The following is a 72,089-nucleotide window of genomic DNA, read 5'->3' on the forward strand; positions in this document are numbered from 1 at the left end:
CCTCCCCTCACCACTACCTTAAATCCGACAGCTGTGCTGATACACATTTTAAAAATTTGAGCCTTGAAGATTTCTTTTTCAAGAATTCCTTATTAAAATGCAAATACCACAGAGGGGGGTGGGTAGGTGGGTCATGATTTAACCTTAGTTCCCTTTACATTAACCCATCACTCCTACCAGACACATTTTTTACATTCCAGCTTTTTCCATGCTTTCTTTCATGCTATTCTTCCAGAGGTAATGCTAAATACAACATAAATTATAAATATAAAAATTACCTTATATTTTCACACAGTCTTTCATTTGATATCTAAATCCAAGCCTACTCATTTTTTTAAAAAAACGATTTATTTTTCCAATGTAAGAAGAATAACAGGTTTATTATAGAAAATTTGGAAAGACAGGAAGATAGGAAGAAGAAAAAAATATCAACCATAGTCCTACCATGTAAAGGACAACTGTTGTTAACTGTGTTGTTATGTCCATTCTTTAAACAAACTTTAGTTTAGCTCCCATTTCTGATGTGATGCCTTCCTTGACCTTCCTCCCCCAGAACTTCTCTATCATGTTTGTACCACTCACTGTACAAGTCAGTTAACCTGGTGTGTGTCTTGTGTTTCCAGCTAGATCGTTAGATCCTTGAAGGCTGAAGCCATGAGTTATACTTCTTCACTTGAACCCAAACACCTGGTACACTGGACCCAATATTTGCTGACTGATTTAACCTAAATGAATACACATCATTTCAGAAAGGATATGAAATAGGCCAAGTATCTGAGTCATGAAAGTTAAAGCTTTCTGGTCACCTGGTTTGGTGACTACTGCTTTTCCATTCCTGGAACTCTTGAAAGCCTATTTAACTAGCCTCTTTCTCCACACCAAGACTGAATAAGAAGCAGACTGATTAAGAGCCAGGATTTACTCAAACATTCTCCATGTAAGGCATAAGGGTGTGAGAGAGAGAGAGAGAGAGAGAGTGAGAGTGAGAGAGAGAGAGACAGAGAGGGAGAGAGAGAGAGAGAGGTGTTGAGAGGGAGGGAGGAAAGAAGAGGGTAGAGAAGGGGATATAGAGTATCTGGTGCTCAATCCAGTATGTGATTTGCCTCCAGCACCGTATACAGGATCCCATCCACTTGTTCTGAGTCAAACCCGATCTCACGAAGCTCCAAGTGAGGGAGGACAGAGGTAAGGAGATAGCTGACGTGGATACGCAGCCGCGTAAGCTTTGCCAAAGCCCTGTATGATGGAGTGAGGGACAGGAGAAGAGATGACATGAAGTCGTTAGCCAACAGAACAAAATGAAGCTCCTTCAAAACGGGCCTACATTTCTCAACAATTACATTTCCATTAGCTAGAAAGAAAGAAGAAAGCACAATGCCACCAAGCACCGGGAGGTTGGCTGCAGCTCTCTAAGAAGCGATTGCTCAATCCTTGGTGGCCTAGGAATTAATTAAGGCTTCTTCCCTCATCTATGACCAATAATGGGGGCGGGGGGGCGGAGGGGCCCTAAGGGAGGCTTCCCATTAGCACTCACAAGCTGATTACTAAACCCTAGTAATTAACCTTTCTAGGTCATCTCCCTCTGGGGTCCGGTAGGAGACCTGAGCCTTCTGCAGCACTTCCAGGTGTGTCTCTGTCTCCTTCAGTTTCTCTTTTAGTTCCTGCTTTTCCTCTTTGGTTCTTTCCAGCTCAGCTTTCAGAATCTGGAACTCAGCTTGGCGATAGCCCATGTGTTTCTTGCTCCAGTACAAGCCTTCCGTCTCCTGGGTACTATAGGTCACCAATTCATGTTGGACTTTCTTGAATTCAGAATGCCAGTGATTCCTCTCCTGTTCCAGCTCCTCCACCTGCAGTCCAAGAAACAGAAATTCAATGACCCCACATACTAGTGAAAGCTAAAGAGAGTGCCCCAAATTTTCCTGAATATATTCACCCTGTGATTTCTCTAAACATATTCTACTTATGGACCTTTTCAAACCCCAAATATAGGAGGGAAGCCCATTAGGGTTCACTCAATCTGAGATTTACCACAGGATCATTCAGTGGCTTATTCTGTTTAAAGGCCACAGAACATGAGATCATTGGAGTTCCATCTCTCTGCTTCCTTGGTTACAATGGCCTCTCATTCCTAGTGGTAACGTGTTACTCTAACCTTTTGCTGGAACATATTCCTTTCTGCCAAAACACGTTCCAACTTTTCCGTGGTTCTCTTCAGTTCCTCTAGCTCTCTTTGGTTCTTCATCTTTGGTGTATGACGACCTCCGCTCTCCTCAGAGCCTCTTCCTTTCTCCACAACAGCTGCAGCAGGAGTTGCAGCAGAGGCCACAGAAGAGTAAGGCACTGGGTTCCAGGATTCAACCACTTTCCTCCTCTCAGCAAGCTCCTCTCTGTTAAAAGGAATCAGCTGAATGGGAGCTCCTGAATCTCTAACACCTTTTGCAACACCGACAACAGCTACAAAAGGTCCCTTGCTTACTTCCTCCTTGTTTAGGTGTGTGCTGCCTCTGTTAGATTCTTCTGCCACCAGTCTTGGCATCTGATCTTCTAATTCTTCAGGGAGCAGGGAGCCCTGGTGTTGGTCTTGGGCCCCTGCATACAGAACTGAGACTTCCCTACTCTGACTGGTATTCTTGACTGCTTCTGGGTATTCTGGGGAAAGGTATGGTGGTGTGCTTCTCTCAGAACTCGATTTATCATGGCTGTTCTCCCCTTCTGGGTAGGCAACTGCTGCCTCTACCCTCCTGTAAGGGCCAGGCATGGAATAATCTAGAGGAGGTGTTGTCATCTCATTCTGGAGCCTTCTTCGTTTCTCCACAGGTTCCTCACCTAGGATCCATTTGTACTTACTGCAAGAAGAGGAAATTAAATTTTAAGCTGTCACAATACAAGCTAAGTATATTCTTATCCTATGGAGCCCCTCTTCAAATTTCCCATATTAAAACTGACTCTAGCTGTTATTCACAGATCATTTCAGGTTAGGAATACATCTTTACCTCCAAACCCCAAACCCTTCACTTATGCAATTTGCTGAGACAGCAGTGTGTCTTACGAGAGAGAGTAAATTGAAAGGTATGAAGAGTCAGCATCTGGATATAACAGGACCAGGCTGACCTTGGTAAGATTTCTGAAAATAGGATTGAAGCTAGCCTGACTTAGAAGCTTCTGAAAGGCAAGTAAAGGAAGAAAAACAAAAAAATACACATTCAAAATCCCCTAACACAAGAATGGAAAAAAAGGTCATAAAAAGCCTAGTGGAATAAGCAGAGGAGACTGAGCCAGCTCGTTAAAGTGTCACAAAGACCTTCCAGTATCAATGACTTATGCACATTTTTTATACTGCTATGGAACAACGCACAATGCCTTTGCCAGCCAACTGGATTGTGGCTATTGCCCATTATCCATTTGTAAAAGTTAATTAAAACACAGGGCCCTAGTCAGAAACGAAGAAACTGAATTGGCCAATTCAAGTCATTCCCCACTTAGGGCAAAATAATTCCCCTTTGTCAGGGCAAACAGGCACTCCCTCAGTTCTTCAGGAAAGCCCAGGACAGTGACCTCAAATCACCTTCCATTTGTGGCTGCTATATTATACTAACGGTTGAAGGAATTAACAAGAAAACTGATGCCAACGAAATCAATACGCAAGTTTATATCATGCAGCACCATGGGACCCCCATTTTTATCCTTATAACTCTTGTGCTCTCTCTCCAGAAAACCAAGAAATTTCAAGGTGAAAATTAACTTTCAAGTTCTCAGTGAGAGGGCTTCCCAAGTGGCGCAGTGGTTGAGAATCCACCCGCCAATGCAGGGGACACGGGTTCAAGCCCTGGTCCAGGAAGATCCCATGTGCCGCGGAGCAACTAAGCCCGTGCACCACAGCTACTGAGCCTGCGCTGTAGAGCCCGCGAGCCACAACTACTGAAGCCCACTCACCTAGAGCCCGCGCTCCACAACAAGAGAAGCCACCGCAATGAGAAGCCAGCGCACCACAGTGAAGGGTAGCCCCCGCTCGCCACGACTAGAGAAAGCCCGTGCACAGCAACGAAGACCCAACGCAGCCAAAAATAAATTAATTAATTAATTAAATTTTTTTTTTCCAATGAGAAAGAGCCAGGCACATTACTGGCCACCATATCTCAAGGCTGCTTGTATTTCTCTGCAATTTCTGAGAACATCTGTTAAGACATCTCAAACCTTAGCTTCTTAGAATGCCCTGAATGTTCTTCAAAACTAGTGTTCACCCAGAAATAAAACTAGTCTGTCATCTTAATAGATCTTGTTGTGTCGGCCTTAGGGGGAAAGCAAAAGGACTTAGGGGCTATGTAAGAATGAATGTATCCATCTTTAAACATGCGTAGGGCCGCTCTAGGCGGTCCATTTAGCGGTGGTAATGAGGATGATAGTAAAACAAGCAGTTTGCAGGTATAAAAGAAGGGTACATGATACTAGATAGCAAAAATGACGTTTTATGAAAGGCAATTAAAGTCAAATTATCTGCCTTCTCTTCATTTTCCCACCCCTAAGGATTCTGTCTTTAATTATCCTCTCTTCTCTCCCTGCATTTTTCTTTTTATTTATTTAATTATTTAACTATTTAATTATTTAATCATTCATTCATTTGGCTGTGCCGGGTCTTCGTTGTGGCATGCGAACTCTTAGCTGAGGCATGCACGTGGGACCTAGTTCCCCGACCAGGGATCGAACCTGGGCCCCCTGCATTGGGAGCGTGGAGTCTTAACTGCTGGACCGCCAGGGAAGTCCCCCTACATTTCTCTTCTTTGGTAATCGCATACAATCTTTTGGCTCTAACTTCTGGAAGATATCTTCCAAGTCATTTTCCCAGCCTTGATCTCCAGTACTGAATTTCAAACTGCCTGTTACACATTTCTTTCTGGAGGTCTCACTGGTATCTCACTCGGTATGTATAAAACTAACCTTTCACCTTCACCTTCAAACCTGCTCCCTCTCCCACGTTTCCTATTTGTGTTGTGACACCATCAAACTCTCAGTAATTTTATATAGTTCTACCACTATCAATACCCAAGTTCAAGTTCTCATTACCTCTCTTGGACTCTTGCAATGGCCTCCTCCAGTCTCCCCTTGTCACACCTCCAGATCACCCACTGCCAAGTTAATCTTCCTAAGGCATTGCTCTGATTATGTTATCTCCCTATTTGCAATCTTTAGTTATTGTTCCCCACAACATAAAAGCTCAGATGTCTTAGCTTGGTATTCAAGCTTTTCCCTTCCAAAACACAGGAACCATTTATTGAGCACTTCACTCTGTGCCAGACAGCTCTTAATGTGTATGGTCTCACCCAATTCTCCCAATAACCCTGAGGGAGGTGGTATTTTTATCTTCATTTTTAAAAGAGGATGCTCAGGCCTAGAGAGATTAACTTTCCGAAGGTCATGCAGCTAGTGAGTGGCAGAGCTGGGATATAATTTGGCCCTAGCTTTATTTCTCACTACTTCCCTTCAAAGATACCAGCCAAACAGAATGCCCCACAAATTCTCAGGCTGCTTCTTTTGAAAGGAATACACTTCTCCTCCTCAACACTGCAGGTCTTAAGTCCAGTTCAAATGCCACTTCTGAATTCCGATGGCACTTTAACACTCTCTCTATAATATATATTACTTTCTACTGTGTGTGTGTGTGTGTGTGTGTGTGTGTGTTGCAGGTTTCCCACTAAAGTATAAACTCCTTAACAGAAGGTAGTTTAACTAACTTGCTACATGGAGATGAGGGAAAAAAATTTTGCAAATAAGAGGCAATCAAAAAAGGAACTATTATGTTAATGAGAGACAATGAGTGGATTTTACTTACTGGTTCTGTAAATACCCCTGGTTCTTCCCTCTAGGAATCAAATCTTATTCCAGACCTGTATTCACTGATTCAGTAGAGATTAATTTAGGGTTTACATAGCAGGAATTATTTTCCAACTACATACTTTCTTCTCATTTTCTTTTTTCTTTCAGTCATATTCCTCCATTGGCTGTCTGCAGAGAAGTCAGCTGATATTTTGATAGGGATTGCACTGAGTACTCAATTTGGGGAGTACTGCCATCTTAACAACATTAAATCTGCTGATACACAAACATGAAATGTCTTTCCATTTGTTTAGGTCTTCTTTAATCTCATTTAACAATATTTTGTAGTTTTCAGTGTACAAGTCTAGCTTTAATTTGTTAAATTTGTTCCCAAAGATTCTATTTTTGAACCTACTATAAATAGAATTATTTTATTAATTGTTTTAATTTTTCTTGTTCCTTTCAAAGAGCCAACTTTTGGTTTCACTGATTTTCCCTATTGTTTTTTTCTATTCTCTATTTCATTTCCATTCTGATCTTTATTTCCTTCTTTCTCCTTGATTTGGGTTTAGCTTGCTCTCATTTTTGTAGTTTCTTAAGGCGGAAGTTTGTTACCAATTTGAGGTATTTCTTCAATTTTAATATAAGCATTTACAAATATAATTTTCCCTCTGAATACTTCATTAGCTTCAATCCATAAGTTTTTGTATATTTTATTTTCATCTTAAGATATTTTCTAATTTCCCTTGTGACTTCTTCTTTTACTCATTTGTTATTTTGGAGCGTTATTTAATTTCTACATATTTGTGAATTTCCCAAATTTCCTTCTGTTCTTGATTTCTAATTTAATTCCACTGTGGTTGGAGAACATCCTTTGTATGATGTCAATTCTTTTCAATTTGTTGAGGCTTGTTTTATGGTCTAACATATGGTCTATCCTGGAGAATATTCCATATGCACTTGAGAAGAATATGTATTATGCTGTTTGGGGGTGAAGTATTCTGCACATTATCTGTCAGGTCCAGTTGGTTTATAGCATTCTTCAACTGTTTTACTTCCTTGTTGATCTTCTACCCATTACTGAAAGTGAGATATATTTTTTTACATCTTTATTGGAGTATAATTGCTTTACAATGGTGTGTTAATTTCTGCTGTATAACAAAGTGAATCAGCTATACGTATACATGTATCCCCATATCTCCTCCCTCTTGCGTCTCCTTCCCACCCTCCCTATCCCACCCCTCTAAGGTGGTCACAAAGCACCGAGCTGATCTCCCTGTGCTATGTGGTTGCTTCCCACTAGCTATCTATTTTACATCTGGTAGTGTAGTGTATATATGCCAATGCTACTCTCACTTGGTCCCAGCTTCCCCTTCCCCTTTCCCCATGTCCTCAAGTCCATTCTCTACATCTGCGTCTTTATTCCTGTCCTACCCCTCAGTTCATCAGAACCTTTTTTTTTTTAGATTCCATACATATGTGTTAGCATATGGTATTTGTTTTTCTCTTTCTGACTTACTTCACTCTGTATGACAGACTCTAGGTCCATCCACCTCACTACAAATAACTCAATTTTGTTTCTTTTTATGGCTGAGTAATATTCCATTGTATATATGTGCCGCATCTTCTTTATCCATTCATCTGTCGATGGACACTTAGGTTGCTTCCATGTCCTGGCTATTGTAAATAGTGATGCAATGAACATTGTGGTACATGTCTCTTTTCGAATTATGGTGAAAGTGGGATATTAAAGTTTCCAACTATTATTGTTAAATTATCTGTTTCTCCCTTCAGTTCTGTTTGCTTTTGCTTCATGCATTTTGGGGGTTCTGTTGTTAGGTCCATATATGGGTATAATTTTTATATCTTCCTAATGGACTTTATCAATATGAAATGTCCCTCTTTATATCTAGTAACATATTCTGTTTAAAGTCTATTATTCTTTCTGATATTAGTATAGCCACTCTAGCTCTCTTATGGTTCTATTTATATGGTACGTCTTTTTTCATCTTTTTATTTTCAACCTATTTGTATCTCTGAATTAAAGTGTATAGATATTAAGTTTGTGTATGTTAAAAAAATCCAATTGGATAATCTCCGTCTTTTGATTGGATTGTTTAATCTGGTCACATTTAATGTTTTTACTGTTATGTCAGAATTGACGTCCACTATTTAGCTCTCTGTTTTCTGTATGTGTCATGCCTTCTTTGCTTCTTTCTTCCTCTACTTTTCCTCTTTTCATGTTATGTGGATATTTTCTAGTTTAACATTTATGAATCTAACAATACATTACTACAATTATTACTTTATGTAATGTTATGCCTTTTGAGGAAGCTAAGAGAAGAAAGTGGAGCAAGGACATATTTATAATATTTATAGAGTTAGTTAAATCAACCTTCTTTTTCCATTTTTAATTTTCTTCACTTCTTACTGTGGATCTAAGTTACCATCTGGTGTTATTTCCTTACTCTAATACAGCTTTGTTCCCACCCACCTCTTTTATGCTGTTATTGGCAAATATTTTACATCTGTAGACAAGCCCAACAATAAAATTATATTCATATATAAAATTATATACAAATATATACACATTGTTTATGCAATTATTCTTTAAATCAGTTAAGAATAGAAGGAGGAAGAAATATGTCACTGTATTGTCTTTTACAATTAATTACAGTTACCACTGCCAGTACTCTGTTTTTTCATGCAAATTTGAATTACTATTTGGTGTCACTTGCTTTCAAGGTGAAGAACTCTTTTTAGTATTTCTTGTATGCAGCTTTGCTAGAAACACATTCCATCAGCTTTTGTTTACATAAGAATGTACTTATTTCACCTTCATTTTCTAAAAAGAGTTTTACTGGATTTATGATTCCCGGTTAAAAGTCTTTCTTTAAGTACTATGAATAAGTCATCCCACTGCCTTCTGGTTTCCAGTTTCTGATGAGAAGCCAGATGTTAATCTTACTGGGGTTCTGTTTTACATGATGAATATTTCCTCTTCCTGCTTTCAAGATATTCTCTTTGCCTTTGGCTTTCAATATTTTCACTGCATAGCTGTAAATCCCTTTGCATTTATCCTATTTTGAGTTACTTGAGCTTCTTGGATGTGTAAGTTAACGTTTTTCATCAAATTTGGAAAATTTTCAGCCATTATTTCTTTGAATATTTTTGTTTGTTTGTTTTGTTTTGTTTTGTTTTGTTTTGCGGTATGCGGGCCTCTCACTGTTGTGGCCTCTCCCGTTGCGGAGCACAGGCTCTGGACGCGCAGGTCCAGTGGCCATGGCTCACGGGCCCAGCCGCTCCGCGGCATATGGGATCCTCCCAGACCGGGGCACGAACCCGTATCCCCTGCATCGGCAGGCAGACTCTCAACCACTGCGCCACCAGGGAGGCCCTATTTCTTTGAATATTTTTTATACCTCTTTTCCTCCCTCTCCTCTTCTTCTTGTACTCCTAATTTGCATATGTTGGTGCACTTAATGGTGTCCTACATTTTTCTGAGGCTGTTTTCATTTTTCTTCATTCTTTTTTCTCTCTATTCTTCAGACAGCATAATCTATAATTGCTGTATCTTCAAGTTTGCCGATTCTCCTGCCAACCCTAATGTGCTGCTGAGTCCCTTTAATGAAATGTTCACATTAGTTATTGCACGTTTCACCTCAAGAATTTCCATTTGGTTCTTTCAAAAAATAAATTCTGTCCCTTTATTAATTTTCTGCACTTGATGAAACATGGTCTCCTTTAGTTCTCTGAACATATTTATAATGGCTGCTTTGAAATCTTTGTTTGCTAAATCCAACATCTGGGTCTCTTTAGGAGCAGTTTCTATTACCTGCTTTCCCCCTACCCCTATGTATAGGTCACACTTTCCTGTTTCTTTGCATGTCTCATAATTTTTTTGTTGACAATTGATATTTTAGATAATAACAGTATAGCAACTCCCACTTCCCTGAGTGGTTGTTGCCACTGTTTGCTGGGTTGTTTTTTCAGTGACTTGGCTGAAGTGACTCTATGAAATTTGTTTCCCCTGTAGTATGCTGAGTATTCTGCTTAGATTTATTCTTGATTTTTATCTTTTACCTGGCAATCTAGGAGTTACCCTGAGTCAGCATAGACCAAAGGTTATAATTAAGCCCTCTTAGCCAGTTAGATTTTTACCCTTTACCACTGGATATATGTGTGGCTTGGAGGCTGCTATCACAGTTCAAGGAATTCATGTTTCTACCCCACATTCAGCCAGGTAGTAGTAGCTTGGATTTTCCCTCTCCAATCACCTCTGACCCCTGGGTCAGAGTAGCTTACTGTTCATCCAGTGGTTGATTAGAAGTTGTGCTTAAGTCCCTAGTATCAGTGAGGCTCCTGCTCTCTGTTGTTTGATCTGTGTGAGGCTTGGGGACTGCATTCAAGTCCACCTTGTGTCCTGAATGAGTGTGGTCTTGTGCTTATGCACAGCCTTCCTAACCGCCAGGGTTGACTATGATCCCAGGAGTGCTCTTCTTGGCTATCTTTTTGCTTGGTTCTCTCTGTTACCAAACTTATGATTATGCAGCCATTTTGCTTGTTGTAACTTGCATCAAGGAGCTATGAGTGCCCTCGTAATTGTTTGCCACTAAGATTTCCATTGTTTGTGACAATGCCCTTAGGAATGGAATTCTTCATGATCTGTTCCACACAAAGTCAGTTCTCCCTAAGCAGAACCTCTGTGCCACTGTGCAAGAGCCGATGGCAGGGACAGTGAGTGGTCAACTCTCTAAGAGGAAAACCTTTTCTTTACAAATGGGTGCTGGGATGGTTTTTGGCTTGCTCCTTCCGGCACGAAGCTCTGCCCTATAAGTAAGCTAGGGCTGGAGCAATAGGAGTCCAGGATTGTCAGCATGCTGTCCCTAGGTGAGTGCTTCCACCCTTTGAGTGGGGGTTGGGTGGGGGAAGAGAGACCCAGTCCTCTTGATTCTGCTTGGAATAGAGCTCCTGCAAGACAGACCTGGGGGATATGAGAAATGTCAGAGGCCTAACCCCCCAGGTGAAACCATAGCTCTAGACTAGGAGCTAGGAAGAGAGAGAGCCCCCAACTTCTTGACCACACCTACCTGGATTAGAGCTTCTTGAGTAGTTACATAGCTTGTAGGGGAATGAGAGCAGGCGAATGCCAAAGATTCTTGCTGTTCTTTCTGAGATTTAATAGATTTTCTTGAATGAATGTTTCTGTACTTGCTGTATGCCCCTAGGACAATTTCTAGGAACTAGGAATGATTGCTTTGTTTTGTTTAATAATTTTTTCCAGTTAAATGGGTACTTGTTGGTGAAAGAGTTCATCACACTACTCATTTTGCCATTCTGGAAGTCTTTCTCAAAGATCATATTTTAAAATGTTAATACTGGCTCTTGAATCAATCTTATTCATTTGCAAAACTGTTTTTCTATTTCTACCTCATGTTTGTTGTGTCAAATATTCCTTTAACTATATTAGAATGTTTTCCTCCTCTCCTTCCACCATTACGATGTAATTTGGATTTTTTTTGGGTTATCCTTGTAAAACATGAAATAATTAGCCTTTGACATGTAGCTTACTCAAAGGTCCTCTAAATATCTAAATAAATTACAGCCACTAATTCTCACCTTTGTCTGTATGCTTATGGTTACTTTAGACCTTAGTTTATACCACTCATATGAAACCTAGCATGTACCAGGGATGCTTACATATATAACTCTGAGTACCATAAGCTCCTTCATCTTTGATTCCATCACTGCCTTAGAACACTGCTTTCATATAGTAAGCACTCAAAGGTATGTATAATGAATGAACAGAAAGGGGACTATTTCCTTTAACAGATATAAGCTGTCTTCCCCTCAAAGGTTATGCTTGCTTACATACTAGCTAAACTTACTCTTTATTGTAGGTCTTCCCCTCCCCTTGCTAGATTCGTGAGACTCACAGAGCTGTTTCCAATGACACCTCTGGAACACCTTCTAGGTCTTATAACCTACTCCACTAGAAATTTTTAAAACATGCTTGGATAATGTAGGCTTTATTTTATCTAGAGTTAAAGAGCTGTACTACATGACCCAAGGACCCTTATCAGCTTCAGGTTTTGATAACGAAGGAGACTTTTGCAACCCCTGACTAAACTTATTATTCCCTTAACATGGTTTTAACAGAAAACCTTGTATATTTTATTAAACTCTTGGGCACCTTAATTTTCCTCTATAAAATTTGAATCCCCCTATATGTGTAGCTTGAAATGACATATCATTTACTGACCTTACATAAAACATATGACTTTAGCAGTATCGATTATCACATATCTCTTGAAAGAACACTATTCTCGAATTAAAATTACACGTAAATAGTCAAAGTACTTTGCCTGTCCTCCAGAGCCAAAACCCAACTCTGGATACAACAGTTCTATAAAGACTCATATAGAAATCCTAATTAAGACTGATGAAGTATGCCACCCAATGGATGTACTGCCATACTGCACTCATAAAATACACACATACATAGGTTAGCATTTGTTATCTCCTCCAGGTTACCAAAATTCACTAGACAGTACCAAAAGAAACACTGAAGAGAAAGGAAAAGTGGTCACAGCAGGGAAAGGACAGCCTTCAAGAGCAATGACACCCTGATACTCCAGTGGCAATTCTGATACATGACCATCTCAAGGAGATCGAGGTAGAGAGGTAACAATGTGCTTCGAAAAAACACAGCACTTTACTGTACACCCCTCCCAACCGAAAAGGGGAGTTGGAAAACTGTGGATGGAAACAGTAGAATTAGACTCAAATCCCTGAGACTGACTAGGCTATATTTCTTACTCTCTTGCTGTATAGATTATTTCTTACTCTCTTGCTGCATAGTTCTATCTCAGAAATAGCTCCTTCAATATGACTCGATTCAACCACTAGTTACTGAGTACCTACTCTCTTCCAAGGCACTATTCTTGATGCTTTCATACAGATTCTCACTTAACTCCTTTAGAGTTCTCCTAGTTTTTCTCCTAACAGTTTACTTCTTCTTGAGACATTTTGTTCATGCTCGGGGTGACATGGGGTTCCTTCAGTATCTACAGGGCTTAATTGTGGAAGAATCACTGAACAGGGGACTTGCACACATAAAGAGATGTTTGTCTAGGTATAAGAAGCTGAAAAGACCCACCTAAGAAGCAAGAAAGAAGGAAAGGAATCAGTAACATTGGCAGGGGCGGGGGCAGGAGTCATTTTTACCCTATTATATATTCCACTGCTTTTTTCCTACAGTATGTTAGGAAAATATCCAAACTGAAAAGGGTTAATGAAAACTTCACAACCAACTATTTAACAGTCATATTATTGAGGACTATAGAAGGTTCTACTGTTAGAGAACAACTCTGTACCTTCCCTATGGCTTGGCCCTGCCCAAAGTGAGAAGCACAGTGGCGAGGAGAAAGCAAGTCATAAATAGCAGTCCTGAGTTCCAGTCTCGTGGCAGCATAGGGGCAGTCATACCTTTTAGTGCTTCAAATATTCCTGATGTTTAAGAAAATTTCTGTTGTAAAGACTAACAAAATAATATTGATAAGGTGCTAGAAGATGAACAAGTAAATCCCAAGACTAAACTTATACTAAAAATTTACCCTAGAAAACAATGAACTAGAAGGCTTACCTAATGGCACAAACTTCTAATACTTATTTTTATATGTGGCTAACATGTGCTAGGCCTACAGGGCTGCACAGGATTTCAATATTCCTAAACTTAAGGAAAGAAACAATGCTTATCTATGTAATGTTACCTTACATTTGTATAGTACATTACGCTTTTCAAAGGGTTTTCATGTCCATTATTTCACTTACACAATTCCCAACATAATGTGAATACATAATCCATAAAAGAGCATTTGTCAGATGATGATCACATCAAAAAAGTAAAAAAAGAAAAAGATCGACAGACTTGACATGACAGTTATAATGCTGAAAAATGGGGGATACATGCAACATACAATTCTATCAACCCAAAATGGTGTTTCTCCTTCTGAACTCCATGCCAGGCCTTAGGAAAAACATAAACATTATAACCATACCAATTTATTTTACCGGTAAACAAACCCTGAGGCTTATTACTGAAGAGAATCTATGTTTTTTTACCCACCTGGAAAACTGGAAAACACTGGAATCCAGAGGCTTAAGTTGAAGAGAAGGTGCTCTGCTTTCTTCTCCAACAGATGAAAGCCGGCTAGGGCTATCAATTCCCTCATATTCAATCGTCTTATTATTCAAGTCATCCATATCTTGAATAGAAGGGATCTTGAGTGGATTAGTGAATACCTAGCAAAGAAAGAAACAACTCATAAAAAATCCCAATTTCAAACTAAATACCAAAGGATGAGTCAATCCTTCTGATGCTAGGAAAGAACACTTGGCCAAATAAAAACGAACTGTTTCCTACACAAAACAAACAGCGCGCGGTAATGTACACTAGAACACTGACCCCAGGCACGTTCAGTTATAACCTTATCAACTGGACACGAACAGACCTCCCCAACTCACTTATTGGCTCCTAGAGTCATCCCACCCGCAACACAAACCCAGGCCCCCTAGTCACTGTCTAATTCTCTCTTGTGACCCAGTTTAAGGCTGGGTTTTCACTCCTCTGAGCTCTGTGATGAGGGAAGGGATGGAGGGAGTAAGCACTGCAGCAAGGGCCTGTGCTGGTCTTGGAGAAATGCATGCGAGAGACTAATATATATTCATATTGCACACACACAGAGACATGCATCTGGGATCTTGTGGGAGATCCAGCTTATGAAGATAGTATGAATGATGAAGGTGAAGGAGTATAAAGGGGAGGTAAACTGAATGAGGACAGGGCGGTCCAGGAAATCTCACAATCTCTAGATCAGACTATTAAGCCAAGACATGAGGGTATGCAACCTGTTTATTAATACACCTGGGTCTTGGAAGGATATCAGAGGAAGAATTAGTATTTAATTGCCTCTATCCTCACCAGTCTGACCTACCCTGACTGAGTGGGTGGAAGGTGAATCTAACATGCTACTAGCAGATATCTCTGGGAAAAAGGGTCAAGAGGAAAATCATGCAGAAAGGCAAGGTTGGGTGGGGAAGATATATGGGTGCTATGGTGGCTGTCAGGAAAGGAGTGTCCCTGAAAGGACGGCCAACCTTATTGCACCCTTCAGCGTCCGGAGCTGGGCAACCATGTCCGAGAGACAGTGCTCCTGAAAATTCAAAACAGCAGAGTCTTTATAAAGCCAGCCAGCCTGAAAGCAGGGATAGGGAGGGGCACAAAGAACCACCCCTTCTTCCCAAGAGGAAGGAGAAAGGAGTCACCCCTGAATCCTGGAAGAAAGGAGACTGAGGAAAACCAGACACTCAACAGGAGCAGCCTGTATGAGGATGGAACATAGCCCTGAATATTCTGTGACACCGAATGTGACATTCACACTGTCCAGAATCAGTACTGAATCCAAATCTGGGCAATAAATGATTTGGCTTTTCTATTTTTGGTGATCTGAACATCAGTAACAGTAGATCAAAGCAAAATCAAAAGATCCAGTGAAAAAAAAGACCACCAGAACAACTGGTTTGTTATTTCTATGCAGCTTTCAAGAGTGCTGCTTCCTTCAACCTATGTCCTCTGTTGGGGAAAATTTTGTGTAAGAAAAGCAAGAGGGTGGACTGTCTCTCACCTGGTGGCTCTCACTTTCCACTGGTACCTTCTTCTTCTCAACAGTTTGATCTCTAGGAGAAGATAAAAGGGCTATTTAGTCCACTCATGAAATTTCTCAGTCTGAAATGGATTACCAATTATAGACTTAGGTTATAATGTTCCTTCTAAACTAGAAATAGTGTGAGCCTTGTTGAGTAACTAAGTGTTCCTTCCTGAACTCTGCTACTGAAGAGAGATTTCAAATGCCCTATCAAAAGGTGGGGGGAAGAGGGAGAGAGGTTAAAGTCAATCACTAGTTGAGACATTCAGGAGATGATTAGAAAGAATAAAGAACTGGAAGACCAGAGAAGTGAATAGGGAAATCATTAAAAAAAAATCATCTCTCTTCTCAAAATTCCCCTGTCCTATTAGGAAGGGTCAGGCTCCTCTACCGTATGATATAGAGTACCACCTCGGGTATACTCAACTGTTTCTTAGCTTTGCTCAAGTACAGGTCTTCATCAATGAGTTCTTGTTCCTCTGGAACAGAGCACCTCCTGCAGTACAGAGAATAAATCATCTTTCAGAAACAAAATGTGCCCTTCACTGTTACCCTTTACTTTCCTCACGACTATGACAAGGCAGGTTAACCACCCTCTAACATTACAGAGTTCATATTCCACCCACATTACAAAACCTGTGTGCAGGATAACATGTAGCAATTCTCTTTTCAAGGCATATCATATCATTATTTTTGGTGTATACATCACCATTCTCCCAAGACACTCAAAGTACTAAAGCATAATCTCTAGTTCTACACAGTGAAGTTCAAGCACAAGAGAGACTTGCTTGAGGTTCCATACAAAGAGAATATTGCTGAGACTAGAACCGAGGTCTTTTGCTTCATTTGCTAAGAAAGTAATTCCCAAGGTGCCATCTAGAAGCAGGAGCATCCCTAGACTATGTGATGATGCCTGAAGAGGAAAATCAGAGGCTATGATAGAGAGCAGCAAGAAGCGACTAGGAGCTGACATTGTAAAAGGAACAGAACAGACACTAGCAAAGAGGAGAAAAAGAGAATTCTATAAATGAAAAGACTAGATGTAAAGCACGAGGAAGAGAATTTTAGGAGTAAAAGCTGAAAGGAGTACTAGAAAATGTAGTCAATGGACAAAAGCAATCCTAGAAATAAACAAAAATTAATAATAATTGGAAACCCTATGTTATACCCATTTTATTAGGGCACAGAGTGTCCTGGAAGGCTATATCTCTTGGACTAAGTATAGACTGATAGCATATATATAGGATTCAAAAATGAGACTTCTAAGCGCTCAGTCCTACTTTTTTTTTTTTTCGCAGTATGCGGGCCTCTCACTGTTGTGGCCTCTCCCGTTACAGAGCACAGGCTCTGGACGCGCAGGCTCAGTGGCCATGGCTCACGGGCCTAGTTGCTCCACGGCATGTGGGATCTTCCCGGACTGGGGCACAAACCCGTGTCCCCTGCATCAGCAGGCGGACTCTCAACCACTGCACCACCAGGGAAGCCCTCAGTCCTACATTTTAATCACACAACCCTAAGAGATACTTAGGCACATCTGGAGACTACGGGGAAATGCTTGCTCATTACAGACCTGGACTTCGTTTATTTCATTTCCTCCATTTTAAACATTTTTTTTCTAAAAAGCATACTCTGGTTTAGTACCTTTTTTCTATCAGCATTTATTCTGCAGAAAAAAGTTAAGAAAGTCACAGCTGAATTGAAGCAAACTGAGTTATTATTATCAACCTGTGTGACTAAGTCATATAAAAATATTTGTTAAATTGAAATGAATACCCATGGATATGACAGGCACTATCTAGATGTTAGCTGCTTCAAGAAACACATGGTATATTAGAAAGACAAACATGTAAACAACCTGCATTGAATGTACGATAGGTACTACAACAGATGCAAGTATAGGAAGCATATGAAGAAAACTGTCAACTCAACCTGAAACGTAAATCCCTTGTTCTCAAATAATTTATAATCTCTTGAAGAACCCAAGTATATATATATGAAAAACATCCAAAAAATTCAAACAGTATGTGAACAAATGTGAAGAATTAAATACCACAGGAAGCCAGAGTAAAATAACTGCAAACTACTGTCAACTGGAGAAGTATCACACAAAATACTTAAGCTTACCAGATGGATATGATTTAGATAGGCAGATGGAATACAGAAAGTCACTGTAAGCAAGTGGAATGACAGTATCAAGTCATGGAGATGGGAATACGTATGGCATGTGTGGGGAAGAGTGAAGCCACAGGCCTGCTAAAGCAGAAGGTTTGTGTTGAGATACAATGAATAGGTAGAGTGGGACCTGTTAGCATAGGGGCTTGAATGCCAGGGTGAAGAGTGTGGACTTGAGATGAAAAGTGTTTTAGGATACAGAGACAAATCAGGAGTTCTCTGAAATAATACTGAGTCTTAACCTTACCTGTACTTTGGATGTGAATTATAGTAACAAAACCATCTTGCAGGTAATGTAGATGGATCAACCTTGCCAGGAAGCTTCCTCCATTTAAGACACTCATCACACTGTACCCATGTCTGGTCAGGAATCTTCCTGAATGAAGGAAAACAGAAGTATGACTGTGTATATCCTAGCTCTATACTCTGTCTTACATTAGAAAAGCATACCCTAAAAGTGAAAGAGCATGATTTTATATATGAAATGTGTTAGAAATGTTATTGTCCAGGTGTCCAAAATGTATATATATTAAACTTCACAGATAAAATAATGATAGGACTAGACCAGATATGGATATGAAAAATAGTAGCAAGTTTTAACATGGTGAGCTACCATATTACAGAGGTCAATAGTACTTACCTTGGAATCTTATCCTTAAGCAAACAAAAGGATAACTTTAAAATTTATTAATCAGCAAAAAGTTTTATATATATTACAATATTACTAAAAAATAAGACTGATAGAATCATTTTATTTGCTTCTATCCAATCCCGTGATAGATTTGAAATGCATTTGTGAGAGTCATTGAAGCACCGTCATTAAAATGACTCCCCCATTTCCCTGCAGGCTCCCTAGTCCTCCTTTTTTTTCCTTTCAAGAAGTCTTTGTTCATACTTAAATCAAAATCAATATTAGGTTGATATTCCCAAAGTTAACCTTAAAAAGTAACATAAATCTGATTAAATTTCATAACTAGAAATGGTGGCTCCAGTTCAACAACTGGGTTAAGTTATGAAGAGAAAATTCTTCCAGAGTTCTACTCTTAAAACACATGCCCATTCCCATCTCTTCTAGGAAGTGTAACCCAGTCACCTACACCTTAGAATAAATTTGTTTCTCTGTAAGAGGAGATGATCATTATATATTAGAAGTAGTCAGCATCTAATATGTGAAAGGCAGACCAGAGTGGGAAGGAGGAAGGCTGGAGAAAAGACAGAAAGAGGGTAGAGGGACACCTAGGGCCAATTTGAAAAACATGTAATTTAGACTATAAGATTTTGTGTATGTTACATTTACACTGCTCTTATACTAGACATTTCAATAGAGTGGTATGATTCTTTTATGTCTTAGTTCAATATTTTTCTTATCTTTTTAAATGGTGCTTTTTTTCTAGTTATAAAAGCAATATAAGCTCATATAGAAAATACAGAAAGATATAAAAAAAGTAAAAGGTGCCCATAAGTCTACCACTCAAATACAATGCCCTCTTCTTGTTCAAAACTGTTTTAACAAAGAGAATTCATACACATTCTTGGATATATAGCTTCCTATCTCCTAGCTACAGGCTGCTCCAGCCTTGCAACCTCTAAACTCTAAGCTCAAGCCTGACCTCTGGTGTCTAAATATTTCTGTACAGTCACTGTTTTATTTAGAGCCAGAGAAAGGAGTTTCAGCCGTAGTGGAAGGGGAGAGGAAAGGTCATATTAGCTTTGGTTTTACATGCACACACACAGAAGAGTCTCATGCAGGAGCGTGCCAATATTACTCTCTTGGGGACAAGCATTAGAGATGGTAACTCTCTGCCTCAGGTTACGTGCAGACCATGGTAGATCCTCCCATCCAGGCAGATAGGAGAGACTTTTAGCTTGTGCTTGCAATAAATAGGTAGTTGAAGGGGCTATGCCATATTTTCATTGCATCCTTCCAGAAGAGTGTCGTGGTTGAGGACCTGGGTTTGGGGGCCTGACTGCCTATATTTGAACATAAGTGGATCTACCACTTTCTACTTTTCCAATCTTGAACAACTTACTTAAGCTCTCAGTGTATCAGTGCCTACATTTGTAAAGAAGTAATAATATCATCTGTCTATCTCATAGGGTTGTTGTGATGATTAAATAAATACATGTAAAGAACTTAGACCAGTGTCCAGCATGTAAGTACTCAATAGATAACCATCATTCTACCTACAGAAAAGGTTGTATAACATACATAAACACACTCCAGCAATATATGAACATCTGTTTCATTGCATTAATCACTGCTTATTTAAAAGGCAAAAAAAGGCATCTCAATTTGCATTTCTTTGAAAACCATGGATGTTGGACAGGAGTAGAGATCTTTAGAATAAGATATAGTGATATTCATACAGCAATCATGTTGCATTTAAAACAAAATTTTATATCAAACATTTGTCTGATTATTTCCATTTTTAAAGAAACATGGGTGCCTACCCCAAAATGAACCTCTAATCTTTGTCTTGATGGTATAATTGACTGTATACATGTTGTTACACATCCTATCCTGTATATTATGCTCCTTTCCTGGCCTACTAAGGCATTTCATCCTGATCCACCATTCTGTGTGTAATTTCCTGTCTTAGATTCAATAAATTCTACATCTGTTTCTGACATGCTGGGTTCTCTACTTCTAGTCTCAAATTTTTTGGTACCGTTCCAACAATGTTCGCTAGTAATAAAGAGAAGGGAAATTGGCTAATATTTCTGAACGCCTAAATGCCTACTATATGCCAGGTACTGTGCAAAAAAGGTTATGTCATCTAACTTAATATACTCAGAGAGGTGAAGTGACTTACTTGACCTAAGCTCAACCAACTATTAAGAAGCAGATCTAATAGACTTGTGGTTGCCAAGGGGGAGTGGGTAGGGGAGGGAAAGAATGGGAGTTTGGGATTACCAGAGGCAAACTACTATATATAGGATGGATAAACAACAAGGTCCTACTGTATAGCACAGGGAACTATATTCAATGTCTTGTGACAAACCATAATGGAAAAGAATATGAAAAAGAATATACATATGTATAACTCAGTCACTTTGCTGTACAGAAGAGATTAACACAACATTTTAAATCAACTATACTTCAATAAAATCTAAAAACAAACAAAAACTAAGAGACATTTATCCATGATTTAATTTCATGATTTTTGCCTAATTATTTGAAAGTAGAGAATACACTAGTGATTTATTTAGGGTTTTAAGTAATCATAATTTTTTTTTTAGATGTTGGGGTAGGAGTTTATTAATTAATTAATTTATTTTGGCTGTGTTGGGTCTTTGTTTCTGTGTGAGGGCTTTCTCTAGTTGTGGCAAGCGGGGGCCACTCCTCATTATGGTGCACGGGCCTCTCACTATGGCGGCCTCTCTTGTTGCGGAGCACAGGCTCCAGACATGCAGGCTCAGCAGTTGTGGCTCACGGGCCCAGCTGCTCCGCGGCATGTGGTATCCTCCCAGACCAGGGCTCGAACCTGTGTCCCCTGCACTAGCAGGCAGATTCTCAACCACTGCGCCACCAGGGAAGCCCAGTAATCATAATTTTTATAGAATTTATGACCTGAAAGCAATTGTAATACATTAGATATTATATTGATACAATAAAAGTTTCAAGTTGTTTATTAAAAAAAAAAGAAGAAAAAGATCTAGATTTTCAATCCAGGAGTGGCTGATTTAAATGGTCATCATCTTCTACTATATCATGCTGCCTGCAGGATAAACTGACAGTACTAAACTCTTCATATTTATGATCCAAATCACAGAAGTGTCAAACCAGAATGAAGAGGTCTAGAGAATGATGAAATTAGTACCTGTGATTTCCTATTTTCAGTTAATTAAACTTCCTTATGTGAAAAGCACCATCTTATCCCATTCCTTCCATTTGCTCCATAGACATTACCCCTAATATTTTTATATTCTAAATTGACTACTCACGGTATTGGCCTGACTATGGCTGAGGTCTCAAAATTCTCTTGGGAGGTCTTTTCCTTCCAATAAGCATTGAGCTTCTGGGCAAGGGCATTTATTGTCAACCTGAAAGAAAAAGAAAGAAATATGTCAATGTTGAGAATTTGTTGAATAATTTTGCAATCTTTAAGATGCTTCCATTTAAGAGAAACCAGCAATTTAGAATATTCAGCATAGGTCTGAACATGTACACTTTCAGAAACTAGGATGGGAATGTACTGCCTTTGTAAATTACATGTCAAAATGACAAAGTCAGTTGAAAAGGTAAGATGGTCACAAGTCCTAAAAAGTACTGTGTTCTCCAAATTTTAGAATCATGGCGAGGGGAGCTGATATTAGAGACAATGATAGGAGACTAAATTGCAGATAAGTTGTTGGGGAGTTATTCAATTGTCAGATGACTACAGGTAAACAATTGAGGACCAAGTTGAAAGGCAGAGGATCAAATACTGCACCTTATCTATTACAAATCAAATACTAACTTAAAAATGTCTATATAGTTCTTCTTTATCTAAATGCTGATCACAGCAGTTATAGCAACAACAGGCAACAAAGTCCCCTTCAACCTTCTACTCTATAGCTGTTAGTGGAGGCTATGTCCCAGTTATGGCTCTTGCCCTTTGTCCTTTATCTCTCTTCCCAAATGAACAACAGCAGACCCAGGGTTAAACAATATAATGTGTAGAAAACCTGAATTTTACTTTTAAAAACTGCCAATTTCTAGTGACTAATTCCTATTTAATTCTACAACCCAGGATTACAACTTAATGTAGAGCTGTACACACCTGAAACACTACAAATTTAGTTTTTAGATCTCTTGACTCCCCGGATAATGCCCCAAAGGTTTTGTAGACCTCTTCTCTCCTTAAGAGGAATTCTTCCTTAATCCCACCTTACTCATAATAAATTAGATTCTGACTACACAGAGAAGATTAAATCATATATGAGTTTCCCTATAAACTCTTATTCCCCTCCAACCTACCAATGTTCCTACCTCTATGTTTATATCCTTCCCTAAAGTCACAGATGAAAAACTATTTCTTGTTTTCTCTTAAAATTTTACTTTAAATCTACTTTTTAAAAAAGATTACATGGGATTCTGGAAAGGTGGTGGAGTAGGAAGCACCAGGAATCTGCCTTCCCATCTAGACAACAATTACACTGGCAGAATCTGTCTAATGTAACTATTTGGAACTCTGGAGTCTACTGAAGACTTATAATTTCCAGGGGAATGCTTGGATGATAGATTGGCAAATTTCAGCTCTTAGCTACCCATCTCCTACCCCAGCCCTGTGACAGGCAGCTGTGCACACATTTCAAGACCAGCTTGCAGGAGCCAGGGTAGGCAAAAAAGACCTTGTCCTCCAAATATTGGGGATCTGTGCTCTGATCTCTGTTTGCCGCTCCTGATCACAGGATAATGTAATCCCATGGTAACCACAAGGGAAATAGCTATAAAATATACACAAAAGGAAATGAGAAGAATTTAAATGTTTCACTACAAAAAAATCAGCTAAACATAAAAGAAGATAGTAATAAAGGAAATGAAGGACAAAATATCTATAAGGCATATAGAAAACAAATAGCAAAATGACAGTAGTCCTTTCTTATCAGTAATTGCTTTAAATGTAAATGGATTAAACTCTCCAAAAGACACAGAGAGATGGGTAAAATAAAAAAATGACCTAAATATATGCTGTCTACAGGAGACTAACTTTAGATACAAAGACACAAATAGGGTGAAAGTGAAAGGATGGAAAAGGATATTCCATGTAAATAGTAACCAAAAGAGAGCAAGGGTAGCTATATAAATATCAGACAAAATAGACTATAAATCACAAGAGCTAAAATGGTGAAGCAATCCAAGTGTTCACTGACAAATGAATGGATAAGCAAACTGTAGTATATACATACAATAGAATATTATTCAGCCTTAAAAAAGGAAGGATATTCTGACATACGTACATCATAGATGAAACTTGAGGACATTACATTAAGTGAAATAAGCCAGTCACAAAAAGACAAATACTGTATAATTTCACTTATATGAGGTACTTAGAGTAGTCAAATTCATAGAGGCAGAAAGTAGAATGGTGGTTGCCAGGGGCTAGGAGGAGGTGGGAATGAGGAGTTATTGTTTAATAGGTATAGAATTTCAGTTTTGCTAGATAAAAAGAGTTCTGGAGTTGGATGGTAGTGATGGTTACATAACAATATGAATGTACTTAATACCACCGAACTGTACACTTAAAAATGGTTAAGATGGTAAATTTTATGTTATGTGTATTTTACCACAAAAAAAACTGAAAAATAAAGGAAGTAGATTATGTGGTTTCCAGGGGTTGGAGAGGAGGGGGAATGGGGAGTGACTTCTAATGGACAAGGTGTTTCTTTTTGAGGTGAAGAAAATGTTTTGGAATTAGATAGTGGTGATGGTTGTACAACTTTGTGAATATACTAAAATCACTGAAGTATACATTTTTAAATGGTGACATTTATGGCATGTGAATTATATCTCAATTTAAAAAATAAAAATAAACCTCTGTTCTCATGTACTTGGGCAAAAAATATTGAGGTGACATTTACATAGAGTAAAATTTATCTTTTTAACATGTAGTTCTATCGGTTTTAACAAATGCATACAGTCATGTAACCACCACCTCAATCAAGACACCATTCTCATGTATTTTGAAACCCTATTCCTTCTTGCAAAAACCTGGCTTGAATTCACTGTTCCAGTAATCTCTTTCCTTTTACTTCCCCAATCCTGGTATGTGGTCTATACCCACTATCTCCTCTTCATTCTCCTGTCTTAATCCCGTACAATCTAGTTTCCACTATTGCCACTACACAAAACTGTTCCTTTCCCCAATCTCATTATTCTATCAACGATCCTGTCAATATGCCAGTCTGCTAAATTTGAGGCTTTGAAGTGATCTTTCTTTCCTCTCTTTTATTTCCCTTATCCCATTATTAATTTATCACCAAATTTTTTAATCTTTTTTTCAGTATCTGTCACATACTTCCTTTCTCACAGCTACTCTTATTTCACACCTTCACCCCACACCTAGATTACTCAAATAGCATATAATCCTTCTTTCAATCTATCCTGCACCGTTTCCAGATTTATCAACTGATATAATTCATGTAGAGCACTTTATAAGCCATAAAGCAGTATATAAGTGTAATGTACTATATTCTTAAGATAGAATTGTTTCAAGTCACCCCTCTACTCAAGAATACACAACGAATTCTCATTGCCTAAAGCATCAACTACTCTATCCAATGTCCCTCTAAGACAGAAGTTCTCAAACTATCTCAGTTCATGGTACCTTTAGTGTCCCAAGTTTTTCATGGCACACTTAGGTCTAAAGAAATATGTACTGGTTCCAATTACTATTAAACGGTTATGTCCAAACAACTTAATAAGTATTTATGTACTAAAATTTAGTGTCCATTTGAAAAAATATATGTATATATTTTAAAAATATTTCTGTTTCAATCTTAAATAGCCACAGTTACTTATAATGGAATGGGTATGCCTGTTGGGTATTGTACAACTACTCAAACCTTGGAGTCAAACTGGACACAACTTCCCTCATTTCTTATTCAACACTGATTTTTGGTATTACTTTCTTTTTATCACAGCAATCACAAAAAACCCAGATATGATATAATCAAGAGGAATGTAAACATTTTTGTACCTGAAAGTGGGGTGCTACCATAACAAATACCTAAAAATGTGGAAGTGGCTTTAGAATTGGGCAGTGGGCAGAGGGTGGAAGAATTGGAGGAGCATTACAGAAATTGCCTGGATTGCCTTGAATAGACTGTTAGTACAAATATGGATGTTAAACACCCCACTGGTGAGGGTTCAGAAGGGCAAAGCATGGTCGAGAAAACACAAATTTCCTCAGAGTATATCTAAATCATTGTGAACAGACTGTTAGTAGAATTATGGATGTTAAAATTGTTGCTGGTGAAGGCTCAGAAGGAAATGAGGAACATGTTATTGGAAAACTTGAGGGAAGGTGATCCCCGTTACATACTGGCAGAAAGCTTAGCAGAATTGTGTCCCACAGTTATGTGGAAAGCAGAACTTGTAAATGATAAAATTGGACATTTAGCTGAGGAGACTTCCAAGCAGGCTGTTGAGAGTGTGGCCTGGTGGCTGCTTGCTGCTTATATAAAATGTGAGAGGAAAGAAATAAATTGAGGGAAGAACTGTTGAACAAAAAGGAACCAGGACTTAATGATTTTGGAAATTCTCAGTTTATCCAGACTGCAAAAGATGCTAAAATTTAGAAAGATGCTCTAGAGAAAAAGCCAAGGCAGTGGCTGGACAACCTTTTGCTAATATCTCAGGAAGATCAAAAGGTCAAAGTATTCAGTCACACAAAAAGCTCTCTGAAAAGATTAAACACGTGAATCAGATCTCCACCACCATCTCAGCAGAAGCCAAGAACAGAAATAGGATTATCTAGGAAAGACATGTCAAGAGTCTCTTGTCTGATGGAGTGAATATCCATGATATATACTTGAGACCCATAAGGTTCTTGAGAATGGTATACAAGGACAAAACTGCTAGATTGGACTGAAAGGGACATAGAGAATATAAATGAAAGAAGGCAGTTAGACCCCCAAAACTCTAGAGTTAAGAAACAGGCTGATGAAACTACTCAGCTACAAATACATGCTACCCTTCAAGAAAAAGGAAAAATGAGTCTGTGGGTGGAGCCATGAGGACAGAGAACAAAGCCTTAAATCCAGAGGGTGGAGCTGAAAGCCCCAGAAGAGTATTCCCAGGCCTTGAAGTTGTTGTTTTTTTTTTTTTTTTTTTGCGGTACGAGGGCCTCTCACTGTTGTGGCCTCTCCTGTTGCAGAGCACAGGCTCCGGATGCGCAGGCTCAGCGGCCATGGCTCACGGGCCCAGCTGCTCCGCCCCATGTGGGATCTTCCCGGTCCGGGGCACGAACCCGTGTCCCCTACATCGGCAGGTGGACTCTCAACCACTGTGCCACCAGGGAAGCCCCAGGCCCTGAAATTTAATGGAGTTAGCCTGGAAATTGTTTGGAATCTGTGATTCCTTTTTCCTTCATTTTTTCTCCCTGTTTGAACTGGAACATCTATAACTGTTATCCTATGCCTGTCCCACCATTATATTTTGGGAGTAAATACAAGAAAACAAAAAGACACACATCTGCAGATGGAGAGGAATTTTACCCCAAAATGCATCAGACTCAGAGTATCATCCATACCTGATTTAGATGAGGAGATTTGGGAATTTTGAGCTGATTACATTAAGAGTTTAGACTGAGCTGATGTAAGAGTCGAGACTTTTGGGGATGTTGGGATGGGGTAAATGTATTCAGCATGTGTGATGTAAGTGGATCTTAAGGGGCCAGAGGGCAGACTGTAGTAGCAGAAAAATGGTCCTCCAAAGATGTCTATGTCCTAATCCCTGAAACCTGTGAATATATTAGATTACATGTCAAGGGGGAAATCAGGTTGCAGATGGAATTAAGGTTACTCATCAGCTGACCTTAAGATAGGGAGATTACCTTGAATTACCAACATAATCATTAAGGGTCCTTAAAAGTGGAAGAGTGAGGCAGAAGAGTCAGAATCAGAGAAGGAGAGCGATGACAGAAGCAAGGTCATCAGAGTGTTATGATGTGATGACGCAACCCACCACTGATGGCTTTGAATATGGATGGAGGAAGAGGGCCATGGGCCAAGGAATACTGGCAGTCTCTAAAAGTTGGAAAAGCCAAGGAAATGGATTCTCCCTTAGAGCCTCCAGAAATAAATGCAGCCTTGCCAACACCTTGATCTTAGCCCAGTGAGATCTATGATGGACTTCTAACCTACAGAACTCTAAGACAATATACCAGTGTTGTCTTAAGGCACTAAGTTTGTGGTAATTTGTTACGACAGCAACAGAAAACAATTTCTATTGCTTAGGCAAGAGTCAATATCACTGTATTCCCCTCGAAAATTTTAAACATCCTGTGGCTCCTCTGTGAGTTCATTATGTGCACCTTGGCACACAGTTTGGGAACTGTGGCTCCAGGACAGGGGTCAGCAAACTACAGCCTGTGGGGCAAATCCAGGCCACTGCCTGTTTTGGTAAACAAAATTGTATTGGACACAGACACCGTTCATTCCTTTATTGTCTATGGCTGCTTTCCTACTACAGCAGAATTGAGTAGTAGTGACAGAGACCATACGGCCTACAAAGCTTAAAATATTTATTTCCTGCCCCTTCACAGAAAAATTTGCCAACCCCTGCCCTAGGACAGGGCCATACTCTATCCATCTGACTTCATTCCCCTTCACTCTACTTACATCCCCTTATCCCCACTCCCCATATTCTTCCCACTCTGAGTTGCTGTCACTTAGCTCACGCTATAATTCCATCCTGGAATTCCCTTCCCTCCCTTTTCTAAACCTGTATCCTTTAGGCAAATCTCAAGTCATACCTTCTACCTAAAACCTTCCCTATCTGTTCTATCAGGGAATGTTTCCTATAGCATACCACTTAGTTTTGATTGATCAAACAGCAAGTTTATTGCTCTCTAAACTGTTTCGTGTCTGTGACAATCCGTCATTACAATTACACTGTGAGCTCCTCAAAGACAGCAACCATGTCTCAAATTTCTCTGGAAAACTCCACAAAATCTAGCCACTGTGTCATGTAGCAGTGAGGTGTTCACTTAGTATGCGTTGACTGCATTTCTTTAGCTGAAATTCACTCTAAAAATGTTGTAAGTTTGAGCCCTGATAGTTGTAGCTGAAATCTGATATCTACAACTATTAAAAGTGATATTACAAATGATTTATTTGTAGACATTCCAGCAGTATGATGGCTGGTATCTCTTATAGCGGTTTTGAAATGTATAATACTCTTAGGATGAGTTTGTGATAGCAGACAACCTTCTCTAATCGCCCTCTCAAATTCCCTAATATTTTAATTAAAGACCTTTTTCATTTAACATAAAATAAATTGAGTAAAAAGGGAAATGCTGCCAGAATTGGGATGAGTTATGCAAATTTATTACCCTCAGAAGACTCTGTATGCAGGATAGTATACTAGTTTTCTGTTTTTAATAAAATGTGTAGCAGATATTAAGCTACTTAAGCCAGAAGTCCCATATGTTTAGCTGAATAAACATACTCTCTATAGAATATCTCCATTTGGTCTCCCCTGCCATTACCTCAAACCCATCATACTGAAACAAAACATCACAAACCAAGCGTCTAATACCTCTAAACTTTAAAAGCTAGATTGGGGGGTGGCGGAGACGGCTTAAGAGGATGTTACATAATTTTTAATATCTAACATTTGGATTTCACAAATCTTAACTATTTGGTTAATTACCAGAAATTCTCTATTCCTTTCACTCAAGAGAAACAGAATGACTTGGCTCTGAGACTTTTGTCAAACTGATGTCATTTCTAAACTTTCACTCTTGTGAGTCAAGTCCTAGTCAAAGATCTCCATTATGTGACAGACTCATATTTAAAAGAGCATTTTACTTAAACTAAGGGCAGGTAGTTATTATAATCATTGAGTAGCCCGAGTGACCAAGAACCAATTACCTTGAAATTAATCTGGGGTTGTCATCCAAATAGTTCTCTGTCAAATACTAAACCTAAAATTCTTATGGTTTCATATAAACTAAGGCACAACATTTAACTAATTTTATTACAGTTTTGGACACAAAACAAAAGAGATTTGGGGAAATACTTTTCCCCCACTCTAAGAAAAGATTTGCTACTTAGATTTCTAGAAAAATGACACCAAATGTCCTCATGCCTTCTTTCTCCATCCTCCCAGAACACCCTTTGCCCTTTCAAATACTTCCCTGTGCTTAGAATTTCCTCGCCCTCTTCATCCACCTAGCAAACTCCAATTTTTCCTTGAAGTTTAAGCTCAAACATATTCTGCTCTGTGAATCCCTTTAGGCATATTTAAAGCTTCTTCCCATTTGGCATACATCCCCTATTAAAGCAACTATTCTATAGGTATTTACGTTTCTTATTTACATATATCTCGTCCTATTTGTTCATAGGCATCAAGGATTCTTAACTTTCATTCTTATGTCCCTAATACCTGGCACATAGGAGATATCTCACAATACTTGATGAAAGAAGGAATGTATGATCCACCCCTCCCCACAAGTTTTAAAACAAACTATTATATCCTGGCTTTAACAACTCCCTTCTTTGTCTCCTAAAAATATCCTTGCTGGTTCAGCCTCAATGTCAAGTTCCTTTCTGATTCTTTATTGGTCTTACCTATTAAATCTAGATGCTTCCGGGAAAACACATGTTTTTCCTGCTGCTCCAATACTTTCCTCTCAATCTGTTCACTGGCTTCAAGGAAATCTTTCGGAACAAACTTCAAACTGCTGCTTTCCCCACAACATATTCAATAACTTCAGATCCACTCATCTCTTTTCATTAAGATCAATTCCAAAGCTCTTTGTTTCACCAAAGTATTTTACTAAATAACCCCTATGCTCTTTCCCTAATTTTTAAAGTTAAGGTTTATTTCAGTTGGGCTCCATACATCAGGTATCAGTAAGCTTTTAATTTAAAAATCAAATCCTTTTATCTTTAATCTTGGAAAATAGATTTAAAAGGATTCTCAGTTAACTTATGTGGCTGGTTTTTAGAGATGATTTTAGAGGTTTCAGAGAATATAATCATATCTGAACAAACCATCAGAAACACCTCAGGTTGGGAGTGACTCACCGGTACTCCTTGGTGTACTCAAAGTCTTGTTTGTTGTAGGCAGGTTTTAAGAAATTGCACTCAATGACTCCAATTACTCCCACACCTTCTCCATGAGTTGGCTTACAAGAAAAATATTAATTTCAACACTTACATTACTGTTGACTGCCTGGAGGCACTTCCTTTTGATTCTAAACAATAATAGAAAGGTTACATAACGTTCACGGGCAAGGAGAGGCCAGGAATATCTAGAGAAACACTGAGAATGTATTCCAATAGACTGCAAGTATTACAATGAACTGGAACCTCTGGCAAATTACAGGGCAGAGATTTTCAAACTGTGATCCATAGATTTCCTAGGATTTTCCAGAGATTAATAGCCATCTCTACTTCACCCACACTACCTACACTTTCATCTGTTTTATATTATGGGACTGCCAGAAGATTTCACTTGAACAAAGAATGATAATGCTAAAAAAAAAAAGTCAAGGTTATATACTTCTGTTCTAAGGAACTAAAACCAAACTCCAAAAATTTAAGGATGCTATATAAATCACACTCCATTAAAATAAACCATTTTTATATATGTATGCCACCAAACAACTGCTAAAGAGAGTCAGACTTGCAGTATTATTAATTACAAGTTGATACAAGAGATTTTTGGATTTAAAATCATTTTTGTATACTTTAATGGAAGGAACTGAGTCGAAGTGTAATTAGACTGGCAAACAAACAAGTTGTATAAAGATGATATAACAATGAAAAGCAATATGGGCTGAAAACTAGCTCTCCTGGGTCATATGTAACTTTGTCCTACTGTGTAATATAAAGCAGTTTATCATTCTTTGTGCTTTAGCAATCTTATCTGTAAAATAGGAATGAATGGGATACTTGTGGATATTACTACTTTAAGTTGTCATCAAAATTTTAAGATGATGGTAATATTTGTATAGTTCAGTTATAGAGTACTTTTGCATAATTTATCCCATTTAAATCTCTCAACCCTGCAAATTGTAAGGTAGGCAGAGCAAGTAAAATTACTATCGTTGTTTCCATTTTACAGGTAAGGAAATTGAGCCTCAGAGAAATTAAACAATGTAGCCAAGATTACATGGCTTTTAGGTGGAAAAGCCAGGCCTCAAATCCTGGTCATAAACCACTACATTTTATACATCTTCCACGATGCCTTACTGTCTCCCCAAGAAAATGGAAAGAGCTACCTCAAACATTAATAAAGTTATACGCATGGCAGAGTTGCTGGTGCTCTAATTCTACCTCTTATTAACAGCTACCTAGAAAATGCATTCAGTAAAACTCCTGGGTTGATTGACATCTATGAAGAATGAGAAGTAGAAAGAGCTTTTGAACACAAGACAGCTCACTGGTAACACAGAATTCCAGGATCAGATTTAACAACTATCTCAAGATGAGTAAAAAGCCATTCATTAGTCTATCCCTTTTGCAAAATTTAAATCCTCTTCCTACTCTTTTCAGCCTTCTATGACAGAGAAGCATTAACTACTCACCTTCACCTGGCATCCCACCTTCTCAAAAGACTTTATGAGGCGGTTGTTATGATACATCATTACTCCAAACTGGTTATTATTCTTGCAAGAGAACCCAAAAGTTATTTTCACCTGCTTATTCTGAGAAAAAAAATCATTAAGGAGACAAACACCAGGAACTTTAGCACACAAAATTTTGCACTATATTACAGCAAAAAACATCAAACACCATTGTATGTAAACTGGTATAACCTTTCTAGAAGGCATTTAAAAAATCAGTAGCAATAGCTTTAAAAATATTCTTAACCTTTGAACAAGTAATTATCTTTCAAGAATTTATCCTACAGAAACAGTCAGAGAAGACCATAAAGGTTTATGAGTTACAGAAATTTATCAGTGATTTATAATGGCTAAAAAAAGATAAATAATTTAGATGTTTGACAATAAGGGAATGACTAAATAAATGTTGGTGTATCCACATGGTCTGTTATGCAGCTCTTAAAATTATATCTTTGAAAAGTATTTGGGAACATTAGGAAATGTTCAGAAAAACAAGTATCATCTAAAAATATATACTATAAATGTATACATTGAAAAGACTATAAGAAAATATATCAAAATACCATCAGTGATCTAAAAATTCATAAATCACAGAATGTTTCTTAACCCTTGCTAATTGCTTAATTTGCTGCTAGGTAAGATACATGGTACAACACAAATTCACAGAGTTATATGCAATAAGGTAAGTCCGGCTAATCATACAAAACACAATGAAAGCAAAACCATGAAGAACAAAACCACTTTTAAAGGTAAAGGACAATAAATAGCCCTGTTGTAATATATTTCATGGGAAGAAGTTAACAAGCTTGGATAAATGAAATAAAGAGAACTAAGTATTATACATAAAACATGAATAATTTATGAGTTTTTAGCAGCTCCTATTTGATTTAAAAACCAAGGTAATAGAGTGAGAAAGATAAAGGAGATAGAGAAACTGAGATTTTCATTAAAACAAATACTAAGAAATCTTCATGTCCAAATGAGTTAAATGAAAACTTATTTTTGTTACTTTTTCAAAAACTGATCTCCATTACCCCCTCTAAGTAACAAGCTACTTGCATCAAATCCATGTGACAAGTGGGTCAGGTATGATATGAAGACATGATATGAGTGGGTACATTAACAGTAATGTTTGGTTCAGAACATATACTGTTCTGGACTCCAGAAGCTCAAATCAAATCTCAAATAAGACCCTATTCCAATGAAAAAACAAAACAGGGCAAAACTGCCCCAAACAAAAAACCAAAATTCTACACCATAAAATTAACATTTTAAAGATAAAGACAGTCAAATTCTTTCTGTTGTGTACTTTTAAATTCTAAATTATGGGGTGGAAGTACACTGGGGTAGGAGATTCCCCAAATTAGAATAAGGAGAAAGGACAAGAGGAGAGAAGGAGCCTTTGCTAACTGAACTGAGGAATAAATAAGTCAGCATCAGTAGTCTTTTCCCTCAGTGACTTTAGGGGAAATTTTATTAGAAGTTTCATTTTACTCATGCCTATAGTGAATTCGTTTAGCCCAAATTCTAATAGGGAAAGGTAACCAGTTTAATGGGAAGGGAGGTTGAGAAGAGCTCAGGTACATTCAGAATGCATGCATAGGAGGTACCCTGATAGAAACCCACAGAAGAAAGAAGCTGGAGGTAGAAATGTGGTATATCCTGAGACAGTAGTTGAAAGTCACTTCTTTAGACTGGCTCTGTTAAACCTATGGCACAAAGATCCTAGCTACATAGTGATATTATAACTAATTTACCTACAGATGCTAACAACGTTAGCTCTGGCTTTGTTAAGCTGGGTTTGTTTAGGGCTTTAAAAAAACCTTTCACAGTAGACAAGGGTTGTGTTCTTCAAAAGGAGAAAATCAATCTGCTTATGAGTAACAACCATATGGCTATTTAAAAAGGGAACGGCATTTTCTAATTTTTGGTCAGGGGAATAAAGACAAAGTAAGCTAGATAATGACTTTGATAAAGCAAACAGAGTGTGAACATGTTTCTTGGGCAAAGAGCTGAGCTTATTACTAGAAAATAAATTACAAGAGCAATTCTTCATAACTGCTTATGAACTCTCACCCTTTCAAAGACTTTTTTGACCCCAAAATCCATCAACAAAGATGGACCTAATTTCCAAAGCTCATCTTAAGATTTCCTCAAGTGTCTGAAATCCATTCCCAGGGCAATGGGGTGGGGTGGAGGGTAGAAGTGAAAATGAGTAATTACTTCTCTGAGTGGCTGCCAATATGAGAAGTACCAAGAAATCCATGTCAAATCTGTTGAAGATTTATCTCACCCTAGAAAATCAACTCTTGATTTCCAATCTCCTAACTTTTATCAACGTAAGTCTGGACTTGTTACAGCAAAAATCATAGTATGTCCAAAAGATGAACAAGTTGTAGTCAACATTTTGCTTATTTCAATCAATGTAATATATATATATAACAAAATTCCAGTACAAACCAAACAGTGTGAATCAGTCCTTATAGCAGAGATTCTAAAACCTGGCTATTCATTTAAATAAATAAATATTTCTTATTAAAAAAAGAGATTTCAGAATCTACTGAACCAGAATCTCTAAAGTCTCAGGATGTTGTATTATTTTAATAATTTCCAGTTGATTTCTGATAAAATTGGCACACAGATTGGCATTCAACAAATACCTCCTTAGACACCTAAAATAGGGTTTGTACTATAACACACATTTTTGAATTGGAAAAGGAAAGGTTTCTGTTTTTCTGTGCCCACTTGGAAATCTAATCCTGAAACAAAGAGGTCAGCTTCATGTAGTTGTAAGGATACTGTGAAGGTAGGTTTATATATATCATATCCTACATTGGCCAGGCTCTTGGCAATCATCTGGGTAGTCACCTTCTTTTGACGCAGAAAAATTTTCATTCGTGGCTTCATATATAGAATGCCACAAAATGCCTATGGAACAGTGAAGGGAAAATTATTACACAATATTGCCAATTCTACTGACATCCCTGTTGCTACCATCTACTGACTGCTAGCAACTGAGATCTAATCTGGGCAAATATTTGACTCAGTTTCTATACCTCGTTATTCTAAATCAACTACCACACTAAGTGCTACTGACTATATTAGCTACATTGTTTCAGTGGAGACAGTGAAAAGGAATCCTAGCATAGGGTCAAAAGGTTGTCATCTTTATATAACTAAAGTGAGATCTTGTTTTATAATATTTTCATGTTACAGGGTATCTTACCTCTCATTGTTGAAGAAAAACCACTCTTACTCACCCGTAAAGAATACTCTGTTTCTGGCAGCTCAGAGGTAATGCCACCAGTCTCTTTTTCTTCTGTGCCAAAGTCTGATACCAGGATATCATACTGATCTGTATCAAAGTCCAACTCAGACTTTCCATCTTTATTTCTGGGTAAAAGAGACAAGTACCAATCTAACAAAAACTGGCTCCAAGGACAAAAATGCACTAGGAACCCAAGAGAAAAGAAACAACATGAGCCAAAACTCAGATACCTATTTCTTTCCCTGACTACCAATTCAAAGGAACTACACATTACTTGCTTTGAAGATCACACAATATTTAAGGGCCTTTCCAGCCTAAACAAATCTACTAAGTTTCATAGAGATGTGATACAAAGCACAGAAGGAAAGAAAAAAAAAAGGAAGGTGGGAATGTCTGTGATCTGATAAATCAAATGGATGCCAGCTATCCTCGAGGCAGGATCTGGAAACAGATCCCAACTTTCTGGGTATTGTTGGGTAGGTCATTCAACATCATTTCCCCCAAATGAATAGATAGATGAATCAAAACCTACTCTTTCTAACTTTAGCAGTAGTATAAGGACTACTAAGATTTCCCCAGATCTAATTCTATTTCTTAGAAGGAAAAAAAAAGGTTGTGACAGAAACAGCATACACTTGTTAGTCTTCTAGAATTACCATTTAAATATAATAGTACTCATACTGTTTTCCTTAGGACCATTTCTTCTCAAAGTCCCTTTGGGTCACCTAAATATGGTCCATTCCAAGACCCTGGGCTACATCACTAACAACGGCCAGGGAAAAAAGGCAAGACCTATCTTTGTTACTGGAAAAAATGCAAAACAAATGTTGGGTTACAGAGAAAAAATACGTATCAGAACAATGGTCCCCCAAATTTGTTCTGTGGGACAGCAGTCCCCCAAGATACTCTTAAATAAGAAATAAAGAGATAAATAAAGCCTGTATAATCAAATAAAATTGAGAAACAATTCCTCGCTCCCAGAGCCACCTCAAGCTCTAGGGACACCTCCCTCATACTGGAGGTTTCAGAAGCTCAGAGCTGCTGTGTTGAAAATGTAGCTCCTTCTTCAGGGCTGAACCAGAGCCACTATGATACGTATCCTGTATAAAGCTCATGTCACTATAATAGTATATCCTGTATTTTGCAGGATAATCCTGACTCTTGCTACCCCACCCCACTCTAACGCAAGTACTCTGAGGAGATTCCCTGTCCTCTCTGGCGCTCACCATTCACCATCCAAGGAAAGGAGGTCTGGAGAAACATTTTTTTTGAAATTGGGAAACACTGCATTCTACATTGCTCTCTTAAACGTTTTCAATGTATTTTGAAATAACATTAGCATATTAAAGCCTCCGAGAAGTCCTACAATAAAGTAACATGGTAAGCTTTGTTTAAGCCAGCTTTTTCCAAAGTTATTGGACCACAGAATCCTTTATTTATATAACACCTAGTACCATATAACTGAGAAACAATATACAAAGAAAAAGTCTGCTTATTGTGTTTAAATCACTGGAAATGGCTCATGAAAATGAGCCTTTATAATATAAATTATATTACTTGAGGTTTTCGCAGTAGGACACAGGAAGATGTAAATTACCTTACTTTTTTTCTTTTTAATGCAAAGTACTTTCTATATAAAGCAGCATGGTTTTTATCTAAGTTTTACCCAACTAAGAAATGAGGCAAAATACTTGACCTATGGAGAAAAAAGAAGAATGAATATATCTGATACTCTGTTCTATTAAACATAAGAGTAACACCTCTATTTTATATTAAAGGTTTTTAGGTTTCAGTGGACACTGTGCTCCATTTAACATGAAAAAGTTAAACAAATGACATATCCCAAAGTATTTCTAGGTTATTTTATTAGCTCTAAATACATGACCTGAAGCCAGCTTCATTATAGTTCAAATATATCTGCTTTGAAGATTTTTCCACTTCTAATCCAGCTACTCTGAAAACAGTAATACAGAGGTCCTTATTATTTAAAGATTATATTGTGCTTTGTTACCCTAATTTCTCTTTCTCTTACTTCATTTTCACTGCAAATAGGTAAAATAACTATCACTGACCTATCTCAAAACAGTGTCCGTGAATATAAAATAGATATTTATAATGGATTCTGAAGATTTTAGAATAATGTTGAACTGTCTTGACAGTAATAGCTTCAGGATATGTATGTAGGTCTCCATCTTATCAAGCTCCACGTTTTACCAATAAGAAGCACTGTCTCAAACAGGTTAAGGATAGGTGTGCAATGATATACAAACATGTATCAAAATTTATCTACTCTGCTTCTCTAGAGCGATTTATTAAAATATGCTTCATCATAGTGCTTTTGCTTATTAGAATCTATCACTCTTGGAATACTATACCTGCGGATGTTCCAAATGAGAACACGAGTGCCTTTTTTGCCTGGGATGGCATCAAACTGGGACAGCAGGTCATTTTCACTGTTGAAAATTGAATAGTTCAAGATGGCTTCTAGGCTGGGCAAGGAATCCTCCGTTATAATCATTTTTTGTAAAACCAAGTATAGTCAAAGAAAAATTAATATCTTAAGAGGATGCTATCAGTCAGGAAGATCGGCCTTTTGGGTTGCCCGTTTAGACAAAATATAGACATATAGATATAAAGCATGGGCATTACTGCTACAGAAGAAAGGAGAGGGGGGAAACGCAGAAAGGTTGTAGAGACAAAAGCCAAAATCAGTTATGCCTGCAGAATATAGCTTCAAAGACATAATGTAAATTAAGACAGTCCTATACTTAAGAAATAGTTCAAAGGCTGAATTTTTCAACTCTTTGGAAGCAATGAGTTCAAACTTTATTGCTATACTGCCTGCGTAAAGACACCTGGTGTCTAACAGAAATAATAGCTTGTCCAGGTATAGAAAAGTGAGCTATTCAGCTGTCAGATAAGCTGATAAATGGTATGTTTCTAGGAGAGTGACGCAAATGTAACTACCCTTAGGGGAAAAAAAAAAGAGAAGGCCCTAGGGAACTTTACCACAGGAGTGGTGGGAGTGGGGAGATAGTATATAGATCAAATCGCCTAACAGTGAAAACTGCAATATAATTCTAAGATTCTGTCAATGATCCATTTATTTAAAAAATATTTAATAGGGTGAAATTCCAGTTAAATTTAAGACACCTGAATACCTCTTTAAATATGAAAACTTTTGATAGCTGGATTCGACCTGTAGAAAGAGGTTTCTATCAGAATAGTCAGATTAGACTAATTTTTAACTAACATTTTCCATTTCCAGAAAGGATATTGTTTTGCTGGTTGAATGGAACAATTGGTACAATAACTGCTTGGGCCTGGACACATTCCAGATAGGTCTGTGATAGGAGTCCAACAGTGAGAGTACCCCCATTCTTGGTGAAGACAAGAGCATCCTTTCCTAGTCGCATGGAGCCTGACTTGAAACCATTACCAAAGACCCCGATGGGACACTGGCTCTTCTTTATTACTTTGTCTGTAAAGCCAAAGCTGTAATTACACAAGAAAAAAGAAATCAGAAAGGTAAAAAGCATCCTAAGACAGGTAGGCAGAATGTCTGGCTTTCAAATGAAGAACACTTATAAAAAGTCCTTCCGGGCTTCCCTGGTGGCGCAGTGGTTGAGAGTCCGCCTGCCGATGCAGGGGACACGGGTTCGTGCCCCGGTCTGGGAAGATCCCACATGCCGCGGAGCGGCTGGGCCCGTGAGCCATGGCCGCTGAGCCTGCGCAGCCGGAGCCTGTGCTCCGCAACGGGAGAGGCCACAACAGTGAGAGGCCCACGTACAGCAAAAAAAAAAAAAAAAAAAAAAAAAAAAAAGTCCTTCCTTTTTTCTTCCTTTTGGTATTTCTGGGCAAAATTATTAAGTTAAAAACATAGGAAATAACTACAGGGTAATGGGACTGATTTTCCTGTGTGGTCTGTGTGTACATAAACGCTTCTGCTACATTAGAGTCACACTTTATAAATGTAAAGGCGGCCTCTTTTCACTCACAGAGAGAGCTGGAGAAGGCCATGGGGCAGCTGCCTTTCTTGTCTAGATAAAATAGCTGTGATTGCTAATAGTAAAGTTAGGGGAAGATGAAAAGGGTGGTTATCTCAGAGTACACCCTAGAGAGGGTAACAAGAGTACCAGATAACTGGCACTAGCACTAGTCAGAGGTACTAGGCTAGGCATCCCTAACCTGGTCATATCACTCTCTAGAAATCTGTAAGTCAGAGGTTATATATCTTGACAATTTCAACTATTCACTCAAAGGATAACACTTCCAGTTCTTACCCTCTGCTCCATCTGCTGGGACAGTTCATTGGAATGTAGCCAAGGGATAAAAATAGGTAGTTCTGCCTGTGAATATCAGCAAACAGCTGCAGTATAAAGTCTCCCTTGTTTTATTAAGGGCCTTTCACCGAGCCACCTCAACAATCTCTGTAGCCCCTTATGATCAGCTTAATCTGGGAGCCAGATCCTTTCTCTTTCTTATATTTTCCGTTCAAACACATAACAAAATGACCGAACCAAAAAAAAAATTAAAGATATGAAATCTAGAAAATGATTATTATCTTCATGTATCTTCTCTCATTACAAATGCAACTAATTTTTTAAGGATTAGTTCTCTCTAGATGGACTAAGTTTACAATGTTGTACACTACCATTCATTCAATAAATATTTACTGAGTACCTACTATGTGCTGTGCATCATGCTAAGCACTGGAGACACAACTGTTAGTAAAAGAGACATGGTTCTTGCCCTCATGGTTTACAGTCTAAGGAAGGATTTCGTATATTACAGATTAGATGCTTCTCCAACATCAATAAAATAGATGTTCTACCTGCCATGGCTGAGCAGCTTGGCCTTGGCTCTTATTCTTTTAATTGGGTTGAGGTGCCTGATTTCTACTTCCTGGAGGCCGGGGTTTGTGTTCACTTCCTGAGGAAGGGGTACCACCTTTTAATTTTCTATTTCAAAGTGTTAAACGATAACATCATTGTGTCCCTCTAGAGTAGACACTTTATAGGAGCTTTGTGTATCCAACAAATAAATCCAACCACATAAAAAGGTAATTTCTAGGACACTAGGTCCTTTGAAAATACCAAAAGAGCATTGAGCTTCTGCAGTCTATGGGTCTTAGCATTCCAGGAAGTAAACTTAAAGAAGTTGGTAAGATTCAGGCATTCCTTTTCCTCCTGTGGAAGAATTACCTAAAAATGATAGGGTCGTTAGGAGGGTTAAATGATACACTGTATGTACAATATATTATAACTTATAAAGTAGTATTCAAATTTTAATTTTAAACTAACTCTAGAAGTCATTCTGAGAATTGTCATGTGCTATCCTCTACCTCTACTTGAGATCTAATATCATATCTAAAACTCAGGGCTCTTCATAAACAGTAATGTTACCTACCATGTGAAATGGATCTATAAGGTTATTTGGACTTAAACCTACTCTAATGCCACCAAAGCTTCAATTAGGTGCTCAAGGGGAAGTGGTGAAAATAGGGAGACTATATTACTCCCTTAATTTCCTTACCTTTCCTGCCTGTTCTGCCATCTAGCGTGTCTTTCTTCCTTTGTAAGTATAAACTTTCATTGTGTTATGGTTTGGGGAGACTAAATGACTATATAAGGTTGAGAAGATAAGTAGTGGGGCAGGGCCAGAACCAGAAATGGAAAAGGATGAGAATAATGAGATGAGAGGAGCTGGAAGCTCAGTATGTTGGTGTTGTTATGTTACCCTTAACTCTTCCCGTGTGTTCTTTTATTCCACTTGCATTCCCATATTAGGTATTCTATTTAACTGAAAATCGCAGAATAGATGCCAGATACCAATCAAATAACTAACTAATATAAAACCCTTAACAATAAATAACAGAATTGTAGGAATGTATCTTATATAGTTTGGTTAGACAGGTGGTTTCTCTTCATTAAGTCCTATTCTATCCTCTCGTGTAATAGACAACAGTGTTTACACACCAAGGGGGCTCTTTGAGTGGAATCCAGGAAAATAGCAGCTTGCTCCCAAGTTCCTTAAAATGTCAAGATTCTAGAATCTAGAGGGGTAAATTTAAATTGGGACTCTGATCAATGAAAAAAAACCTTAGCAAATTCATGGACATACAAGGGCAGGTACTGCTGTTCCCTAAATACACTGGTGATGTAGTATGTTGTATAAAATAATGAAAGAATGCTAAGCACACTGTTATTCTCTGGCTGTTGTTTTAGAAGAACAGACCTACTAGGAAATGCAGTTCTGATCAGAGGTAGCAAATACCTTCAATCCATGGATCTGTGGCTGCTTTTAATCCTTGACCTTTAAGAGAGGTTTTCCAACTTGCTGAAAAAGGCAGCTGAATATATAGACTAGTTGGTTCACACACTATCCCCATAAGCTAAAGAGAATTAATTGTGGACCTTAAAGGAATTTAATGATAGGCTTTTTCTTTTTAACTTGATTTTCATGGGATTCTGCATTTATGGGAGAAACTGTTGTTTCAGTTACATAACTATTTTATTAGCCTGAAAATATAAGAGTAGCATAAAAAGTTGGAAAATGTGAATAAGATTATAACAAATGTTACAGGTCAAATAGAATTTCTGTAGGCTTAATAATTTTGCATAGTTACCTCTTATTTTTTCCAAATACAAAAATAATATGCCTCCAAACCACAAACAGAAAATTAATATACTTAATAATAATTTTCAAAGTTTCCTCTAAAGTTCAACTATTTTAAAACAAATTGTGGTAAGTGGAATCCCTGGGGAAGTTAGAATTGGACTAAATAATCTTTTTTAAATAAACGGGACCTTCTAACAGATTCAAGTTTGTTTTAAGATATGATCAGAAATAAAATCCAACACATATAAATATACATAATCCAGGACTCACTTTAAAAATTCTCTAAAATTGAACAGACTTGTGGCTGCCAAGGGGGAGAGGGGTAGGGAAGTATTGGGAGTTTGGGATTAGCAGATGCCAACTATTATATATAGAATGGATGGACAACAAGGTCCTACTGTATAGCACAGGGAACTATATCAATACCCTGTGATAAACCATCATGGAAAAGAATATGAAAAAGAATATATATATATATATATATATATGTATAACTGAGTCACTTTGCTGTACAGCAGAAATTAACACATTATAAATCAACTATACTTCAACAAAAATTTTAAAAATTCTCTGAAATTAATTTTCAAATATGAGGAACAACTGCCAGCTTAAATTAATGGGAAACATATTTGGCATGATAATGCCAAAAAATCCTATGGCTACTGTAGTTCCTGCCTGATTTTTGGGAACAAAACATCCTTCATATCTGAACTCAAATGTCATTTGTTCATGATAGCCTTTTTTTTTTTAACATCTTTATTGGAGTATAATTGCTTTACAGTGGTGTGTTAGTTTCTGCTTTATAATGAAGTGGATCAGCTATACATATACCTATATCCCCATATCTCCTCCCTCTTGTGTCTCCCTCCCACCCTCCCTATCCCACCCTGCTAGGTGGTCACAAAGCACCGAGCTGCATGGTAGCCTTTTTTGATTCCACAGACTAGATTAGATCCCTCCACTATATACCCTCATAGAAACTATACTCTTCCTTCATAGCACGTACCACTAGTGGAATAACCTATGTAGTTGTATTACTAGTCAATTATTTTATATCTTTCTCATTAAACTGCCAGCCCCTTGGCAATAAGGATCATGTCTGTCTGGTTCACCACTTTATCTCCAGTGACTCTCACAAAAGTGCTCAGTAAAAATTTGTTGAAAGAATCTGGAACAAAAGTTGCTGCAATTATTTCGAAACCATCCTCTTCCTTCCTCTTGCCTTGTAATTGTAAGCACCAAGTCTCACAGATGTAGTTCCACAGACAAAATAGAAGGTAGTAAGATTTGTCGGGCCCACTATTTGACACCCATGTCACCGGGATAAGGTGTGGGGGGAAGGAACCAATAAGAGAATAAGTGATTTTAGAAAAAAAACTAGTACATACAGAATTAGACACATAAATATTTTGGTCCCAAAATCCCCTTTTTCTTTATATAAAATATTAATTTTAGGAGATAAAAGTGAGGCTATAAGTTTAAAAATAGGGCCAACTCCATACCTTCATCAACATATTGGCCGCATTCTTATCTCACTTCTAGAAGCTTTCCTCAGATATTCTTCAAATTATAAGGATCTGAGACATAAGGTACACAGATTGCTGAGTGGTAAAACATAACCAAATTTATAATTGGTTATGTCCAAATTTCACTTCTTTTCTTTGATGGATCAAAGGGATTTCCCTACAAACAGGGTTATAGAATTAGAATACCTTCAAAGAGAACTACAACCAAATGAATTTTTTTCCATTTTTATAGTTCAGAGCCCGTTCCCTCCTCCACAGAACCCCTCCACTGGTACTCATGCTTCACATGCTCGTTCAGGAAGCCTCACGGAGAGTAATCAACCTCATCTTCTAAAAAAAGGAAGAGAGAAGGAAGGAGTTGAGGAAACACTCATCTTTTACTGAGTGATATGTGAAGATGATAAAGTACAAACTTACATTCTTAACTACAAACCTTTTAAAGTAATTAAATGAACTGACAGTGGCAAGAGAAATCTGTTATCACCAGCTTCAGCAGTTAGAAAAGAGAATTTCCTAACCCTGTAAGTCTACTGCAAAACTTTCAAAGATTATGTGTATGATGTCCTCTATTTATCTTTCGTGGGCCTTGATTATACCCAGGCATGTTCATGGTTCAATCCATAAATTGTTCCAACGCCAATACTCCTGACCTAAGAGTGAATTTAAGTTAATATAAGTTTGCAAAGGTCTTAGACCAGTGAAGACCTCCAGGTTTTTACCCATGCTGTTCTTTTTGCCTGGACTCTCATCCCTTGCCCCCCTGCTTCTTTACCTCATTGAATTCTACTACTCACCCTTTAGATCTCAGCTTAAATATCACTTCATCTAAGAGGCTTTGCCTGACCTCCTGGATCAGATTGGGCTCCCCTGATGAGTTATCTCATTGCATCCTATACTTTTCTATCATTATACCTATCATTTTTTGTTATGATTATTGCTTGACTGTCTGAATTGCCAGCTAGACTCTAAGTTCTGTGAGGGCAAGAAGAGTGACTATTTCATAACCTGTGTCCTAGCACATAACAGCTGCTCAATAAATATTTGTTGAATGAATAAAGGGAAAGGAAAATTATTAAGCCTTAAATAGAGTTCATGAACTCAAGACAAGAGAAAAAGAATGAAGACATCTTTACCTGAGCATTCGGTGTAGTTTATGAGGTGTCATCCCACATCCATCATCAGTAAAGGTCAAACAAGATTTATTCTTGACCTCCTCAACATCTATAAAGACCGTCCTGGCGGATACATCTGGATCTACAGCATTATCTGCAAAAGGTAGAAATCTGTGATATTAGATCTCTTTTTCTAATATTCTATTAAAATCTCTAGTTCAGTGCCCCTAAGGCATAGAAACTGTCCTTTATTCCCTTCATGTGAATGTCCCAGAAGGGAGCAGGGAGCATTAATGGTATAGGGAAAAATAGGTATGATGGCAGATGGGTTTATGAAGCTGATTTCTAGATTTCATATGATGCCTGATGTGCAATCTGCTTTCTCTCTTCAAACTTCAGAGACTGTGGGAAAAATAACTCCTCCATATACTTCAAGCATTTTGCTCCATTTTCATCTTATCACTTCTTGTCTTTTTAGCCACTTTACTGCTCACAAAGGTATACAGTAAAGGGTGATTATGGAGAAGAGTTGAATCTGCAACTTTGGTACAAATAGATACATACCACACGCATTAGAGTTTATTGTGAATATTTTATTTTTTACTTCTTTTTTACATCACCTCCTCCACTGAAGAACACAGATATTATCATCATCCTTGTTTATAGCCTAAGAGGCACTGAAATAGTTACAGGTTCAAAACCAAAACACTAGCTGTCTGCCTAAATCCCAATGATTGTAGTAAGCATGCTTAGAGGAGTGATTCTGCTTAGGCACTCTGTAATAGTCTTGAAGGTGAGGCTGTTTAACCCTCATTAAATGGAGAACATAGAATTAAAGTAGGAAATATAAATACAGAAAGTTTCACGATTCTTTCTGAGTTAGGTCTTCACAATGGGTTAATTATTTAAGACTCCGAAGACATCCAATATAGCCATATTCTAACATATGTGCCATGTCTACAACCCCAGGGGGTGCCATTGTCTAATAGCCACATCTTTTTGCCACAGGTGCCAGTTTACGTAATTGTCAGTCACTAACACATGTGGTACAAAAGTCTCATTAGGGCTCACTGGCCCAAGTGGGAGGGCAGTTTGTGCAATCTGTTGGATAGGTTCCTTAAGCACTCCTGTCTTTACTAGCTGTTTAATCAAGACAAAGACCTTCCCTTCCACCTGTTTCCCTTTCCCTGGGATCCTACACTGATTTACTGATACCATGTGGCTGGGCTGAGAGATCCAGGTAGGGTTCTGGTTGTATACTCGTCCCACTACCAATGTTCAGATCATGGCATTTCTCTACTGGGAACCTCCCTTACAAGCAAGAGAAGTATCACACATATTCAAAATATCAGTTTTTATAACACGATTAACAGTATCAGTTACAACCACTTAAATGTGTGGAATGTCCATCAAATAAAACAAGACAGATTAATTTCAAGGGCCACAATGGTGTTGCCAGAGTCACTGATAAAGCTGTCACTGATTGTAACCCAAAAAGTCTTAACAGCAGAAAGGCATCACCGATAGCCCCAGAAGGGGGTTAAAAGGTCTGATATAGTCAGTCTTTAAGGACTAGGTGGTGCCAAGCCTTGTGGCACGTGGTAAATCGAGTGGGTCAACTTTTGGCAGGAATTTTAAGTCTGACATGCGATAGTGGCTTTATCAGAAATACAGTGTTTTACTTTGTAATAAGAGGCAGCAGGTTTTTTTCTTTAACTGACAGAAGGATTCAGCATTGTGAAGCTGCCTACATTGTTCCAAGAAACTACTTGGCAAGCAGGCCCTGAATTGTTTTAGAACCTATCAATCACTCCTACTGGAAGAAAGCCAAGGCCATTGAGACTGATACCTTTAACTTGTCAACCAACAGGACATCATTTCTACTTTGAAAACTTGGGACATAGAGGAATTTTTTTCTAACACTTTATGAACATTCACAATTCAAACATATAATACATATCAATTCCAATCCTGCATTTATAAAACTGTACATTCAATGAACCAGCCTGCAGGCCTCTCACCAAAAAATCACTTTTATTTTTTCCCTTTTTACTGTAAATTTCACCCAAACTTTACTAGGTACTTTTTTACAGAAACATACCAAAGAGTTTTAATACAGGCATTTCAGGAGTTACAAGGTAATGGCCAGGAGAAACTAGACCTTTTATCTCCTTGGCTGGAAATGGGTGGAGTACGGGGGTGGCATGCCAGAGGCCAGGGTCAGCTGAAGCAGCAGGGAAGGAGAGATCAGCAGACAGGCCAGCAACACAGTAAGCACAGCTTTGCACTTACTTTCAGTTTTAAGTGGCCTTTCACTTGGCCTCAACAAATGAAATTATAATAATAACAGATTGGCCTCAATAAATGGACTTATAATAATAAGGCACCAATCTGGTGGCTGGCTTTAATCTTACCTCTTGCTGCTTAACCTTCCAAAAATTTATCAACACGTAGCCCATGCTATCAAATCCTAGGGAATCGGTCTTCTCCCATGGCCCAGCCCATCTAGCCCGTGAACAGGTAGGGCAGTGAGAGAACCCCTATTCCTCTCGCTTGGCCCACCACTTAGGTGAGAGGGTAACAGGGAAGACCCAAATCTGACTACATGTTGGATCTGTTTCTTTTACTTTAACCTTTGCTTTCCTCTGCTTTTGTTCACTAAAAGGATACTGTCTATACACAATGGCCTGCCTGGGGAAACCTGCCTCTCTGCCTGCATGTTAAACCAAAGTGCCTTTGTTCAGGGAAGCATCCTGACCCAGTCCACCTGTGGATGGCTGCAAGAAAGAAGAAATGAACACATCCCTTGCCTGAGACTGGCCATTCCAGAGGATATTTGCAAAACCTATGGTCTTTTTACTTTACCTCCTCATCTCCTCCCCCTTCTGTTCTATAAAAGATACTGGCATCCAAACCCCGATAAGATGGTTCTTTTGACACCCTAGTCCGCCATCTTCTCCATCTGCCGGCTTTCCGAATAAAGTCATATTCCTTGTCTCAACACCTCGTCTCCTGATTCACTGGCCTGTTGTGCGGCGAGCAGTCTGAGCTTGGACTTGGTAACAAGAGCTACACTACCAGATCCTGGGATGTCTTTATTCCCTAACCTGGCCCACACAACCTCATGTGCTACCAGATCCCAGTAGTCTTATCTCTCGTAACCTGGCCCATGCTACCCTCAGTGGGAGGACTCTACCTCTAACTTCCCTCACCCACCACTTAGGCAAGAACATGAGAAACCAGACCCCAGGGACTCTATCTTATCCCCTAACCATCTGACCCCTGATCTTCTAAAAGAGCATTGTAACTGAAGCTTCATAGCTCATCATAACCCGGGAAGCAATGAGAAAGTGTCCCATGACAGAATCCTTGGAGAGACAGGATGGCGAGTGGGAGATGGCTTTGACGCAGCGCTTCCTCCCATGTCCTCCTGTTGCAGGGGAATGGCCTTTGAGGATCCTGTAAGGTTGTCAGGGCCAAGCTGCAGCCCTACCAACATCCTGCAAGTATCAAAAACTGTTCTTGTCTATAATTAAGGTCATCAACTTCTGATACAAGGCTATTCTTCTTCCTCTGTTTTCTCTCTGTCTCTGTCTCTGTCTCTGTCTCTCTCTCTCTCTCTCTCTCTCTCTCTCACACACACACACACACAGTGTCAGCATTCAAATGACCACAAGTTTGAAATTTCAGTCATTTTTTGTCCTCCCTCTCTCTTACCCTATACATCCTTAGGCTCTCTTACACCTTGCTATTGAATATTACTATTGCCATCGACACTTTCTTAGTTTACAGAGTTTATTCCCTCTCATCTGGATTATTTCGATAACCTCCTACCTCGTCTTTCAAAGCCACGTCTCTCTTTTCTCCAATTCATCTTATACAACGCTGCAAGATTAACTTTCCTGAAGCACAGCTTTGATCATGACATTCCCTTGCTCAGAAAACTTCAGATTAAAAGCTCAAAGACCCAAGCCTCCCAGTCACATTTCGGTCCCAGCCCACCTTCCTAACTTCATTCCCCGCTTGGTACCTGGAGTAAAAAAGTCTGTGTTTGAGTCCTGGATCTGCCACTTACTAAACACATAATCTTGGAAAAGTCAATTAAATTCTCTGAGCCTCTGTATTCTTATCTGCAGGCTGATAATAATAATAATGATGATGATGCCATCTACCCCAAAAGGTATAGTTAAAAATGTACTTATGAAAGCTCTATGTAAACTCTCTAAGGACCTATAGCTTTGACTATTCATGAACTCCATGCTCCAATTAAACTCAACTACTCAGTATTCTTCATGCCTTTGTTCATGCAGTTGTTCCTTTTGCCTGGAATGCCCTCCCCTCCCCACACCCATATCCACATGTCCCAATCCTTCAAATCTCAGCTCAAATGTCACCTCTTCTCCAAAGCCTTTCCTAAACCTCCTCTTCCTGGTAAGCTGGAAGTCATCCCTCCTTCCTCTGAACTCCCACAGCACCCAATGTGTCTATCTTTGCTGATATATCACTTTCTATCTTGCAGTTATACAAATAATAAACCTTCTGTACATGTTTTGTCTCCCCTACTAGAAGATGAACCTATGTTGTATTCATTTTTGTACCCACCACAGTGGCCTTGCCCACAGTGAGTGCTCAATAAATATTTATCGAATGAATGGTTCACCAGAAAATTAATGCATAAGTGGAGGAGAAAACCATGAAGGAAAACCTAAAATGAAAGCTTCGGATTACCTGCTAACACTTTGCTCTCCCTTTTCCCTATATGACCACAAATAGTTGTGATTTGGTTTTAAAATCTGTGTGTTTGTATGTATGTGTGCAGGGATGTGTGCGTATGTATTGATATATAATACACATGTATACTTGCACTTATACGGGTCAGCTTAGGCTAGAATTAGGTTAAGTTAATACTTAAGGCAAAAATCATATATATTCAAAATTACAAATGGAACTTTTTAAATCACCCATAAAGTTCAGTACACAGTACAGCATAAGTGCCTATGGTTTTGCACAGTGCCACTGTGAGGGAACAACACATTTCTGTCTCTCTTTTCCCACTAAGCAAATTGTTACTTTTTCCTCTCTTTTTTTCTTTTTTGTAAGTTACATGCACTTAGATCTCATTCCACTATGAGTTTCCCTCAAGGCATGGTGCAAAACCTTAAAAATATAGTCCCTGTTCTCTAGGATTCAAAACGTGCCAATGTCACTTTCCCCCCTTCACCTTCTAATGAACATACATATTGTGAGCATTCTGTGTTATGGTCAAACTAATCATCAAAGCTCCCCATCACCCTTCCAAATAAGTCTGACCATCTCCTCCTGCTGCCCACTGACTTCTCGCCCAAGGCAATCCATACTGCATGGCCACAGCGATTGCTTAAGTTGTAACTGGGGCTCATCTGGGGAGCTTTGAAACCATTTTCAAGATTTTGTTCTGTGCTACCTTGCCCCATAAACATCTCTCCCTAATTCCAGCTTTTGTAACATTTGCAATGTGCTGCATTTTGTCCAGGAATGTTTTTCTTCTTTGCTTTCCACACAGTATTTAGCACACTGCTGCAAAAGCTGGTGTACTTGGCTTCAAGGGATCAACTGAAAACGCTTTAAAAGCAAACATCGGTGGAGCGAGAGGTTAAGTGCTCAGTATTCATTCCAGCGGTGTGAGGGCGCTCGTGGACCGCGGACCCAGCCCTCCGCAGTCGCAGGGAGCCAAATGCACTCGTGTCATCTCTTAAGAGATGTCCCATCATTCCCAGACTCTCTGGTCCCAAAAGTTAAATAACTCCGTCTTCCAGACCTTTCTTCATGCCCCTTTGCTAGCTTGGCGTCCTCCGTCTGTCGCCGGCCCCCGTGGAGCCCAGCTGCCTCAGGGCCCGATATTTTTATGCATCTCCTTTTGATTATTAACTACGTTATCCTAAAGTGCCCGGAACATCACGAGCCAGAGAGAAAAACCACACAGGAGTCCTAACTCTTAGGACACACCTTGTTTCTTCAGCTTAATCCGCGGAACCTCGTCCCTGGCGACAGAGCCGACCCCCTCCTCCGCCTGCGGAGCCGGGGCCGGTCCCGACGCCCCCACCCCAGCCCCGGCCCGCCCCGCGCGGCTCCGCACATTCCTCTCGCGTCCGCGGCACCACGTTGGCACCGCTGCCTCGGGCGGTCGCGGCCAGGCCCGCCCTCACCACTCACCTAGCAGCTCCGCGATGGCACTGAAGGGTCGCGTGTGGCTGCTGGAGTTGCTCTGCAGGTAGCGGGGGCTCATCTGGGGGCGAGAGAAGGTCCCGTCCCGCGTGAGGCCTCGGCCCACCGGGCCCTCCCCTCGCGCCCCCCGCAGCCCCGGGACCCGCGCGCGCGTCCGCCCCCTCGGGCCCCCGACCTACCGTGCTCAGGCGGATCCCAAAGGCCTGCGGGCCGCCGCCCGGCCGGGCCAGCGCGCTGCCCGGCGCGCCAGGGCCCGCGGGGGCCCCTCGGTACAGAAGCATTTTTTTGGCCGCCACGATACTCGTTTGCCGCCGCCGGACTCCTTGCCCGGCCGTCCCGGACTGGCCCTCGCTAGCTCCCGCTCGCAGCTGGCGGCGGCCGTCCGGGACTGGCCCTCGCTTGCTCCCACCCGCAGCTGGCGGAGGCGGGGCGCGCTCCAGCCACCTGTCCGGGACGGGAGGGGTGAGGCCGGCAGCGCCGCGCGGTGGCCCCGCCCTGTCAGCACCTCTCCCGACCCGCCGACTGCTGGGCCGGCCGCGGGGCCGTACAGAAATATGGCGACCTCCTGACAGCCGCTCCTTGATCCCCGCCCCTAATTAATTCTTGGCGTTTGCCATAGGCCAGGCCGCCGAGCGGGAAAGCGCGGGGGGAGGGGGCGGACGCGTGGGGAGGGGCGGGAATGAGGCGAGGGGAGGGAGAGGGTGCAGGGATTTCTGGAACAGAGTCCCAGTTAGGCGGTATGACTAACGGGCAGGATAAGACAAGTCTTACAAGTTCTAAAGACTATAGTTTTGCTATCTGGGGAGATAGCAGGCTCGCGTGATGGGAAAGCATTCGGACTATTTTGCCTCAAATGCCTCCAGAAACAGCCAGAACTTTCCAGAAGGCAATTGGCAAATCAACTTCAAAGCTTTGCAAGCGCGCAGGGAGGCTGTTTATAAAAGGAGAAATTGGAATGCACTTAAATACCCCAAAGTAGGGAATGGGTTAGGTTATGCAGTATCCATAAAATGGAATACTATGCAGTTCTTAAAGGCCGTATTTGTAGATGAAAATTTATTCATGTGGAAAATATTCATGAGGGAGTTAAGGAAACAGGAGGTCACCACATATTGTGTAACGTGATACCTTTTTTTATTGGAAAAACAAGTACATTTATACATACATATGCATACACACACACACACACACACACACACACACACCCTACAATGAGAAACACCTGAAATGATATATTTCAAGATGATATCTACAGGTCTGGAATTATGATATTTTTCCCTTTTTTTTCTTGTTTGTATTTTCTAGTTTTTGTACTATTAAACATACACTTTGATTACAGAGAAGAGATTTTTATTTTTAAAAAAAAAATAATGTTCCCTGGTACAGGTGAACCATTATTTGACCATTCCTCTGTGATAGTTCATGTTGTTTTCCATTTATTTATTTTTGGCCAAAGAAAAAAGTGCTGCCTCAGACATCCTCATGTACAGATCATGAATTTCTGGTGCAATTATTTCTACAGAATATTGTTGTGTCTAATAGCATGTGTGTGATTTACTCTTAACGAATACTATAAGATGGAGGCAACTTGCCCTCCCAGAAGCAGTTAGCGATTTTGCCACGTTCATAGCACTACATGGCCTTTTTTTTTTTTTTTTTTTTTGCGGTACGTGGGCCTCTCACTGCTGTAGCCTCTCCCCTTGCGGGGCACAGGCTCCGGACGCGCAGGCTCAGCGGCCATGGCTCACGGGCCTAGCTGCTCCACGGCATGTGGGATCTTCCCGGACCGGGGCACGAACCCATGTCCCCTGCAGGGGAGCCCGAAATAGTATTTTTTATTCAAAAGATTGACAGAAAGTTGAAAGATCAAAGCCATGTAGTGGTGCTTCCCTAGTGGCACAGTGGTTGAAAGTCCGCCTGCCCATGCAGGGGACACGGGTTCGTGCCCCGGTCCGGGAAGATCCCACATGCCGTGGAGCAGCTAGGCCCGTGAGCCATGGCCGCTGAGCCTGCGCGTCCGGAGCCTGTGCCCCGCAAGGGGAGAGGCTACAGCAGTGAGAGGCCCGCGTACCGCAAAAAAAAAAAAAAAAAAAAAAAAAAATCTATCTCCTTATTGTTCTAATTTGCTTTTCTCTTTCAGTGTAGTTGAATATCTTCTCAAATGTTTATTGTATATTTATATCCTTTGAGCATTATTTCCCCCATTGGGTCCTTTGAATTTGCCTTTTTTTTTGGCGTCTTAAAAATTTTTTAAATACCCAAAAGTACAAAGAATGATAAAATGACTTCCCAGGTACTTATTACTCAAATTCAAAAACTGAATCACTTTGCTGTACACCTGAAACTAACACAACATTGTAAATCAACTATATTTCAATTAAAAAATTAAAAAAACTATCAGGGCTTTTCTGTATCTGCTTTATATATTCTTGTATTTTTTTATTTCTGTATTTTAGAGCAAATTTCAAACAGCATGTCATTTTATCCTATATACTTCATTGTCCTCTAAAAATATGGACATTTCTAAGATATACAGCCACAATGCCACTTTTGCACTAAACAAAATTCATAACAGTTCTTTGATGTTCTCTAATACCCAGCCATAGTCTGATTTCCTCAATTATCTAAAAAAATGTCTTTTTACATTTGGTTTGTTTAAATCTAGATCCAAACAAGAGACACACATTGTACTTGGTTAGGTGTCTTAAATCTACTTTAATCTAAAACAGTCTCCCCTCTTTTTTTTCCTTCATTCTATTGAGTTGTTGAAGAAACCAAGTCCCTTGTACTGTTGAATGTCCTACATAATCATTTGTCTGTTTACTTTATTTTTGTTGTTACTTAGGTTGCTCCTCTCATTAGAGGAATAAAGTTGACATAACTATAAACCAGAAGTTGGCTCTAAAGCCTTCAGTAGATTCCAGTACAAAGTTTTTTAAAACAGGAATGCTCAGAGATGGTGCTGTGTACTTCCTATTGCAACACATCAGAAAGTACAGACTGTCTAACAGTCAGTGGTGTTCAGATTGATCAGTGGGTTCAAGCAGAGGCAGCTTGAACGTTCCATTATAACGTTTCCCATTGATCTTTTACTTTGTATTTTCATCAATTGATGCTCATTGCCTGAAAAAATATATTTTATTAGGGCTGCAAAACAATGATAAACTAATCTCATCATTTTGTGTAATTTATTAACTGAATCCCTTTGTACAGAATTTCTCCTCATCAACCATGGCTATTTGGTTACTCTGAAATACAATTCACATAGGAAGGGCAGGATAAATGCTTAATTCTTTACTTTTAATTGACAATTCTTAAAGAGTTGGTGCCTGTGTTGGATGCCGTGATGTGCCAGCCCATCTCCCATTTCAATAAAGGGCTTTTTGCCTGAGGTGCAGAGAGCACTGTTGGAAAGCTGCCTCTGTTAGCCCCTTCAGGGATTGCCACAGGTACAGAGAGTTGCCTCACTCAAGGTCACAAAGTTTTCTGGGGCAGCGCACAGTGACTGACCAAAGAAAGGCTATAGAGGCTTGACCATCTCAGCTCAACTTGGGATAATTTGGAAGGGTCATTGTAACTCCAGATCTCTCTGTGGGGTTGGCAGAGGCTGCTGTTAGGCTTACAGTGCATCTCAACTTTCCCCTCTGCCCAGGACTGCTCCTTCCACAGGTGTTATTCCAAAAGACATCACTTAATAGGCATCTTGCATGCTACATTCTGTCATAGAGTTGGCTTCCTGGGGAACTCAAATTACGACACATGAAACTGAGTGTTATCCGGGAAAGTCAACACGTAGATGGGATTTGGGAGCTAGATCACTCACTGCCCAGTTGGCAAGGAGGACCACATCACAAAGGGGTAGGTGGATCACAGATAGCCCCCTGCCACAATGTGGCAGTCCTATTATTGTTAAGACTTTCACCAGGTGGTGAATTGGGATGGTATACTGGTAGAAGGGGAACATATGATCTGGTGTGATATATCAAGTATTTGAGAAACAGGGTGAAAGAGTAGCTATAAGACCAATAGAATTTGGTGGTTATTGAGCGCCAAAGAAGATTAAATTCTCAACGGAGACAGGTTTGCTGTGTCAAAGTCAGGATGCTTCCTGGGAAAGAATAGGACCCTGACATACAGTTTGGGGATATCTAGATGGATGCCACCAAAATCTTGAATCCCCAGATTTCGCTGAACCCTCTGAGCCTGTAGAATTGGCCTGACTTCCCTACTAATAGTCTCCCTGCCCCTTACTTGGAGATGATGCAGAGCTTCTCCACCACAAGACAAAATGTACCTTCACTTCCCCTCTTGGCTACTAGGCCTATAGCAAGGGTTAAGGCACAGCATGAACATGCTAGGCTTGATAAGGGAGGAAAGTAACTATACCCCCAGGAGCTGCATGGCCTAGCCTGCATAGATCGGCAGGACCTAGAAAAGTACACATAAAATTGGATTCTGAGATCGCTTGATCAAGGGAGCTAGACTATAAAGTTGGAAGAGGAGAGTTTATCAATGTAGGAACACTCCATGGAAAATAGGATTTAATACCCTGGCAAGGACCACAAGAGTTGGTGCAAACTCACTACTAGGACAGCTCCTAGAGGTACAGAAAACATGATGATCCATGCTAAGTGAGGTCGAAATGCCAGCATTGCTATGGAAATAGTGGAATAAGGGATGAAAAGATTCAGAAGTGAGCATATTGAAGTGGACATACTGAAAAGACTGCAAAACACAAACAGAAAGGCACAGGATACACCATTTACCACGGCTCTGAGAAGCATGCTGCTGAGAGGGCTACCAGCACCACTAAGAAATTCAGTGGTGGTTCTCCTCTGTAGGTTCGGCCTGTCCAGAGGAGAGGCCATGACAGTAGGCTCACTATGTCAGTGGACACTGTAGAGCTCTGAAAAGACAGAGACCCTATGGATGAGTGTAACCATCAAAGTCACGTGGGTGCAATGATCATAATGAGAGCAAGGTCGGTGGAGAGATTGGTGGAGAAGTTGGTGGAGAAGCCCAACGAGCCTGAAGTGCAGTTATGGAAACCATAAATAGGACATGGCATCCTAGGGGAAGGATAAATGACCAGGGACAATAAATGTCCATTCTGTGGCCTTCATCAAAAAATCTACAAACAGTAAATGCTGGAGAGGGTGTGGAGAAAAGGGAACCCTCTTGCACTGCTGGTGGGAATGTGAATTGGTACAGCCACTATGGAGAACAGTATGGACGTTCCTTAAGAAACTAAAAATAGAGCGACCATATGACCCAGCAATCCCACTACTGGGCATATACCCTGAGAAAACCATAATTCAAAAAGAGTCACATATCACAATGTTCACTGAAGCCCTATTTACAATAGCCAGGACATGGAAGCATCCTAAGTGTCCATCATCGGATGAATGGATAAAGAAAATGTGGCACATATATACAATGGAATATTACTAAGCCATAAAAAGAAATGAAATTGAGCTATTTGTAATGAGGTGGATAGACCTAGAGTCTGTCATACAGAGTGAAGTAAGTCAGAAAGAGAAAGACAAATACCGTATGCTAACACATATATATGGAATCTAAGGGGAAAAAAAGGTCGTGAAGGACCTAGGGATAAGATGGGAATAAAGACACAGACCTACTAGAGAATGGAATTGAGGACACAGGGAGGGGGAAGGGTAAGCTGGGACAAAGTGAGAGAGTGGCATGGACATATATACACTACCAAACGTAAAATAGCTAGCTAGTGGGAAGCAGCCGCATAGCACAGGGAGATCAGCTCCGTGCTTTGTGACCACCTAGAGGGCTGTGATAGGGAGGGTGGGAGGGAGACGCCAGAGGGAAGAGATATGGGGATATATGTATATGTATAGCTGATTCACTTTGTTATACAGCAGAAACTAACACACAATTGTAAAGCAATTATACTCCAATAACGATGTTAAAAATAAATAAATAAATGTCCATTCTGGTGAGGTTTTAACCAGCACCCTTCTGGTTGGATTATGGATGGACCAAGCATCCATAATCTTCCTCGCACGGTGACCCACTGCCATTTCTCCCTCTCAGCCCAGCACAACACTTGTGAAAGCCTTGTTTGGCCCTCACTCTTATTTGGCTCAAGTCTTGGAACTTCTAAAAATGCCCGTTTCCTGGCCTTCTTCTAAGGTCTGTGGTCCATCTGTCTCACTTGCTGTGGGGCATTGTGAACACTGCACTAAGTATTGGCCTGTTTACTACTTGGGGGATTTGATGTTTAAACAAAAGCTTTGTGTCTTCCCAAGTACTTGGCCTCCTGATTGTTAACTGGGCTCAGAGGCCTCCTCTCAGCCCCTCTCCAGCTCCCCAAGACAGAGGGGTGATCCGGAGGGGCCCAGGGAACTGTTGAAAGTCAAGGGTTTGGTCTCCTTTGGGCCTCGCTGCCACTGTACAGCGATAAACAGAAGCAGCAAAGGAATCCATACAAATTCCATCACTGTGGCTCCACCGGGCTGTAAACAGGCCATAATGCGAGGTTCCACATACTCCACCACCAAACAGGCTGCAGTGGCAGCCGACACATGGTGGGGGAGGACTCCAGTGAGCAGATCCTGACGGTGGGCACATCATAGGTGCCAGTTGTGAACCCCTGGGCCTTGCTGCAAAATGAAGAGCAGGAAATGCGTTAGCAGGGTTTGGTGGGCCCTCTGAAAATCCCTAGCACGCCTCTCTGTGTCTTGGGGCAGAGCTTTAGTCCTCAAGGCCAGCCTCACCTGGTCCAGGTCCTTGGGTTCCAAGCCCTGAGCCACTGACGTGATCTCTTTTATTTCAGCCTGGTCCAGGCTGACTTCCCCTAGCCACTGTCCCAGGCAAGTGGAGGAGCCTGGAGGGGCCAGGAAGGCACCTCGCATTTCCTCCTGGCGGATGAACCTGTAACAGCTCTAACTGTTCCACGCACACATGTACTCATTACCGTGCAGGGCACTCCTGGCGCATGAGGGGCATTTCTCCTAGCACCCTTTGACCCAGTCTCTAAGGTCACTTGTCCCAAATCCCTGGATGGATGTTATAGAGAGAGAGCCTAAGAGGAATCAGTGTGGGAGGTCAGCCAGGTGTGGTAGAAATGTCGAAAGTCAGAAGACATGGGCTCCTGTCCCGAATCCACTGAATTGGCCTGTGACCTTGGGGAAGCATCACGGGCTGTGTTCCCAGGGAAACAGAGTGTGACACAGAGCTTCGCAGGCAGGAGGATTCTTGGGGAGCAACGTCAGGCTCAGTACCTGTGGGGAGTGAAGAAAGCAGGAGCAGGCAGAGGAGGAAGTTGAACTGTGATGCAGACACAACATGGGGAGCTCTGGAGCCAACATGACCCCTCAGAGAGGTCCTAAGTTGTGGTAAAGGAGCCAGGGCTTTATGTCCCTGCGTTGACCAGTCAATAGATGCAGGCTGCCACCTGGGATGGATGCATAGCCTTGGGCACGGTGGCTCTCTTCAGCTGAGGGTCATTCCCGGTGAGAGGCTGGGCTGTGTGCTGTCAATCACCAACAGGCCCTTCAGCTGGGGAATGAGGGCTCCAGCACGAAAGGGTAGGGGTGGAGCTGGGCGGTGCCCCACAGCATCCTTCCAGCAAGTTACTTCCCTGCTTTGGGCCCCAGTTTTCTCATCTGTCACATTCCAGCTCCAGGGCTCTGTGATTCCACGCCCTCTGCTCTTACCCCCAGGACTCCCCCTCACCGGGGCTCTTAGGCTACACCCAATTTAGCATCCCACCCCTGCTACAATATTTGCAACAGCTCCCCATTGACTATGATAAAGTACAAATTCCTTGGGTGACTTTCAAGGCCCTTCACAGTCTAGTCCTGACCTATCCCTTCAGCCTCCATCCTCGTTACTTACTCTCCATGGCAGATATTTTGTTTCTATCGTGATTTCCCTGAAAACACTCTCCCTCCTTCCTCTGCTCTTCCAATAAGGATGCATTCGTGAGCAGGGTATAGCGGAAAGGGCTTTGGAGCCAGACCTCAACTCAGGTCCCGCTCTTATCAGCTGTGTGACCTTAGGCAGGTCACTCAAGCTCTTTGAGGCTCAGTTTCTTCATCTGGAAAAGTGAAGACATTTTTTTTTTTGATGTCTTTTTCCATTTGTTTGTTGTGAGAAACGAATGAGGTAACATACGTAAAGGGCCTACTGCAAAGCCTCTTCCCTTTGTTGAAACAGCTGAATGTAAATAACATCACCCAATGATTAGTTTCAAATATATTTAGAATGAGTAAATGCTGTATATAATTCGGTGCTTTTCTCACTAATCCTTAACAAAAATCTAGTCACTCAGAATTTTTAGTCTGGTGCCAAGTAAATAGCCAGTCTCTGCTCAGGCTGCTCCTGGTCTGCATCTTTCTCAGCAGCCTCTCTGCCTCAGTCATAAGAACACAGAAGCCTTTTTATTCTCTTGGCCAAGAGGCACCAGTCAGCATCACCTGGGAACTTGCTGGAAACTCACATTCTCAGCCACCACCACCCTAGACCTAACATTCAGAAGCTCTGCGGGTGGGCCCCGCAATCTGGCTTTTCCCAAGCACCCCTGCCCCAGGAGACTCTGATGCATGCTCAGTTGGAGAACCACGCCTGCTCTGCAGCCTGGGGCTCACCTTAGGCCACGTTCCCTCGGGCTTATCAGTGCTACAGATCCATCTGCCACCCAGAAAGAGGGAGGCATGACTTGGCAGGAGTTAGACGACTCCAGAAGTGACCAGGCCTTTGACAGGAGGTCCCGGGCGTAACCTGTGCTCTTTGGCCACTGTAGGCTCCCCAGGAGCGGGTTGCTGAGCTCTGCCCGCTGAGCTAGAACCTCCTCCAGGGCACACGGGGCAGTCCCTGCCACTGGGCAAGTCTTCCCAGGACCAGAGACTCCTGACCTTCAAGCCTACCCAGCACAGCCCCTAAAGCAGTGGTTCTCAAAGTGTGGTCCCCAGACCAACAGCATTAGTACCACCTGGGGACATGTTAGCATGAAAATTCTCAGGCCCTGCCCCAGACCCATAGGTGATTTTGATTCAGGTTCAAGTTTGAGAACCACTGACCTACACTATGCAAATGCAAACTACTTTAACTTCATTTGCTTTTTCAGCTGCCCCATTCTCTCTACTTCTTTCTTCCTTACTACACAGAAGATAAAAATGGGAGACAAAAACATATCGATAGAGAGGGTATACAAAACCCTGCTTCCTAATTAGAAGGAATTCCCTTTCCACTTCACTCTGAATTTATCTGTTCTGACCAGTCATTTCAAATAGGACCCATGGCTGGTCTAACTCGATTTACATTTAGTACTTATTTCTCCAATGGCTTGTTGTTAGTGGTAAAAGCTTTGGCACGTGAAATAGAACATTTGGAATACAATATGAATAAGTATTTTTGAACAGAGATTTAGTTTCATTGCAGCCACTGGCATGATGTGCTTTACAGCTCTAATTTCAGTTCCAGTTGTGAAGACTTGAGAAAGGCCAACAGATTTTAGAAAATAAATAAAGAAAATAAAGGGCAGAGGTGGGGGAGATATACGCTCCAACTGTCATATCAATCAGAGCTCTAAATAGATCTGGAGAGCTAAATTAGGCAGTTTTATAGCCAGGGGAACAGGGAAACACAGTGCTGGAGCATAATTAAACTGTGGAGTCCTCACCGTGGAAGGAGGGGGCTGGAGGACAGCAGGGTTGACTGAGGGCCTGGATAGGAGAGACCAGGGACAGGAAGGGGCTCTGAGGGAGGAGCCCAGAGGGCAAATCAGGGCCAGGGGCTCAGCCCTGCGGGCAAGTAGCACAGAGGACTAAAGGACTGCCCTTCCCACAGTGATGGCTCCACAGAGTTCTTGCTGGGAGAGGAATGGGCACTCCCCCACTGTACCTGCCAGCCCGAGGGAGGCCGCAGGAGCAAAGTGCTAAATGGGCCTCCTGCTCTCCCTCCCAGCGCCCCCAGGACTCCCCCCTCACCAGGCCTGTGCAGCTCCATCCCTTTTCCCAGTTATGGGGAGCATGGCCGCTTTCCTCCAGTTCAATGCCAGGCATAAGCGCTTCCTACAGAAAGGCACTGTCCTTTCTGGGCTTCGTTGGCTTTTAAGTGAAATCTTTCTCCTCCTTTCTCTTCCCAGGGTCTTATCAGAGGCCTGAGCCGACCTGCCCCAGGACTGGTACCTCGGTCAGCACAGAGCGCACGTGTGCTCTGTGATTGTGATTTCCATGATTTCCATTTTCCCATCGTGACAAACCTGGGCCGCACGCCTCCTGGCTCCGACCTGACTAGAATCCCAGAGCATCCCAGGGGAAAGGAGAGGGAAGCTGCAGCTACCTGGAGGGGCAGGAAGGGGGCACCTATGGCGGGGGGGCGGCTCTCCAGACCAGGCAGGAGTGTGCCGTTAGCACCCGAAGCTGGCTCTCCCTGGAGAGCTCACGGTGCCAGCTGGCCACCGTGCCAGTGGTCAGCTGTGAGTCCAGGAGATGTGGTCCCTGGGTACGTGGGGTTCAGAGGGCAGAAGGCAGTTGTCTAACCTATGGGCAAAGGACTAGATGAGTAGCTTGTTAGCTCACCCAGGTGGGGCTAGTCCCAGGTGTGTGTGTATGTGTTGCGGATGGGAGGTACTTAAATGGTATGATAAACAGGGTTATATGCATTTGTCAAAGGCATCAAATGGTACACTTAAGATTTGTACATTTCTCTGTATGAAAATGTTACCTAAAACAGAAACTGTAAACAGTGATCTCTAATGCTATGCATGCTGAATTTTTTCAGCAGATGTGTCCTGATGTTTGCAGCTTACTTTGAAATGCATCCAAAAATTAAATGGCTTGATACATGGATAGAAGAACAGATAAATATGCAACAAAGCAAATATAATAAAATGTAAAATTTAGAATCTAGTTGGTGTCTACGTGAGTGTTAACTGTATCATACTTTAAACTTTTTGTAAGTTTGAAATATTTTCCATAATGGAACAGTGGGAAAAATAATGTTGTGTTTGGCATGGAAGTGTGGAAGTTAGTGTCATTCTTAAAGATCTAAGCATGCAGAGGTGTTAGACTCTGTCACATCTATATTTAATTCCCTGATCTGACCCTTAGGGAAAAAGGGATAGGTCTTGGAAAATGACAGGCTATTGTAAATTCAACCAAGTAGTGGTCCTAACCTCTGCCACTGTGCTAGATGTAGGATATTTGCTAGAGCAGATTAGCACAGCCTCAGTCACATGGTATGCTGCCATTAATTTTCTGAATGGGTTCTTTTCTACACTATTCAGAAAAGAGGATAAAAAAATGCTCAGATTCACATGGGACAGACCACAATGTACATTTGTGATTTTGTTACAGGGCTACGTTGACTCTCTTGCCCTCCGTCGTAATATAGCCTGAAGGGATCTGGATACCCCACAGAACATCACACTGTTCCATAAAGAAATCATGTTAATCAGTCTGGATGAGCAAAAAGTGGCTTGCACATTGGTGGCCTTGGTGATAGTCACAACACGGGAGATAAATGCTATGAGGATTCAGGGGCTTGTCACATCAATACACTTCTTAGGTGTCCACTAAGGTTAGGGGCACACTGAGTAATCCCATCCAAGGTAAAGGACAAATTATGACACTTTGCACCTCTCACCACAAAGAAGAAAAGTACACTATCTGCTTGGCCTCTTCAGGTTCTGGAGGCAGTATATTTCTCACTTGGGAATACTGCTCTGTCACATATGCTGGATGATGTGAAGACAGGCAACTTTGAGTGGAGGTCAAAGCAGGAAGTACTCTGCAGCAGTCTACACTACAGTGCAAGCAGTCCTTTTACTTGGCCCTGTGACCAGAGTACCCTATGGTATTAAAGGTCAGAATGGTGGGAAAAGCTGCTATGTGGGATTGTTGGCAAATCTCATGGGATAATCACAGTGCAGACTCCTGGAGTTTTGGAGAAAGGCCATGCCATCTTCAGAGAATTATATGCCTTTGAAAAACAACTCCCAATGTGCTGCTGGGTCCTGGTAGAAACAGAGCAAGCTGATCATGGGACACCAGGAGAGTATGTAGCCACAGCTGCTCATCATGAGCTGGGTTCTGTCTGACCCACCAAATCCTGAGGGCAAATGGGTCTAACAGGAAGCTCTTATAAGGAAGTGATAAATCCAGCACAAGTAGGACAAGAGGAGTCAAGTAGCTATATGAGCAGGTGGCCCAGACTCCCATGTCATCCACCACTATTTCACTAGCATCTCTTCCTACGTTCACACTTATGGCATATGGGAATATCCCTTGTGACCAGCTGACAAAAAAGGAAAAAGCCTGAACTTGGTTCATGGATGGATTGCTATGGCACGTGGGTGTAAGCTGAAAATGAATGGCGGCCACACTGCAGCCCCACTCATGATGGCTTTGAAAGCAGGTGTTGAGGAATAATTCTGAAGGGCCATTCTAGTTGAGACTATCTTTGGGCCTGCAACACAGCTCTACTCACTCTGCTCACTCCTGCTTCCTTCTCCTCCCTTCCACAGGTGTTGATCCAAAGGTTACTTAATTAACATCCTGCTTACTAACACCATCTCAGAGTCCACTTCCTACCACAACAGTGCCCTTCTTTTCAAACTTCTTTACTTCTCAGTTTGTAAGACCTCTTCGTATATTAGGAATATTAACCCTCTGTTACATGTGTTGCAGATATTTTCTCCTAGTCTGTCTTTTGCCTTTTAACTTTGCTTACAGTGTCTTTTGCAAAACAAATAATTTAGTTTCATTTTGTAATTGAATCTGTTAATCTGTCCCTACACCTACCAAAAGATAATGACTTTGATGTATAGCCATTAACCTGAAAGGGTAACCATAGTGTATTGTTAAGAGATAAAAGCAAGTTGCAGAATAATATACAGAGCAGCATTTATCAAACTCTTCTGATTATAGAACTCATTAAACTTCTTTGAAAGCTCACATTCAATAAGCTTAGGGTGGGGCCCAGTAATCTGTATTTTAAAGACAAACAAAGCGAGTCTATGATCAGATTCATTTTTTTAAAAAAATTTTTGAGACTTTATTTTTTAGAGCGGTTTTAACTTCACAGCAAATTGAGAAGAAGGTAAAAACTTTTCTCATATACTGCCTTCTTCCCACATATGCACAATCTCCCCCATTATCAACATCCCCACCGGGGATGTTGTAGTTGATTAACCTATGTTGATACGTCATCATCACCCAAAGTCCATGGTTTACATTAGGGTTCACTCTTGGTTCTGTACTCTCACACGTAACCAACTTTGCAGTATATCATACAGAGTACTTTCCCTGCCTTAAAGATTCATTCGGATGTAAAATATCACTCCATGTTTGTAAAGAAATTAAGGGGAGAAGTAAGTCTCTGTTTGTGTGTGTGTACATACTATATGAGCATAGAGAAAAGTGCATAAGGATACACCTCAGATTAATGTCGTTTTTCCAAGTGGAAGGAACTAGAAAAAATAAGGAAATTATGTCTTTATATACTTTTTTATTCTTATTGCAATGGGTATTAACTAATTATAATGTTTTAAGAAATCCAGTAAATATTAAAGCCATTTCAAATGGCCTTGTTATCTTTTGAGAGAATACTGTGAAGAAGAAAAAGAAGCATTCAGAAGAGTTGTCTTAATTCTTAGCTAAGCGTTCTCTGCACGCTCCACCACAATATCAGGAATTTCCCGTCTATTAGGGCAGGTAAACCTGGCCAATGGTGGATGAGGTTTACACCTAGGTGACCATGAAATGGTTAACAGAGTTTCTATGTTGTTAAAATTTTGGTTCACACCAAAAATAGTTTATACAGGTTGTGTAACAGCTGCTGTTGCAATTATGTCTAATGGAAGGTTTTGATTCACACCAAAAACACTTACATGTGTTTTGAGTGGCTAAAACTTCTGGTTTCCAAGGAACTAACTACACAAGTCTCCCCCCTGGGGACTCTGAAATCATCCTTCTTACTTTTGCCTGGTTCACTGCCTTGGAAACATTCAAAACAGATTGCTGATCTGCTTCTAGGCACTGAGATTTTGAGACTTGCTTGTCCCTTTTTTTTTTTTTTTTTTTTTTTTTTCTTTTTGCGGTATGCGGGCCTCTCACTGTTGTGGCCTCTCCCGTTGCGGAGCACAGGCTCCGGACGCGCAGGCCCAGCGGCCATGGCTCACGGGCCCAGCCGCTCCGCGGCATATGGGATCCTCCCAGACCGGGGCACGAACCCGTATCCCCTGCATCGGCAGGCGGACTCTCAACCACTGCGCCACCAGGGAGACCCTGCTTGTCCCTTTTATTCAGAAAAAATGTTTTTCTGATTATACAAGTAATTACATGCTCACTGTAGAAAATTTGAAAAAGACAGAAAAGTATAAAAAGAAACAAGAATCACTCATAACGCTACCACCCAGAGGCAACCACTGTTAATCTTTTGGCATATTACCTTCCAATTTTGTTTCCGTGAACTTTTCATGTATTTGAGCCCATCCTGGGCATATAATTTCATATACTGCTTTTATCATGTAATGTGATAAAATAAGCAATTTCCAACAAACCATACTTTTACAAGATTCCATTTATATAGATGTGTTCTTATCTACTTTACTATTCCCCTTTTATTCAACATTTAAGTTGTTTTTATTATTTTGCTATCTTAAGTAACATTGAAGCTTTTACCTTTAGGTATGTCTGAATTTGAAACCATTGCCCATTTCTAATGCTGATGAAGATGTTGCCTAACTGCTATACTCCAGTAAGGTACTTAGAACTTTTCACCTTGTAATCATCACAGAGACTTCCAGGATATCTTAAGTCCATCAGGTGAGAGGCAGCTCTCCTGAAAATAGGGGACAAGGAAATAAATGAAATCATAGTTCCAATGACAGAAAGGACAAATGTGTTATCTTAAAACCCAAATATACTGAAATTCCCTAACAGTGACAACAGTGGTATCCTTTGTATTCAGCCACAACTCCTATGTATCTATTTCTGCATTGTGCTTTGTTCTTATCTGAAGTGTTCAGTCAAAAACAACAACAACAACAAACTTTTCCATTCTGTTTGTTCTGGCAGAACCCTTTCAAAGGGAGGAGGGCCAAAAGACCCCTTGTCCAGTTGAGCCGTGTGTTGCTAGCTGAGCTAATGCCATAAAATAGATTTCGCTAAAACAGTTTTTAAAAAATCATGCTGGCAATTTAATTAGGACTAAAGACCCATGAGGTTTGGAAGGACATAGATTTTCTCATTCTAATTTCACACCTCTTCAAGCTCTTCTCAAAAATAAGACCATAGTTGCTTTAAAATACTCCAGAAAAAGAAGTTTGGCTGTGTGAAAAAATAGATGAAACAGGATTAGTGAAATGTTGATAATTCTTGAAACTAGATGACAGGTATGGGTTATATTATTCTCTCCATTCTTGGGTATGTTTGAAATTTTCCGTAATAAAGGAGAGAAGACAGAGAGAGAGAGACAGATACAGCGAGAGAGAAATGGAGAGATAGAGAATATTAAAGGACATCTAATAATTAAAAGTAAAAACCAAAAAGAAAAACCATAAGAACCCTATGCAAAAGGTAACATTTAATCTTGTTTAATTTGGAATTTTCTCATCTGTAACTCACTTTCTCCAATAGCTAGGAAACGACATAAGCAGTTTGAAGGGGGCACATTTTGATTATGTAGTTTCTCACCTATAATAATTTAGCTATTTTCGATAAACAGGAATCCTTTTGGTCCCTATATAATTGATGAATTGATATTGCATTGGCTTAGAAAGTGTACTTTGATTAATTACTACTCCCTTTCACACCTTGCAGAAGGGAAAGGTAGGTGAATGTGGCTGACTTCATTTTTCAAAGGCCAACTAGCCTCACTATCATCTGCTGAACACACAAAGCAGATGTTCCAGAAGCATGGACAAAGCATGGCCTTTGAGTTGTCTGTGACACGTGGCCTCCTTTCGATGCTGGCTCCCTTAGTTGAACCAGTTATTCTACCCAGTTTGTCCAAGTATCTATCCCAGCATCCGGCATCTGACATCATGATATATCCCTCTACTGGTTTTTCTTCCCCTCTAGAATGCCAGCTATTTCGAAGTCAAGACTGTGTCTTATTCAGTTTTTGTTTTCATAGTACCTGGTACAGTCTCTGGAAATGGGTAGGGATCATAAATGTATGCTAAATAAACAAAGGAATAAATATACAAAACGACTGGAACAGATGGAGAATTAGGATCTAGCTTATATATATTAGTTTTTACAATCTTCAGAAAGTTCCTTAACCTATATGAGTCTCAGCTGCAAAATGGGAATGACAATGTCAAGCTTTTGTACTGCACAGTGTTATTGCTAGACTCAAAATCAACTTAAAGTAGTGCATATGAAAGTGTTTTAGAAACCAAAAGGAGGGAAGGCCACCTGTGTTGTGTTAAGGAGAGAGGCTGTATAGCATGGTGTTTATGGCTGCTATCATTGGGTTACTGTGAGAATAAAACGAGGTGATATAGGTAAAATACTTGGCAAGGTACCTGGGACAAAGTAACCTTTGCAGAAATGGAAACAGGGAAGATGAAAAAGTCCATGCAGTGAGGGTGGTAGAACTATATGGGAGCTGGCAAAATGAACCAGATGTCCTTTAAAATGACCACTTGACCTCTCTGATGCTAAGGAGAGCAATTTAGAATCCTCTAATGTCTCAATAACATCAAACCCTCACACAATCTCTGTGGCTAGCTGGTGCCCTCACTGGGCCTGACAGTGGCCCCTCCAGGTGTGCATATATATGTATGCGTGTATATGTTTGTGTGTGTTTATCTGTATATATATGTGTATTTTTAGGAATGTATGTGTGCTGGGCCTGAGGACAGTGCCAAATGAAGCGCACGTCTCTGTGTTTGCCTGTGTGTGTATTTTTGTGTGTGTGTGCACCTGTATGTGTCTATGTATACATGTGCTATGCATGTGTGCTAGTATTTGTGTATATGTTTGTATGGTGTGTATTTGTGTATGTCAATGTGTATATTTGTGTATGGATGTGTATCTTGATCAGAGCTGGTCACCTCGGCTGATCTGAGTGGAAGGGTGACGAGGGGTTGCAGGCCCTGCGGATCCCGGGCTGGATTAGGCTGCAGCCCTGTCAGCAGGGCTGCGGAGTGGGTGGTGAAGTACTGGCGTGGAGGCTGGGGGAGGATTCTCAGCGTGGCAGGCAGGCCTAGCTGAGGCAGTGCTGAACGGGAGGCAGAAGCCAAGGAGCAGAACATTTGGAGGTCAGGAGCTGCGGATAGAAAAAGGGGAAGTCACAGGCTGGTGAGAGTCTTTTGTGCAGGAACAGGTCTTGTCCTGGGACCTTCCACTGATGGGCATGGGGGGGGGAGGGGAGAAACAGCAGAGTACCCAGGGCCCAGAGGGGTCAAGAGTCACATCTGCAGCACTTTCCAATGTCTACAGAGCTCTCACAGAATAGCACCCTGAGAATTGGAACCTAATGCTAATGAAACTGGATATGACACTGAGGGCTCAAACCACATTTCACTTCAGTGGGATGCTGAGCAGAGGTGCAAAGTCACCCTCTCTGCAAAAGAACTTCAACCTGAGGATAATTGTAGCTCCAAGAGCTATACATTCGAAGAGCCCAATTAGCCCTTTCCCTCAATTCATCTGTGGATGATTTCACTGTGTTCACTTTATTTCAGAGACCTGAAAACCTTATTTAAAAGCTGAAAACATTATTGAACTTCCAAGTCAGAGATTTCTGCCTGCCTCATTTTAGATTATATATGACACCCAAGAGAAAAAGTAGCAAAGAACTCAAGGAACATTAAGTTCTAACTTTAGTTGGAAGGTGAGGAAAGTTGTTGGTGATAAGGGGACTTTATAAAAAGATTTTTTTAATGTCCATAATGTCACCTCCCAGATAATTCGTATCGGAAAAAAAAAGTAACTCATATACACAGTTAGAAAGTTCAAACACAGCCAGGTAGGTTATGAAAACTGGAAGCCTTCCCTTCCCTTCCACAAGCACCTCTTCCTGAGGATGACTACTTTTTATCAGTTTCTTATAGTTCTTCCCAGAAAAACAATACTCATTTTACTCAACCCCTTAGCACCGTTTGTCTTAGAGTTGATCGCCCCCTCCTCCCGAAAATGTTTATTCACTTAGCTTCCAGGCCTCCTTTGTTCTCTTCTTTCCTCCTGGGAGGCACCTTCTCAGTCTCTTTTGTTGGTTCTTTCATCTTTCCCACACACCCTTGCCCAAAGCAAACGATGATATTCTGCTTCTTTGTAACTTGGGGCTAGTAAATGCAGACATAGCCATATCCGGCTCTAATGAAGACCATTGCATTCTGAGTCCAAAGGCTCAGAAGCTATCTATAGTACTTTGTTTTCAAAGATGACCATGATAGGGCTCCCCTGGTGGCGAAGTGGTTGAGAGTCCACCTGCAGATGCAGGGCCTCCGGTCTGGGAGGATCCCACATGCCGTGGAGATGGGCCTGTGAGCCATGGCCACTGAACCTGCACGTCCGGAGCCTGTGCTCCACAACGGGAGAGGCCACAACAGTGAGAGGCCCGCGTACCGCAAAAACATAAAAATAAATAAATAAAAGATGACCATGATAATCCCTCCAGTCCTGCAGGCGCATTTCTGAATTTGCTGCTCCTCCCACCCAACAAGAGTCTATTTTCTTTGTCCTTGAATCTAGGCCGGCTCTGTGACTGGATTTGACAAATAGAATGCGGCAGAAGTCACGTACAATTTCTGAGACTAGACCTAAAAAGGCAGTAGTAATTTCCATCGTTGCCCTTTGGGGAGCTCTCCTACTGGAAAGAGAAGCTACATGAAAGAAAACCAAGACATGCCACCCAAGAATCAGAACCAAGATCCCAGGCATGTGAGTGGGGCCATCTTGTGTCCTCCAGCCTCAGTTGAGCTGCCCCAGCTGACACCATGTGGAGTAGAAGCAGCCTCTGAGCCCTGACTAAATTTCTGAGCCTCAACATGGTGAGCAAATAAATGGTCATTCTGTCACTACACTTTGGGGTTGTTTGTTATGTAGCAATTGATAACTGAAACAATAGTGCAAAGAATCCATATTCAACCAACTGAACATTACTCTGACTCCTACAAGCTATGGCCCATAGGTGCACGTCCACCCATGTTATCACACCTAGCCAGACGAGCCTTGAAAAAAGGAGGAATCATTTTCAATTAGTGCAGACAGCAAACAATGACTTTTCAGTCAATCTGCACTCTTCAAAGTAATCAAAGACAAGTTCTTAAAAGTCAAAGATCTCAAAAATACTTTTTGATGAGTTCATTATATTCTGTTTAGTCCAAGTTAGAGGTAAAAATAGCACATTAACCAGGGGCTGTGCTGGGCATATTACTGGTCCCAATACATCAAATCCCACAACAACTCACTTTAAATAATTAATGTTATTCCCATTTTACAGATGAGAAAACTGAGACCTAAGTTAACTAAGTTGTGCTCGAGGTCACACACACAGCTGGAAAAAGTTGGAGGAGAGAATTGTATTCAAGTTTTCTAACTTCAGCTATTCCACACTCTTAACCAGTATGCATTTTACTTCTCATTCATTAAGAAGGTCCTTAGGGTGTCAAGACTGTGCTATGGTGAAAGGTAGGTCAGGGTGGAGGGAAAGGAAGAATCATAGCAGCCTCACCTTGCCCCTCCCCACCGTTGTCCTCACTGCCCACTCCCATCCCTAATGTCAGATGGAAAATTCACTATCTCACCTTCTGTATACAAACTAAAACCCACAGTTACACTGGCCCCAGGAAACCATTGATCTACCAATTCTGTAATCAATCAGACAGAATTCAAGTGCTTATGTATACTAGGAGACATGTATAAGAATATTCATGGTAGCACTGTTTTGTGACAGCCAAAAACTAGAAAGAGCCAGAATGTCCATCAAGTTAGAATGGACAAGTTGTGATATATTCATATGATGATATACTATACAACAATAAAAGTGTACCAACTGCAGCTATCTGCAACATGGATGAATCTCACAAACAATGTGAAGTAAAAAAGATAGTCGCAAAATAATACAGACAATTGCAAGTATATAAAGTTCAAACATCTGTAAAACAAAACTGTGTTGTTTAGAAATGCTTATATGTAAGATAAACATATATAAAAAGCAAAGAAATGATGATCACAGTGGTCAGAATAAGAGTTACCTCTAGGATGGGTGGAAGAATGGCATCAGTGGGGTGGGGGGCAGGGAGGCAGGAGAAGCGAGGGAGTTGGGGTTACCAAAGGGTTCTATTTCTTGCCCAGGGTGGTCATTATATGGGTGATAGCTTCATAAATGTTCTTTTAAATAGCAGTTCTCTTCTTAATGTTTCTGTTTTATTAATGAAGTAGAAAGCAAGGTCACCAGCTGGGATTGAGGATGAGAGAGGAGGTATTGAAGATTTGAGAAGAAAACGGTATGAAAGAAACAAAGACATTGAAGAGTGAACAGAATTGGGATAGTAGTATTTTTCTTATTCTTTTAAGAAATCTTTTCAATTTCTCCTGATTTATTATGCTTTTTCTCTCATATGTAATGTTATTTTATTAACTTCAATATACTATACTATCAATATATGTAGTTAATCCAACACTTAAATTGTAATGTTATTTAATGTATAAAAATTAATTTGAAAAGCATTACTGTCATTAAAATACATCAAGATAATAGTCAAAATACATTAGCTATTAATTATTTCACTTTGAGCTTTAGAAAAGCTGAAGTAGTTTATATTTAGACAAAAATACATAGAATACACACAGGGCTTGTATGGTGGCTTTTTATTCTTTTTCTTTCAACTTTTTACACCAAGCATCTTTAGTATTACATCCTACAATTCATAATTATTTAAACAGATATAGGTATTATTACCTCTCTATTTTATTAAGTCTTAAAATCATTTTTTAAATTCAGAAATATATTCACATTGAGGATCTTAACACAAAATATTAATGTTGATTTTTTAAAGTATTAGATAATAATTACATTCTAAACATGACTCAGAAAATTTAAATGGAAATAGTAGCTCTATATAATTCTACAATACTGCATGAGTTTTTATATGAAGCAATTTATAAAAACAATTATTTAAATTATAATACATTTTAGTTGTCAACCAATCTTTATATTATAATACATAGTTTCAACTACCAACTTACATAATGTAAATGTAGTAAATTTAAACAATTACCAATTGCTGCAGCTCAGCTTGCACTATCTGCCATACCAGTTGTGGGCTTGCTGCTAAGTCGTAATTATAAAAGTAACCGAATGGTGACCTGAGCAGAAATGGCAGAGTTAGGACCTCTGAAAATTCTCTCCTCCATAAAACCAATGAGAATGCTATAAAAAATGGTCAA

General features: G+C 40.3%; 1 protein-coding gene across 1 annotated transcript; it reads right to left on the reverse strand.

Moving 5' to 3' along the window:
• Window positions 1-360: 360 nt before the first annotated feature.
• Window positions 361-51,277, reverse strand: MORC4 (MORC family CW-type zinc finger 4). The gene is made up of 17 exons (XM_082610225.1): window positions 50,883-51,277; window positions 50,692-50,764; window positions 44,521-44,653; window positions 38,517-38,735; window positions 37,616-37,762; window positions 35,233-35,365; window positions 34,772-34,900; window positions 31,934-32,053; window positions 30,429-30,529; window positions 21,636-21,734; window positions 17,938-18,066; window positions 15,946-16,014; window positions 15,498-15,549; window positions 13,940-14,115; window positions 2,153-2,846; window positions 1,564-1,847; window positions 361-1,236 (listed from the first exon to the last, which is right to left on the reverse strand). The coding sequence occupies exons 1-17, from the start codon at window positions 50,982-50,984 to the stop codon at window positions 1,083-1,085; spliced, it is 2,814 nt and encodes a 937-aa protein (XP_082466351.1). The 5' UTR covers window positions 50,985-51,277; the 3' UTR covers window positions 361-1,082.
• Window positions 51,278-72,089: the final 20,812 nt, after the last annotated feature.

This window comes from Mesoplodon mirus, assembly GCF_964341445.2.
Source record: "Mesoplodon mirus genome assembly, chromosome: X".
Classification (NCBI taxonomy): Eukaryota; Metazoa; Chordata; class Mammalia; order Artiodactyla; family Ziphiidae; genus Mesoplodon; species Mesoplodon mirus.

Excerpts from the sequence above, each read along its gene's own strand:
- MORC4 (XM_082610225.1), bottom strand. The coding sequence starts at position 50,984 with ATGCTTCTGTACCGAGGGGCCCCCGCGGGCCCTGGCGCGCCGGGCAGC. Across the intron at positions 37,763-38,516 it reads CCATTCAACCAGCAAAACAA|AAAAATGATTATAACGGAGG; the intron begins TATCCTTTCTGG and ends CTTGGTTTTACA. Across the intron at positions 30,530-31,933 it reads AGGTGGGATGCCAGGTGAAG|CCAACTCATGGAGAAGGTGT; the intron begins GTGAGTAGTTAA and ends TTTTCTTGTAAG.